Raw genomic sequence first — 71,833 nt, 5'->3', positions numbered from 1 at the left:
ACCCCCATGTGCTAGTGCTTTATGCAACCATGGAAATAATATGATGAACAAGACAGAAATGGTGTCTGTCCTCATAGAGCTTACAGTCAGTGGATTAGATTGGCAACCAATAATCACACAAAGAACTAAGTTAATTATGAGAATTTATAAGGATTTGAGTGTTTGGACCTTTGGAGGTTTCAATATGCAACACGATGGCAGTGGGACAGCCCCCATAGTTGTTCCAGATAGAGAGAAACACATATTACAAGACCCTGAAAATTTGCGTAGCTATCTATAGGAGTTACATATGGGCAGAGCCAGCTTCACTGGTGTGAGACTCAGAAGGGTCTATGCTCGGTTTAGTGCTTTATTCTCACCATCTTGAAATTCTATGTATGTATTTATTTATTTTTGTAATGGAGACTAGCTCTGTTGCTCAGGCTGGAGTGTAGTAGCGTGATCTCGGCTCACTACAACCTCCTGCTCTTGGGTTCCAGCGATTCTCCTGCCTCAACCTCCTGAGTAGCTGGAATTACAGGCATGTGCCACCACACTGACTAATGTCTGTATTTTTAGCAGAGATGGAATTTCGCCACGTTGGCCGGGCTGGTCTCAAACTCCTAACCTTAGGTGATCCACCTGCCCTGGCCTCCCAAAGTGCTGGGATTACAGGCATGAGCCACCGTGCCCAGTCCATCTTGAAATTCTTAATAATTTTTGAACAAAGAGCCCTGCATATCCATTTTGCACCAGGCACCTCAAATTATGTAGTCAATCCTGGGTGTGTGAGTGGGATCTGAAACCCTTTGGAGGGTTTTAAGGCAAGGAGTGACACGAATCTCAAGTCCTACAGGAGCACTGTGGTTGTGCTGTGAGAATGAAAAGATGGACATAGGCATCGCCCTCCAGGAACTAAGGGTATGGCTGGTAATGCCAAATCCAGATAACGCCTGTAGTCGCAGCTACTCTGGAGGCTGAGACAGAAGAAGAATGGCGTGAATCCGGGAGGCGGAGCTTGCAGTGAGCTGAGATCGCTGCACTGCACTTCATTCTGGACGGCAGAGCGAGACTCTGTCTCAAAAAAAATAAAAATAAAAATAAAAATAAAAAATAAAAAAACCTGAAAGTCATTGCTTCCCATTTGAAGCTTCAGATTATCTTTTAGAATTGTTTGGTATCTTTGACTCAACACTAGAGGCTCCTGTGCAAGGTGGGGCTACCTTTCCAAGGTAGCCTTTTCCTCTTCTTTCCTATCATTCAATGAGCCCAAATGATTGCAATGGGGTTTTTCAGTTGTTTGTCTGAATCCCTACTAATCGACTTCCATGGGCACACTGGAGTAATCAAGAGACAGAGGCTGTCTCCTCTGCCAAATGCAGTGTTTCTGTTTTCTGTGCAGCTTCTGTTCTAGGCATTTCCCATAAATAGTATTTAATGACATTATTGGCAGACACACCACTCTTCTTGTAGTGTTTTATCTATCAGCACTGTCCAATAGCGCTTTCTGCAATGATGGGAATATTCTATATCTTATCTGTCTGAACGATAGCCACTAGCCACATGTGGCTATTGGACACTCACCAGAGCACCCCATGAAAATTTAGGGCACTAAAGCTTAGCAAGGTTATATAGTTGTTGAGTGTGATGCAGCCAGAACAGGGCAAATCTGAACCTAAACCAAGATCTGTTGGTTCTCGGTGATCTTTTCTCTACACAACGATTGGGTGGTCTCATGCAACAATTCATTTGCAAAGTCGTACAGAACACCTATTACTTGCAATGGTCATTTTGGGGATACCAAGAAATAGCTCCAATGGGTCAAAAGGGGTGACCAATGAGAAAGGAAGAGAGAATCACTTTGTTGATCTCCAAGAGCAGAGAAGAAACAAAGGAGGGTCCCTGTGTTGACCTCTGAGAAGATGGAAGAAGGAAGGAAGGGGAGCCGTTTTGTTCACCTGAAGTCCGGAGGTGTTACCATTACTGTTGTATCGTGTAGCCACATCCTGCGTCTATGCTTAACAAGCAAGATCCTTGATCACTGGAGGGTCTTCATCGTTTGACACATACAGGTTACATGTGGGAAATCCCACTTATGCCACCCAAGGTCTTTGATGAGAGTGAGGCTGAGTTACCTGCCCAAGCCCACATAGCCACTAAGAGACCAAGTCCAGCTTGAAATCCAAATCCTGTTGACTTCAGTATCAGTCAGGGTGGCAGCAAGGAGTACAGATGCTGCAAACAACATTTGTGCACCGACACTGGGGTTTTTGGGTGCCAGGGTAAGAAATTTTGATTAATCCAGTTGGGACCAGGAAGCCAGAAAAGCGTTTAATAAAAATCTCCATGGAAGCTACTTAGGAAGTGGGAAGAATAAGCTAGTGGAGGTGAAAGAGTGGAAGGAGGAGAAATCACGTGGTAAGGGTTTGTAAATTAGGGGCTCCTTTCACGCACATCCAGAAGATGTCTTGGAGGTGCTGGGGACAATGGTGCCATCAGAGTGTCAAGGAAAGGAACTGTTCTGGGAGTCCACAGGAAGGTGGGCAGTTCCTTTTAGACCAGGAAGGTGTTAGCTGACAGTAGACCATGCTGTGAAAACGGTCAGCTGGTCCTTGATGAACATAAGCCATGTGAGCTAAACCACCTCATGTTTTCAGGATTTGGGGGTGTCTTAGTCTGTTTGTGTTGTCTGAGATTGGGTAATTGATGCAGAAAAGAGATTTATTTAGCTCACAGTTCTAAAGGCTGTAGAAGAAGCATGGTGCCAGTATCTGCTTCTAGTGAGGGCTTCAGGAAGCTTCCACTCATGGCAGAAGAGGAAGGGGAACGGGTGTGTCCCATGATGAGAGATGGAGCAAGAGAGAGAAGAGAAGATGCCAGGCTCTTTTCAACAAGCAATTCTCTTGGGAACTAAGAATGACACTCATCCACTCCTGAGAGAATGGCACCAAACCATTCATGAGGGATCCGTCCCTATGACCCAAACACCTTCTCATCAGGCCCACCTCCAACAATGGGGATCAAATTTCGGCAGGAGACTTGACCAGACCAAACAAACCATATCCAAACCACAGGAGGCAGGGAGTGAGGTTAAGGAATATGTGCAAGGCGCCCCCAGTCACACTTGAAGTGAAGTGTGTACAGGCAGCACACATGCAAGAAAAGTGAGAAGGCAGAGAAGTTCCCAGCAGGAAAGTCAGAGGAGGTCCAGGGTAGGTAGTGGAAAGAGGGTACCAAGGTGGGCCTGGGCAGTGTGTTGATGGGGCAACATTATATAAGGGAGGCCCAGGAGGCTGAAGATCAGAAACAGACTTGAAGGACATGAAGGAGGTCACTGATAACTTTTAATAGTTCTCTTTGGGGAGTGCAGTGTACCCAGATAGCGCAGGAATTTAAGGGAAAGAGGAACACGTTCCATGGCAGCAGGGGCAGATTGGCAGTGAAAGGAAGGAGAGAAAAGCAACAATTAGAGAGACAATGAAGTCAATGTGAGTTGCTTTGACATGGAGAAAGCTGTTTACGTGTGCAGGCTTGCAGAAGGCAAGACAGTAAAGCACGTACAATACAGCATATATTATCTTCTAGTGATAGATGAAATTCTTCATAATAACTTTGAAGTTGTTTTTAAGGTAAGACTTCTCTCATTATCTTTAAAAAAACTTTTCATCCATTTTCACTTGATTATTATTCCAGAAGCAGTATTTTTAAACTATAGTCATTATGACTGGGATAGACAGACAGATCAATGAAACAGAAAGTCCGAAAACAGGCCCACGTATGGGTGGATCCAATAAAATCCACAGTTCATGACAATGAGGGAAAGGACGGATGACCTAATAATTGGCTTTTTGGAAAAAAAATTAGAGTGTAATTACATGTGGTATGCTCATGTAAATTTCAGATGATCACAGACTTTAAAAAGTCATGAAAGTACTAAAAATTAAATTTAATAATCATCTAAACATATCAAAATTATAAATCTTAGCTCACCATTATAGGCCATTCAGACCGGAAGGAAATTTTAGGTGGCTCTTTCAGAAACCACCTGACGAAGAACTAAATAGATTATGGTGAGAAACTGTTCTGTACTCCCTGCATCCATTTAAATATTTAGAAGTGTAGTAAGAGTGTATTAAACTCAAAAGCTGGAAGGTAGCAGTGAATGGTTCCTAACACACTTTTTATTTGAATTGGGCTTTGGAATTTTTCAAATTCCATGGTATCCTTCAGTTACAGTTTTGAAGTATTGTGTACCCAACAACAGGCCACTACTCTCTTCCTCTAGTAATTGAAGAAAATCATCAAATATCTGAAAGGAATCAAATTCTTAGCAATTAATTCATTTGCATCCAGTGGCCATCTCTAACAATCCTCATGAATTGCCAAATATATTGCTAAGATATTCCACATGCCACATGGATGAATCACTTACTATTATTTAAAGGGCCTTAACTGATATTATCAGTGCCATGTAGTAATAATGCCTTAAAAACACATGCACAAACAGTCATAGCTGGGCGTGGCAGTTCACACTGGTAATACCAGCACTTTGGGAGGCCAAGGTGAGTGGATCATGTGAGCCCAGGAGCTCAAGACCAGCTTGGGCAACAAAGTGAGACACCCATCTCTACAGTAAATAAACAAACAACAACAATGACAACAACAAAAACCTCACAACCACCTGTTCCTAATTTCAAATCCTCATTTGGGTACCCCTTATCCTAACAGTCCGTGTGGAAAATAAATTTTATATTCTGCTAATACCTTCACACTATGTACTCAGAAGATATATATACACCAAATAGGCACTGCTCGGTTCTAATTTCTAATCTGAATGTACTTCCTTCATTATTGCATCGCAATTAATATGTATAATGTTGAATGCCAGGTAGTAAGAAGACTGACACTGAGAAACAAGTTTTTTTGTTTGTTTGTTTGTTTGTTTTTGAGACGGTGTCTCGCTCTGTTGCCAGGCTGGAGTGCAGTGGTGCGATCTCGGCTCATTGCAACATTCACCTCCCGGGTTCAAGTGATTCTCCTGCCTCAGCCTCCCAAGTAACTGGGATTACAGGTGCACGCCACCACGCCAGGTTAATTTTTTGTATTTTTAATAGAGACAGGGTTTCACCGTGTTAGCTAGGATGGTCTCGATCTCCTGACCTCGTGATGTGCCCACCTTGACTCCCAAAGTGCTGGGATTACAGGCGTGAGCCACTGCACCTGGCCGAGAAACAACTTTTTTTACTGTCATGGCATCTCTTTTCCTCAATGCCTATGTAGCTAGTTTCCATGTATCCTGATTTCAACACACTTTTTCTAGTCCTTACCATGACTCATACCACAATTGTTAACTAAAGCAAACACCTCTTCTTTTGTAACATAAGTTTCCAACAGGAAAACATCACCAGCCATTTTTTCCTTGAATATATATCACTCTTAGTCCAAGAGTGAGCTCAAAATTTGCTATATCAGTGGTTTAATCCAACCATAAACCAAAACAAACACAAGCCCTGCTACCACCCCCATGTGATGTTGCTCATTGTATACTGTGCATACGCACTTTATATGCTGTTAATACTCTGCCTCATCCAACTTATGTCTAATGGTTAAAGAGTTCTGTCAGTCACTACGTATCACTCAGAATGGACTAAGTTATGCTGCAGTAACAAATGACCTCCAAATCTTACTCAGCCAAGTTCATACCTGGCACAGGTCAGCTGAAAGTCTGCTGCATGCCTTCCTCACTCTGGGACCAAGGCTGGCGGAACCGCCATTACTGGAACAGTGCCAAGTTGTCATGGTGGCAGGGAGAGCGACAGCATGGTACATGGCATACAAACTCTTCAAGCTGTGTTTCCACTCGCATTTCCTGAAGCAAGTTATAAGGTCATGTCTCACTTTATGGGCAGCAGAGAGATGTACTCTCTTGATGAGCGAGAGAAACATAGTGAACAGTACAAATGATTTCCACAAGCGTATTCTGTTTCCTTTCTGAGCAGAAACGTTCAAAAACTAATGAAACTGATTTTACCAACTTTTGGGGATTATTTTGACCTAAACCTGTTTGTGCTTTGGAGAAGGCTTTGCGTCTTGGCTGTGTGACTCTTTAGATAGAAATATTCAATTTAAAACTGGAAAAGCAATATTTTGTGTTTGTTTTAGGATTTTAAAAACCTCAATGGGCATATTAAAAAAGGCCACTGTTGGAAAATGATGCAAAATCTTCATATCTCTGTTTAACAATGTTTCTAAACAGATAAATCGTTGCCGAGTGGAAGCAGATTCCTTAGTCTAGGGAAATCCAATTTAAAAATTTAACTCTGCAATTGAGGTTATTTGTAGGAAATACATTTGCCTGTCCTTGTTCTAGAATATGTAGCTTTATAGTCTATATTTGAACGAGACTGGAGTCATCTCTCTTATTTATATTTATGATGTTATTTTGAGCTGCAATATTTACGTTACTATTTTCTTCACAGTTTCATTCTTTAACAGACCAGTTTTGAGTCAGTGACTCTTTTTTGTAAACTGATAATTTAACTCAACAGAATGATTACAAACAAATAAAGAAACATTTTTTTTAAAAAGAAATTATTTGCAAAGAAAATAAAACTGTGCTAAATGAATTAAGGTAGACTTTATTGTAGAGAATGGATATATTTGACAAAAGTTGATTTTAAAATACATCAATTGTTTTCTACAATGTTCCACAGAAAATGTTTTCCCATGGGGTGAGTGGGTCAGGAAGGCAATATACCAGGAAATTAAATTTAGAATATCCCTGAGTAAAGTATTTAGAGGGGAAGTAGCTTATGTGTCCCAGAGATCCTGTATTATGAAGAAATATAAGCAAAACTCCACATCCCTAGAGTTACATAATGCATAGGACCTTACCTCTTTGAATCTCAGAAAATGAGGTACAATCTGAAAAGGTGAAAACTTGGAATCTCCAGAGAACCAGATTTTTTTTCTCTGTGCAATCAGACAATGTCGCTCTCAATACCCCTAGCTACATTTTCCAGCTCTGTGCAAGAGCTACCTCAATCATTTAATGGACCTTCCTTCCCTTTTAACTTTCAACCTATTTCCATGGAACCAATAGAGGTTTGGAGGTCATTCTCTCTTTCTCCTGCTGGAATACATACAAAACTCTCATTAAGCAACGGAGAAACACTTTCACTTTATCACTTAGGACTGCGATAACTGGCCTGCTGCAGGAAGCCACTGTAAACACCAGAAAAGGTCGGTGGCACATGAGCACTGGTTCTGACTCCATGGCCTTGTTTGCCTGTAGAACCAATGAATGTCAAGTTTTGATGAGTTGCACGGTCCCTTCTCCTGCTTGAGGAAGGATCCTGGAGGAAGAAAGAGAGGGAAAGGCTGCATACGTTCGCTTCACCATTCCTCTAGATGGGAGAGAGAGCAAAATCTACTCTTCTTTGGGCCAAAATATGAAAAGATACAGGAAAAGATTTCTTCTAGTAGACACTAGTGTTAGTGACTCAGAAGACAGTGGCAGCAATGAACAGCTTGGATGTAGTGCTGGGCTTACATCCAAGGGCAGCAACTCCACAGTCAACGAAAACTGGATAAGTTGGATGACATGGAAATTAGCAATTCTTGTGCATTAGGGGGCATAACAGACTGAAAAGCAAGCCATGGAATGGGAGAAAATATCTGCAAGTCATATATCTGATCACAGGTTAATATCAAGAATCTATAGAGAACCCCTACAACTTACCAACAACAAAAAAACCAGAAACAACCCAATTAAAAAGTGGTCAAGGGGCTGGGCACAGTGACGCATGCCTGTAATCCCAGCACTTTGGGAGGCCGAGGTGGGCGGATCACAAGGTCAGGAGATCGAGACCATCCTGGTTAACATGGTGAAACCACGTCTCTACTAAAAAAAAAAAGTACAAAAAATTAGCTGGGTGTGGTGGCAAGCACCTGTAGTCCCAGCTACTTGGGAGGCTGAGGCAGGAGAATGGTGTGAACCCAGGAGGCAGAGCTTGCAGTGAGCCGAAATTGCGTCACTGTACTCCATCCAGTCTGGGTGACAGAGCGACACTCCGTCTCAAAAAAAAACAAAAAAAAACAAAAAAAAAACCACACACAGAAAATAACAAGTGTTGGTGAGGATATGGAGAAACTGGAACCCTTGTGCACTGTTGGTGGGAAAGTAAAATGGGGAAGCTGCTATAAAAATCAGTACCACAATTCCCCCCCAAAATTAAAAATAGAATTGTCTTAAGACCTAGTAATTTTACTTCTAGGTACGTGTCCAAAAGAACTGAAAGCAGGGACTTGAAGAGACATCTATATACCTATGTTCCTAGCAGCATTATTCAGGATAGCCAAAATGTGGAAGCAGTCCATATGTCCATTGATGCATGAATGGATAAGCTAAGTGTGATCTGTTCATACAATGGAGTATTATTCAGCCTTAAAAAGGAAGGCAATTTTGACACATGCTGCAACAGGGATGAACCCTGAGGACATTACGCTAAGTGAAAAAAACTAGTCTCAAAAAGACAAATACAGTTCCACTTATATGAGGTACGTAGGGTAGTCAAATTTACAGAGACAGAAAGTAGAAAGGTGGTTGCCAATGGCTGGAGGGAAGGGGAATGAGGAGTTATGGCTCTATGGCTACAGGGTGTCAATTGTGTAAGATGAAAAGTGTTTTGCAGGTGGATGATGGTGGTGGTTCCACATAAATGTGAATGTACTCAATACCACTGAAATGCACACTTAGAAATGGCTAAGACGATAAACCTTATGTCATGTGTATCTTACCACAATGAAAACATTGAAGTAAGTAAGTAAATAAATAAATCAAAAGAAGGGGGCCCCAGCTCCATCCAATTAAGCTTGGGTGCTGAAAGTCCAGGTAATGTACTAGGCATTTTATAGTAACATGAAGAGGAAACAGGACTGCCCTTGTGCTCCAGGGATCATGGAGGGATTTCATGAGAGACCACACAGGATAAGTGCCATTCAAGAAAGGTGAAGTAAATGATGTCAGGAGGAAGGGAGAGACAGAGAGAGAAATCGTGAACAAATGCATATGTGAGCCCAAGGGGGCAAGTGCATGCTCTTAGTTTTTGAAGGACAGGAAACTTAATTGGGAGGTGAAATTTAAAGGAGGCACAAATGCAGTATGTGAGTTGTGACAGACAGAAAGGGTAAAGGGAAAAGTCGGAATAAAGGTATAGAAAGGGAAGCTTTGGGGGTTGGGATTTTAAAATATAAATTTCGGAAGGACAGAGTTAAGCCCATAATACCCCTCCCTGCCCCATGCAGAACAGTGTGGTGGGGCCTTGGTAATTAATTAAGCATCCCCAAGGGAAGGCAACTTTGGGAGAAGAAACTTGAGACTTCAAGTCTGGCTTTCCCTCCCCCAGGGGATTCTCCTTCCAGAGCAGCCTTGCAGTCTCTGGTGTGTTTCCCAGTTGCCTGGATCTAAAGGATCAGGGAGGAAAGTTGTGGAGGACATGGCTGGGAAAGAATTCTGGGGCATATGATGGAGTAATTCAAACTTCAATGACCAGTCCATGAGGAGGCATTAAAGGATGGAGCTGTGCTTTGGGAAGATATTTTGAGCTATTCTGTGTGGGGTCTATGGAAAAAGGGAGAGCTCAGGGGGGCAGGAGAGTTAGTGATGGGTGGGATATGGTTTGGCAGAAATTGAGTTTGGCTAAGAGACAGACTGCAGAGAAATAGAATTCTTATGAATAAAGAGAAAACCAGAAACTCCAAGCTGCCCTGGAAGGATGATCTGTTTTTTGGGAGGGGAAGCCGGACTTGAAGCTACAATTTTCTTTGAAATTTTCCTTCCTTCGGAGCTCCCCTATTAATTGCTAAGGTCCCACCACACTTTCTGTGTAGCGGAGTGTTGAGTTGAATTGTGTCCCACAAAATTCGTATGTTGAAGTCCTAACCCTCAGTACCTCAGAATGTGACTGTATTTGGAGATAGGACTTTTAAAGAGGCAATTAAGGGAAAATGAGGTCGTAGGGGTGGGACCTAATCCAGTATGATGATTGTGCTTATAAGACCAGGAGCCAGGGCAGACACATGCAGAGGGAAGGCCATGTGAAGACACAGGGAGGAGACGACCCTCTGCAGGCCAGGGAGAGAGGCCCAGAGGAAACCAGCCCTGCTGACACCTTGATCTTGAACTCCAGCCTCCAGAATTGTGAGAAAACAAATTTCTGTTGTTTGTGCCACCCAACCTGTGGCACTTTGTTATGTCAGCCCTAGCAAACTCATACAGGGTGTATAAAAAAATGACCTTTCTTTTGATGTCTTACAGTATGGTTGTGGGAAGACATTTAAAATAGGCTTTTGGGTCAGACTCAGTGGCTCATGCCCAATATCTCAGCACTTTGGGAGGCCAAGGTAGCTTGAACCTAGGAGTTTGGGACCAACTTGGGCAACATAGCAAGATTCTGTCTCTACCAAAATTTTAAAAATTAGCCTAAAGTGTTGGTATGCACCCGTAGTCCTGGCTATTTGGGAGGCTGAGCAAGGAGGATAATTTGAGCCCAAGAGTTTGAGGCTGCAGTGAGCTATGATCATGCCATTGCACTTCAGCCTGGGTGACAGAGTGAGACCCTGTCTCTAAAAAATAAAATAAAATAAAATAAAATAAAATAAAATAAAATAGGCATTTGTAAAAGTTGAGAGACAGCAACAGGGAACAAAACTCACAAACTAAGGTAATACTAACAACCCATCTCAGTCATAAAAGGGTCTGTCCAGGGATAGAAAGCTTTGGGTCCCCCTGCTCCTCTATGCCTACAAGGGGGAAGCCTTACAGTATGGCCATGGGTATTTTGTCATGCAATCTTATGCTCACGTGTGCTGAGACCAGAGCTGGCATGCAGAACCACAAGTGGCCTGTGCCTGGAATTTGTGACCGAGAAAGGAGCCATAAAACCCAAACGTTACAACCACAGAATTCTCCAGAAACCCGTCTGGACATCCAGGGACTTCAAATGGCCATAGTGTCCCCATGTGCATGCTGGGAGGGCTACGCCATGCAGAAGTGTTTGTAAAGCATTTGAGTGAGAACTGTGTGTTTCTGTGCTCCAGCCTCTGTGCTCCAGCCCCTGTGCTCCGGCCCCTGAGTGCAGTCAAACAGGCAGGTGCCATCCCATCATCTGCACGTAGAGTGTAGCGATGGCTAGAAACATTATAGGAATGCTCTCTGGCAAAGACTAATCCTCCAAGATGCCCCAGGAAAGTAGTGTTGGATGCAGGAATTGCCAGGTCTGGATAAACATAGTTCAGTCCCTCAGATGTTTTGAACATAACTAAATGTTCGGCTGCATGGCCCTTCATCCGAGGCCTTCAAGTAATTCACGTTAAATCCTGATCCTGTCCCAGGCAGCGGCCAGTGAAGAGTTATCAGATCCACTGCTCTAGTAACCAAACACCTTGGAGGGTTTGTCCTTCAGAGATAAAAGCGAACCAGCGAGAAATTTAAAGTTTCACACTGAGCTGCTGGAACCGCACTGTGCTTACACAGGAGGGTCCAATTCCAGTCTTCTTTGCTAATAAAGTTGCTTTATACTGGGATCCTTGTTTCCCTGATGTTTAAAACAGAAAAAAAGTCATGCCTCAGCATCTGCAGGGATTGATTCTAGGACTCCCTGCGGATGCCAAAATCCAAAGATGCTCAAGTCCCTTATATAAAAGGGTACACTATTCACACACAACCTGTACACATCCTCCAGTACACTTTAAATCACCTTTAGATGACTTGTAATACCCAGTGAAATATAAATGCTATGTAAATAGTTGTTACACTATATTTTTCTTTGTATTACTTATTGTTGTATTTATTTTTATTTTTTTCCTGAATATTTTAATCTCTAGTTGGTTGAATCTGTGGATGCGGAACCCATTGATATGGAGGGCTAAGTGTGATAATAAAAACGTGCCTTGGTATGCATGGCCTCTAAGTATTTTATCAGTTTGAAAAGCAAAAAGGGATTGACTTTGCACAGTAAAGCTCTGGAAGTCCCTGCACACGGTAAGCATTCAGGAAGCCTCAGGGGTGATGGTGGTAAAATGATAATGTCCCGATAGCTCTTCCAAGAGGCGTTGATCCCTGTGCTAAGGATTCTTGAGACATTCTGTGATATCATCGGGCCACACTCTTTCTTTTTTTCTAGTCTTGAAGTCTAAGTGGCAGAATGACACTAGATGAGCCATTAGGTTAGAAATTTAAAACATTTGAAGCAACACGAACAAGCGAGTTGTCAAACAGCTGAAAGTGCTGTTTTAACAGCCAAAATGTGACAAATATAAACACAGGGTCATCAAAATGCAGGCATTCTAGTGATACACAGAGGTTTGGAGATTTGTACGTTTTTCTTCTTATGCTTTTATTCATTCATTCAGCAAATACTTATTTTATGCCAGAGACTGTATTTAGGCAGAGGAATAAAAAATGGTAAGACAAGTCCCAGCCTTCAACGGGCTCCATATATATAGCCTATAAGGAGGAGTCCAATAAAGAAACAAATGAAGAAATAAATTCAATAAAGCATAATTAGATCCATAACAACTAGATTTGGTATTCATGATGTCAGCAGTCCGTGAGCAGTCATGCAAGGATGTGACGTGCAGTAATGTTAATTCTGCTGAGGCACAGAATGAACTGATGGGCTGAGAATAATAAGCAGAAACAACGCACCAAACGAAAAGAGACCAGCTCACTTCTCGTTGCCCATGTCTCAGAGGTGCGTGGTTCTCCATGGTAGCCACCAGCACAGCTGCCTTCTTGTGATAAAATACTTTCTCAGTATTGTCTGGGAGAAGCAATGTTGATACAAAAGCCAGATGCTATTGATGATGGAAATGAGGAGAAATTAAATTCTTCTAAGGAAGCAATTGCTCTTATCCAGAAAACAGAAGCATTTTGAGAGAAAGGATAGTGCTGTATCGGACACCACCATGGAAACTCAGGAAGTGCTCAGAATATAGCCCTCATGAATAGCACAGGCTTTATTCCATGTGCCTTGTGCAATGGTAGGTGAAAGACGTCAGGAGAAGATTCATAAAGGAGGCGGTCTTGGATCAGATTCTTGGAAGGTAAGTCAAGTGCTAACCCTCTGACTAAGGTCAAGGGTTAATAAAGCACCTGACTTGTTTGGAAAACACAGGTTGAAAAACCAAAGGGACTTGTGTTTCTGGCCAAAATGGAATGATAAGGACTGGACTGACACTCTGACCAGAAACAGCAACAACAAAACAAACAAACAAACCAATATAAGACAAAATACACAGAACAACAGTTTTCAAGATACTGGACATTGGACAACAAAGAACAGTGATCTCTGAGAGACAAGAAATGAATGAGATGAATCCTATAATAGCCTCAGCTCACACCACTGAGTTTCCAGTTCATGACTCAAGGAGGAGGAATCAGGAAGATCCCAGTGAACTCCCTGAGTTGAGGTGAAAGAACTGAGTTTGGGCAGACTAAGGATGCTAGGGGTCATAGGACTAGAGTACCAAAGAGGAGAGAGAGAGACAGAGAGAGAGAGAGAGCCCTTGAAAACTCAATAGAGTACTGATTGGTCCATCTGTGCAAGAGAACAAAAACAACGTGAGACCCAGAGGAAGGACCAGTCAAAAGGATTAGAGGGAACAATACTTTGCGCTCACACAAGGGTGGTAGTAATGCTTGTTTCCACCATCCACACTGGAACAACTCGTAATTAAGTAGGCTAGTCAGAAAGGTCTTGATTCAGTAGTGGGCAATAATTAGCTCTAGACTTGCCTAACAAATCTCAAAAGCAAAATCAGAAAGGATCAAACTGTTTCCAAGTAATTTAACTGTGCCGTAAAACAAAGCTCGAAAATATTTTTAGGAAGACAAAAATATCCAGCACCCAACAAGGTGAAATTCACACTGTCTAGCATCTGATCAATATAACCAGGCGTGCAAAGAAATAGGAAAAATGACCCACAATGAGAAGAAAATCAATCAAGTGAAACAAACCCAGAGCTTACACAGATGTCAGAATTAGCAGACAAGCCCATTCAAATGGTTATTATAACTGAATTGAAGTTGAAAAAGTTTAGCAGAGACGTGGAATGTATGTAACCAGAAATCAAACCTCTAGCAATAAAAATGACAACATCTGAGATGAAAAATACATGGGATGAGATTAATGACAGATTAGACCTTGCAGAAGAAAAGATTAGTGAACTAGAAGACATAGCAATGAAAACTATCCCAAGTGAAACACACAGAAAATAAAATAATTTTTTAAAAATGAGGCCAGGTGCCATGGCTCCCAGCATTTTGGGAGGCCAAGGCAGGGGGATTACCTGAGAACAGGAGTTTGAGACCAGCCTGGTCAACATGGTGAAACCCTGTCTCCACTAAACATACAAAAATTAGCAGGGTGTGGTGGTGCATGCTTGTGATCCCAGCTACTCAGGAGGTTGAGAAGGGAGGATTGGTTGAGCCTGGGAGGCAGAGGTTACAGTGAGCTGAAATGATGCTACTGCACTCCAGCCTGGATGACAGAGTGAGAGTCCATCTCAAAAAAAAAAAAAAAAAAAAAAAAAAAAAAGAAGAAGAAAAAGAAAAGCGCATCAGTGCACCATGGAACAACCTTAAGTTGATTGTGTGTGTGTGTGTGTGTGTGTGTGTGTATGCAGCCCTTAAAGGAGGAGAGAACAGAAAGGAATTGACAGAAAAAAACATTTGAAGAATGAATGCAGTGTTTTTCAAATTTGATGACAATGAACCACAGGTCCAAGAAACTCAATGAAACTGACGTACAAGAAATAGGAAAAAAATGACATCAGAGCACATCCTACTCAAATTGCTCAAAGTGATTAATAAAGAGAATATCTTATAAACAGATTTAAAAAACCAAGTTCTTTAGAGGTAGAAAGAGATGATAACAGCAGGACCAGCTTCCTGTGCACACAACTTGTGCAGTTGCACAAGGTACACTTTGAATGGTCTCGAAGCTTGGTTTAATGCCTTGCTGTTGCCATCTTGAAATTTTTAATAATTTTTGTACAAGGGATCTGCATATTCGCTTTACACTGGGCCTCCCAAATAATGTAGCTGGTCTCAGAATAACACATGTTTGATCAGAAGCAATGTAAGCAAGAAAACAGTGAAGCAACATCTTTAAAAGCCGGAGAGAAAAATATATCTGTCAACCCATAATTGTATACAGAGGAAGAAATATTTTCAAAAACAAAGGCAAAATAAGGACTTATCAAATTGTTTTCTTTAAATTTGTGTGGTTTACTCCGTGTTAACTACACTTCAACAAAATTGTTTTGCAAAAAGGAAAAACAAACCAACAAAACCCATTTTAGTAATGGTTGATGCTCTGCCTCTCAGCCTTCCTCTGCATTTACCTGTCGGCTCAGGGGAGGGTTCCTATACCTGCTGACAGCTCTCCCACCTAAGCACATGCATCTCTGCTTTGGTGCGGGGGGTTGGGGGGGGGCAGTGGGTTTCAAAGGAACCATGGAAGTTTTCTCAGCCTGTATGCAAGGATGCAAGTGACCGGGATTTAATGCTTCCAGGAGCAACTCTCAACCAATGACATATGGAAATCAGTGGATAATACCCAAAATGAAGCAAATGAGGCTCAGACAGTATAAAGGATCTTCCCTACGCCCATTAACGAGAAGACTGAAATTGGGTCCTCCTGCATCAAGACAATGCTATTCTTCTGGATCTACCCAACAAATGTTAAAAGCAAATCCAGAAAGAATCAAACTGTTTCCAAGGAATTTAACTGTACTGTAAAACTAAGATCAAGAATACTTACAGGAAGACGGAAATATTTAGCACCCAATAAGGTGAAATTCGTATTGTCTGGCATCCCATCAATATGATCAGAGAGATACTGGGAGGTGTGTTCTACCTGAGTCTTTAAAACGTTCCCAGCAATAGTAACCCTCTCATAAAAGAATCCCATGTTGGCTTCCCCCAATCCCCCTGCCATGTTATCTTACTTTCCTAATTCCCTACTTTTGATTACTGGAATCATCTCTCAGACAGAAAGCCTGCACCAAGTCCTTGCCTCCAGGTGAGTTTTTGGAGGAATCCAAAACCAATGCACTTTCCTTCTTGACCAACTTCTCGCACAGTCTTGCACTCAGAATTCCTGTTCTCTCCTAATTTAGCAATTCCTTGGTTGCTAAGTTTACAGAAGATGCCTATCTTTAACAAATCCTATTGAATTGTATCTTTCTTTGGATTCTTGATTCCTCCTTAATAGTTAAGCAATTTACATTGTAGCTTAACTCCTCTAATTTGACATCTAGATCTGCAATGACCACTAAGTAGCCATCAGCCTCAAAGGGTTATGGTGCTTTTGAAATGTGGCTAGATCAAATTGAGATATGCTGTAGCATAAAAAATATATATTGGATTTTGAAGACTTAGTACAAAAAAGAACAAAATATTTCAATATTTTAATATTAATTATTTGTGGAAATTACTTTGGACATATTGGGTTAAATAAAATTTATTGTTTAAACTAATGTTTCTTGTCTTATTTTACTTTATATAATGTGACTTCTAGAAGTTTTTAAATTTACATACATAGTTCACATTATAGTTCTATTAGGCAGAGGATTTTTGCAATTGTCCAAGACTGTGAAGGACTCTCATCTTTTGATTGAAATTAATTGGTTACTGTAGGTGTCTTCTATCCTGAAGGTAAAAGGAATTTGAAATCTAATTTTTATACAAGAACCAGGGGAAAAAATTGACTTTTAGTGAGTCATTTTCAGATAGTTCCTTACAAGTAATTTCAAGTTTACAAAGCAGTAATTGTAAGAACTGTTTCATAAGTCAGTTATTTGCCCTTGAAATATCATTTCCCATAGAATTGGTTTTAAGTGACAGTTTTATTCCTAGCTAGCCACATAGGGAATTCAACCACATGGGGAATTTCAACCACATTCTTTGTTCAGTAGGTTTTGTGGCCTGGTTTGAAGACTCAGTCACCATTTTAGACATGGTGTTTTGGAGAAGATGTCGAGTGAAAAGCGGAGAGAAAACATCATATTTATTCAAAAGGTTCTTTTTCCCAGCTGCCAGTGTATGTTAAGACAGAAATAGGTGCTGGTGACAGGTCTGGCCTCTGGAAAAAACTGGATGTCACCTCTGTCTAGGAAAAGGGCATCTTTTAGCCATTGGATGAAGGGCTTGTTTAAGGCCTTGGAGGGTTTTTCCTCCCAGGAGAGGCCTGTCTAAAGCTCCTGGCTACTTCAGATCATGTCAGTCCTGAAGAGGGAAGTGAGGTATTCTTATGAATCCAGAGGCTCTCCAATTTCATACAGGTTCTTTTAACCCAGAGTAATGTAATGAGTGAAGAGGATTGTGTAAGATGATAAATGGAAAATAAATGCCAGTTTCGGAGAGGCAGTAGTGTCTGTGGGTAGCTGGTAGAATAGAACACATATCTTGCTATGGTAGAGACAATGCTCACCAGATTCTGTGTGCTCACCCACATTTCCCTGTCTCCTTTGCAGTTGGCTTGGGTCCATTGGATTAGTTTTGGTCAACAGGTTCTAAAGAAAAATGACACTTCAGGGAATTAAGAGCACGTGTTCCTCCCTCTACCTTCTCTTTCTTCCCCCAGTGACCTTGGAGGCTACTTGTTGATAAGGTGAGTCACAAGAAGGAGGAATCCTGGATCCCTGAGTCACTGCTTGGATTATAGTGCTTACCAACCCTCACTGGACTTTGAGTGACTAAGAAATCGTCTTTCCTTGGATTAAACCACTAAGATTTGGATTTTATTTGCTATTTTAGCAGAGTCCTTTCTGTCTTGACTAATATACTACCTAATAGTGAGCCATTACACAGCTCCAAATGACTCCTGCCATACAGTCATGTACACATGGCATTGCCAAATAGCCCAGTTTTTCAAGAGAAGCCAGAAGCAGGGATTTTCATGTGACTCTAGGTTTAAAATGCTGAAAATGAATTCAGTTTTAAAATACTGTGACCCAATACTGTGTAGACCAAACATATCAGTGAGCTGAGTTCAGCCTATCAGCTGCCAGTTTCTAATCTGAGTTCCCTCTAGCCTACTTAAGTATTTTGCAAACTGTTAATGTTACAGTCTCTTTGTAATTTTAGACGTATAAGCACCAATTATGTGAAACAGTGGTATAGAAAGAAATGTCTCAGAAACTTCAGTGTAATGTGTTATGAGGCCATGACTGACAAGGGACGGTCCATAATCCAAAGTGAAACCACTTCTTCATCTTTTCTGTCTTCTCTCCCTGCTCTCCTATTTGTTTCTTTCCTTTTCCACCACCGTCAAGAAAATATGTGAGGCGGTGCCTTATGTCAGGTTTCCCAGAAGCAGACTCTGCAACAAGGATTGACAAGCAAGTGACTTATCATGCCAGGGCTCCCAGGGCAGACTGGCGAAGTGGGAGGGGAAACAGAGCAGGCAAGGAGAAGAAGCCGTGCAAGGGTATCATCTCAGATAAAAACCACAGAGGGTAGCTTTAGCCTGAACCCATGAGGAGCATTGGAAGGTAGGTTCCAGCCCATAATTATCCCATCCCAAAGCTAGCAACCTGAGTTCATTTTCCTCAATCTGACAGTCCGGTTAATGGCTGAGGTGGGGTGGGGGGCAGGCAGGTGGGTTCTCATGCATTCCCAGCTCTCTCTGCTTGCAGGTTAAGTGGCTCAGAAGCCCAAACAGGCTCCAGAGAAGAGCTGCAGGACTGGCTATTGGAAGCCGAGTGATGAGAGCAGCCCAGGGAGCAGATACACAGAAAAGATCAAATGGGATTTGACAGACTTTGGGTGGAGCTTCAACGCTGTCACTTTAGGTATAAAAAAAATTAAGGCAAAGGGAAAAAATAAGCCATGTCTGAAACTGCATCATTAGTGAGTACAGTTCTTTATATACACATAGTAACTGTGCGATTTTGGACATCTCACTGAATTTCTCTGAGCCTAAGATAATTTGAGATTACAGTGATCCTTCAATATCTGCAGGGCATTGGTTCCAGGAACCCCTGAGGATACCAAAACCTGAGGATGCTCAAGTCCTTGATATAAAAAGGTGTAGTATTTGCATATATCCCGTGCACATCCTTGTGTGTACTTTAAATCATCTCTAGATTACTTGTGATTGCCTAATGCGATGCAAATGTTACGTAAATAGTTGTTATACTGCATTTTAAACATTTGTCTTTTTAAATTTTGTTGCACTGTTAATTTTTATGTATTTATTTTAAAATATTTTCAATTTGCAGTCGGTTGAATCTGAAGAACCCTCAGATGTGGAGGGCTGACTGTATATGGCTACTCTGAAGGATGTAAGAAACAGTGTGTGATACACTTAGGGCTTGGCACATTTTGGTACTTACTAAATTTTCTCAGCATCTTCCTTCTACATGCTCCTGGTACCCCTTATCCAAGCACCAGCTGCCTTCTGCTCTCCCCAACCTGCTAGAACACACCTGGGTAGGAACCTGCACTGCCCCCAAGCAATGCTTCCTTCCAGCTTTCCAGCCTTCTCCCTCCACATCTCATCTTTATCCCAAAACTTTGGATAAACTGAATCATGCCCGTTTAGCATTCCCAATCTAAAAATGACTCTCCAGCAATGACATTGAGAAGTGTTAAAAATCTAGGTATTTCAGGGCTGGGTGCGGTTCACGCCGGTAATTCCACCTCGGGTGGATCACCTGAGGTCAGGAGTTCGAGACCAGCCTAACCAACATGGTGAAACCCCATCTCCACTAAAAATACAAAAATTAGCAAGGAATGGTGGCACTTGCCTGTAATCCCAGCTACTTGGGAGGCTGAGGCAGAAGAATCACTTGAACCTGGAAGGTGGAGGTTGCAGTGAGTCGAGATCACGCTACTGAACTCCAGCTTGGTCAACAGAGTGAGACTCGGTCTAAAACAACAACAAAAAACAAACAAACAAACAAACAAGCAAAAAAACAAACAAAAAAAACCCCTTCAACTTGAACTGGAATTGTAAAATTGACCTAGCGACCTGAGGCTCTCTCCATCTCACTCACTTCCGGTCCTCTAGGTCCAGCTATGACAGAGGTCAGCAGTCAGCCTGGGGTCCCCCATCCCATCTCAGTCAAGGGCTCCCTCTGTGTGAAGAACAGGTTGGCACAGGCTCCCAGGCACACAATCTCTTTCATGTCAGGTGACAGGATTGTGATGTTTGCAGTTTTGTGGGACAAGAACACACACAACAAAACTTTGGCCAAGGGTTTATGTCTGTGACATGCTGAGCCACTTACCTTCTGCCCAGAACTTTAAGGTTAAAATTTACTTTTATGATTTTGCAGCCACGTATGGAACATGTGGTATGAGTCAGAAATGGTGTTTTTGCCCAATTTAGAGACTAGTGCGGAGGACAGGCAAAGAAAAAGACAACTCAGGTCTAATATGTTGTGCTTTTTGTGGGGAAGTGTGGGGTGCTGTAGGAATACAAGAGACAGGTTAGCAACAGTCCTCTCAGGGAGTTTAAGGACTTTACAAAAAATAACAACCTGAGACCTGGAGGACAAATGAGAGTCAGGGAGATAAAGAGCAGATGCAGGTCACAAGAGAATTTCCAGGGTTAGAATGCCAGTGCCAGGATCTGAAGGTAGAGAAACCATGAGTATAGTAACCCACCCATCACGTAGAAGAGAAAATGTACTAGGACATAGTTCAGTGCACCATCATGCTGCCTTTTGGGTTACAGGAATAAAGGATCTTAATTGGTTAAGAAACAGGCCATAAACAGGTTTTTATTTTGTTCTACTTTGTTGTTTTTATTGCATGACTTCTCAGACCCTTTAAAGTCCTTTTATATGTTTATCAACAAATCCTCCAATGGGCCTTTTTCCTCCCTGACAAGTACTTAGTGTGCCCCATGGAGCCTAGAGAGGGCAGAGCCATACTGGTAAAAGGGCTCAGCTAGAGTAGAGGGAACAAAGTGGATGAGAACTCCAGCCAGCACTGGGAGGTCGTTCCTGTGGCTCCTTGAGCAGCCCTCACCAGCACTCCTTGCACCAGCTTCCAGGGACGAACTGGCACTTAATCAACCTTGCCATCAAGACTGTGGCTCATGGATGGCTGTAGAACAATGCTTCCTACCTCAACTACTTTTTCTAGTCAATGAAGTGCTGAATGATGAGAGTTATTATTATTACTTAGTGCCCTAAGTGTTCTGTTCTTTATAAAAATTTTCCTGTTGATATGGTTTGGCTCTGTGTCCCCACCCAAACCTCATTTTGTAGCTCCCATAATTCCCATGTGTTATGGAAGGAACCCAGTGGGAGATGACTGAATCATGGGAGTGGGTCTTTCCCATGCTGTTCTCATGATAGTGAATGGATCCTCATGAGATCTGATGGTTTTAAAGATGAGAGTTTCCCTGCACAAGCTCTCTCTCTTTGCCTGCTGCCATCCATGTAAGATGTGACTTGCTCCTCCTTGCCTTCTGCCATGATTGTGAGGCCTCCCCAGACATGTGGAAGTGTAAGTCCAATAAACCTCTTATTTTTGCAAATTTTCCAGTCTCAGTATGTCTTTAACAGCAGCATGAAAACAGGCTAATACACCTGTTATCTGATTTTCCATAGGCCTTGCATTGGGCACTAAAGAAATGCCATATTGTTTCAGTGTTCAAAGAAAAATGTTAATGGTCAAACTCATTTCACTTTGGGGAGTTTGTGGTTCTAGGCCTGGGGCTGTATACTTAGAGGGCCCACCTCAGCTCTTTCTACAGCAAAGCTACTGAAAGTGTTGTCCCCACATGGGACCAGTGCCAATTCACAAACTTTTTAAAGGGCTGTGGTGAAGTGAGTACAGACAGTGAGAATAAAACTTTAGAACATTTGATAGAAATTTGATGTTGTCATGGCATCCAAGTGCATGATGGTGGGCATGTTCCATCTCCCATGGCCTGCCTGTAGGTCATGTCACTGACTGTGATGAATTAGAAATAAAGAACAAACAAACACGGTGCTTCACCCTAGTTGGTTTGAGAAGTCCTGCTTGACACTATACCTCAGAGCACTCCACAAATCCATGGGACTCTCTACAGATCCATAGCATTCTCCAGAGAACCACAAGACTCTCAGAAAATGCCTGAGAATCTCCATAGAGTCAAGCGACTCCCATAGAACTCCAGGAATCTTCTCAACCTCCCTGGCCTTAACCACTCTCCTCCTTTAGAGATGCAACTGAGCCAACTATTACAGTCCACTTTCAGGTCCCAGACAACCAGTGGAACAAGTGGAAGTCAATTTGCTACTGCTAGGGATAATCACCTCTGCCCCTGCTGGCATAGAGACCTATTTGTAAATATAATGCATTTGGTGTCTAACCCCAAGTCCAGGATTGTTAATGTATCGGTTAGCGTTTGCTGTGTAACAAGCCACCCAAAATTTAATGTGTCTTAATACAACAAATTACTCCTTTTCACAATATTGAGGGGTAGTTAGGCTTTATTTGGCATCCATTCTGGTCTAGGTCAGGCAGAGCTATTCTCTGCTGTGGTGGCTCATGTGTCTAGGACCTTAGCTGGGATGGCACAGGTGGTTCAGATCTCTCTCAGTGTTGCCTCTCAATATCCAGTGGTTTGTCCAGGCTTGCTCAGATGATGGTGGAAGGGTCCCCAGCAGCAACAGAGCAAATCCCAATAAGAATGTTCTGTTAAAGCCTCTGCTTCACACTGTTAGTGTCCCATTTGCTAAAGGAGGTCACATGGCCAGGTCCAGACTCAAAGAGTGGAGGAATCAGGTTTCACCTTTTGATGGAGGGAGCAGAAATGCCACACCACAAGGGGGCATGCATACAGGGATGGGGAGCATTTGGGGCTACTTCTGCATGCTAATGAAAACTGAAGAGGCTGAATGATGTTTGCTTTTAACCTATAGCTGTTGCTCAATAAATATCTATTGAATGAATATTATTTTAAGAGGACTTCAGTTTTCCTTTCCTTCACATAGTTGAGGTCATGATGTCCAAAATACACTTCTCCCAGACTCTGATTCTGGCTGTGGGTGACTTCGGATGTCAAAAACACTTAGTCATCTTCTGTTTACTCTCTCATCATGGAAGAAACTGCAAAGGCCAGTGACCTTAGTAAAAGGGATTATATGACCTTTGTTTCCTTTGTACAAGAAACCGCTGACGTAGATGATGAACAGACACTTCAATGTGCGATTATTAAGAAGAGACCTGCCAGATTGGGTTCTATTGAGGTATTCGCACATAACATCGTGTGGAAAAGGTAAGGATTGCTCAGACACTGAAACTGTTGGGTGAAAAGGGGTCTCTCAGTCCTCTGAGCAGGAGCATACCACGTGGGCTGCCACTAGGCTTATGCACCGGCTGAGGCACCAGGTTATTTGATATAGCTCCAAGGCCGAGCAGTCCGTGCATTCAGCCTCCTAACAGGTCTTCGCTCTCAGCTTGCTGGGGTGAAGGTTATTTCACAAGGCCTTCCAGTTGGGAGTATATCCCTGGCTATCTACATGAACCACTTTCCCCTGGGTTCTTTGGAAGAAACTCTTCAATGGGTGATGTGAGGAAGCTGGGAAGGCCTTTGTAATGAGGCCACCAGAATGCTTCTATTTCTCTGGAGGATTTCCTGCCCCTCCCTTATGCACAGATCCTAGTGGCACTGCGGGGTTTCTGTGCCTAGCTTCAGGTTCCTCTGCATCCAACCTTTCCTGGTCCATATGTGGAGATTTGTTCCAGGGACTCTGGGGTCTGATCAGGAAAAAAGACAACAAGAGGCAATAAAATACAACAAACTTTATTGGTGTGCCTTGGACAGGGTTTCAGGATGGAGAAAATCCTTCACAGCTGCAGACCTTCCAGGGGCCACTATCCAGAAAGCTAAAGAGAAAAGGGAACTCCCGGGGCAGGGGGACATGGAGACAAGGCTTACTAGTCAAGGTGATATCAACGTCACTCAGCAGTGTGGTGGGGAGTATCTGGGTCAGAGAGCTCTGAAGGGCCATAGCAGCTTGGGATCTTAGAGCCACAAGGCTCTATGGTATCCATGGCAGCCGATGCGAGTGAGGTTTCATGGGGCATGCAAAGCAGGCAGGTTCCAAATGGCTAAAAAGGCTGCTTGTTTGAGCTAATGTAAAAATAACTAGATGTGTAAAAATTTGAATTTGAAGCCAGTGGGCTTTTGAGCTGATGGTTCTCAGTTGGCTGTGAAGAAATAAACCACCTAGGGGTCAATACCCAGAGACCATTGTGGGCTCATTTATAGAACACCTTACCTGGGTTCTGGGCAGTTCTTCCAAAGACTGTGACAAGGTCACTCCCTGAATTGAATCACTGTGTTCTTCCCCAAATGGGAAATAAACATATGATGAGGGAGAGCCTGAGCCCCACTGGGAACGATGTCTCTCCTGTGGAGAACCGCATGACCTCAGACCACATCCACCCAGTTCCTTACTCGGAATCACAGCAACACATTCCTTTAGGATTTCTTTTCAATGTTGGCTTCTGTGGATGTTTTCTGTTCCCTCTTCGCTGGCCTGGAGTCCTTAAGCCTTTACCTCCTGCCTTCAAATCTGCCTTTTCATATTCTGAAGTGACTGTCGTCAGCTCACCTCCGTGGTTGGAGACTAGAATCGTGGAGCCCAATGTTTCCAACAGTGAGGTCCGTGGAACCTAAATCTTGCAGGTAATCTGGGAATAAAAATTCCATGGTCCCATACATTTAGAAAATGCTTTGTAATCGAGTTCCCTCCTAGCGATTCACAAGACACAGTTGCTGGTTAAATGATCCAAGATTAGACAGGAGTGAAGCAGGAGAGCATGGGGACTGTCCCCTGGGGAGGACGGGTAGAAACGCTTTACTGGGATGAGGAATTCAAAAATGACCTTGGGTCTCCCAATAATCAAGGAGCTCACAAAATCACAGAATTCAGATAGCCAAGTGATTGCAGTTTCATTACGGTTTCACATTGTGAGGCTGGAACATGAGAGAGAGAGAGAGAGGGAAAAAAATGGAAGGGGATAGAGAGAGGTAAAGGGAGGGAGGGGTAGGGAAAGCCAGAGAGAGAGGGATTCTGAGAAAGAAGGCAATGCGGTAGGTGATAGACCATTGGCAACCATGAGAGTTTTCTCCCTCGGTCAAATTGACCATAAACGTCAGTGCAGTTTTACTCATCTGAACCACATGTCTGACCATGCTCTTGCTGTGGGTTGGAGGATTCTCATATTTAAAGTCACATACCTAAACCAGTCAACTGTTGGCTCATTCAGGCTCCCTCAAGATCAAGAAAGTTCAAAGCCACTTCTCTTTTTTCCTTTTATTTTTCTTAATCTCCCAATGCATTTAAATAGGTATAAGGTATAGTTATTAAACTCATGGTCTATATAAATGCCTACGTTTTACCATCAACATTGTAAGATGCACAGCTCATTCCAATACTGCTATACCACCTCTGTGCCTGGAGTGACTCCACTTGGGGTCAATGCAAAAGATGAAGCAAGACCTGGCTCGTGGCCCTCCCAGTGCCTCCCAGTGCCTCCCTGGGGTTGACCCAGTGTGTGTTTCCTACACTGAAGTCACAGAGTCAGACTCCTTATGATGGAGGCACGAGGCTGAGATGTGCGATCGCTCGCCACAATGAATCCTGTTATGTGTTCAGTTCCATGCGGTTATTTCTCCCATTTAATGTTAGAACTTGGAAACACAGTGTTGAACAAATTCAGTCGTATTGCATTCTTCTGTCTTCGCATTCTTTCAGTTTTACTTTCATTTTTGTCACAGTGGTACTCAAAGGCTGTACATTTGGTGGAATTTAGTGGTCAAGAACCTACGGTCTTGGCTTCAAGTGGTCAAAGTTTATATATCGGCTCCACCATTTTCTCGCTGTGTGGGTGTCTTGGGGGTCATGGCAGTTCTCCCCTCATGGGATTGTTGTAGGTATTTAATGAGAGGGTTAGCACAGTGCCTGGCACATAGCCAGTGCTTAACAAATTATAGTTATTTTGTATCCATCACGAATGGCTCTTCATTTCATTAAACCTTCTTCTTGGACGTTATTTTTAATACTTACATAATATTTCATCTCATGACTGTACCAAAAGTTACTCAATCATTTCTCTAGTATTTGAGATTTAGGATGTTCACACTTTTCTTTGTTATAAAACATGCCACCTTTATTTGGCTATAAATACCATTGTAGCCACATTTTGGCACATCCATGACTTTTTAAAGAGACATTTCTATAATTTTAATTTCTCAGCCCAAAATTTAAAGTAAAACAATTACATGAGGCCCAGGCTTACCAGTGAAGTCTTCTGGATTAGATATTTCCTAGTCTAACAGTGAAGAGTAAACATTCTTGAAGCTTTGCCCAGCTTTCCCTTGAACGTCTCAAAAGGATTTGACCTTTGTGAACTTCCCTGGTTTAGCTGAGGTTTCACACTTGATAAGTGGTTCAGGAACTCGGAGATGAAGAAAACATCTGCCCTCCAGTTCATTTTAAGCACAACTGGTGTTCCCTAAGCTCAGAAGTGCACACAGAATGGTGCATTGTGGGGACTATGATGCATCATGGGGCTTGACCTCCCAGGGTCCCATCCAGGACTGTTTGCGGTCACCTTGTCCTTGCTGGAGATTAATGCCCCATTTCTTGGTGTGGTTTCAACTGCCTGAAGCAGGCGTTTCCTTGGGTTACAGTGGTCTTCCTGTGCACCTCTCTCAATAAGGACAATCTCTCACATCAAGCCAAGGCTTCTCTTCTAGACATTGCTATGCCTGGTCTGCAGTGACCTAGAAAATCCCTGCATTCCTCCCCATTCCGTCCATTCCCATGTGGCAAGATTGCTCAGCTTCCCCATCTGATTTGAACCTATGCCCTACTGGAGCAGAAGCATTTTCACTCAGGAGTAAGCAGTCTTAGAAGAGTTTTAGAGTTTGCAATCCCAAGTACACGTCCATTTCTGACTCTCGCTTACATTGCTCCCGAATCTTCTAGCTGCTAGCTCGTGAGATGTCAGAGAAAAGACTGCTTTTTCCCCACTACTTGCATCTGTGGAATCTGGCTTTCCTAAGCAACAATGCATTTGTGAACAGAGAGTCCTTTGTACTTGGTCTGGTCCCACTGCCACAACATAATAATTCTGTGACTTTTCTCTCCCACAGGTGAAGGAGCTAAAGATACAATTTACTCCAAGATACCTTTCTGTATTTTTAAAGATGTCATTTAGGGAACAGTCCTGTGCCAATGTGAGTTTTTTGTGTGTCTTTATGTTGCTTTCTGACTGTGTCTGTCTTGTTCATAAAGAATATCTTCTAGGGATTGAGACCTGACATAATTTCAAACTTGTTTACTTGTAGAAAATTCCGTCATGGAAGTCAAACTGGCTCCTTCAGTTCCTTTTATTCTCCCTTCTCCTTCTCTTCCTTCCCCTCTTCCTATCTATAGCTCCCTCCCTCCATCTCTCCTTCCTTCCTTCCTTCCTTCCTTTCCTTCCTTCCTTCCTCCATCCCTCCCTCCCTTCCTTCTTTCCCTCCTTCATTCCCCTCTGCCTTCTTTCCCTGCCTTGCTTGTTCTTTCTTTCTTTTTTTTTTTTTTTGAGACGGAGTCTCGCTGTGTCGCCCAGGCTGGAGTGCAGTGGCCGGATCTCAGCTCATTGCAAGCTCCGCCTCCCGGGTTTTTACGCCATTCTCCTGCCTCAGCCTCCCGAGTAGCTGGGACTACAGGCGCCCACCACCTCGCCCGGCTAGTTTTTTGTATTTTTTAGTAGAGACGGGGTTTCACCGTGTTAGCCAGGATGGTCTCGAACTCCTGACCTCGTGATCCACCCGTCTCGGCCTCCCAAAGTGCTGGGATTACAGGCTTGAGCCACCGCGCCCGGCCATGCTTGTTCTTTCAACAAGCTGCTCTCACTCAACATCAAAACAATCTAGCTGAGTCTAGATGAGGCAGGATTGACTTTTGAGGACCCTTCCAGGCCAGCTGTGTCCAGGGCTGGCCAAGAACTCCCACACAGGCTGCTGGCTATGAGGACACAGGAAAGACTTCATTCTTAGTGTAAACACTCTTCAGATATTGATTGAGCACCTGGTGGGATAGATGCTCCAACAACAACTTCATCACCGGGACAAACACCAAATTCAGACTTGCCTCTGGTTTTCTCTCTGGGGAGCCTGCATAGTGAAAAAATTACAGATTTGGGAGTCAGAGGAATTGACATTTTTAAGCCCGAGCACTGGCATTCACTAGCTAGTCCCTGGAGGAAACATTGTAAATTTTCCAAGTCTCAGTTTCTTCACATAGAAAATGACTATAATGGTTCCTCTTAAATAAGATACTGCTATATGTCAACAGCATTTTTTTAGCTAGAAAGTGCAGAAGGGCTTCCTCCCTCTTCAACAGTCTGCTGGGATTCCACTGTCATGGACATTTCATTCTTATGAAATTAAATTGTCACCTACAAGCAGGATTCTGCCAGTGCTGGTGCTGTACAGATGTATGGAATGCAAATGTCCCCAGAGGAGCACACAGTCTTATTGACAGGATGAGACAGGATTCTTGAAAGCTGTACTAATGTGACTGGTGCTGAAAAAATGGATGTTTTAGGATATGTCCTTGCCTTTTTAATGGAAAAAAAAACCATGAATGCATAAATGTGTATAAGTGAGAATATCTTTCATACAAATAGGACATTAAATGATAGCGTCTATGGAAGCATAATGAGAAGATATGCTAGGAACGTGCTGGGCACAATTAGGGGCATTGTAGAATGTGAGATAGCCCAGGCTGTGAGTACGGGATCTGTAGCCAGAATGCCTGGTTAGAATCCAGCCTGTCATTTCTTTGCAGTGTGTCTGGAGAAAGTGACTGAACATCTCACTGTGCCTCAGTTTCTCCCTCTTCTAAAAGAGGATGATGGGGTGCCTATTTCATACAGTTGTGAGGATTAAGTGATTTGACACATATAAAATGTTGAAGATGGCGCCTGGCCTATGCTAAACACGACGTAAATATAACCTATTCTTTTCTTTTTTTTCTTTTTCTTTTCTTTTTTTTTTTTTTTTTTTTTTTTTGAGACGGAGTCTCGCTCTGTCGCCCAATTTATCATCATTATCAAGGACTTGCGGACGATTGATGCCACTGAGCCGATGAAGCGTGGGGTAGCAGAACAGCTCAGGTGCTGGAAATAGCCAGTCTCATTGACTCAACTGTGTTTCCTCAGATAATCTCGATTCTCATTTTTCCTCTTCATAACTGGAAGGGAGGACAGGAAATAATAATAAATGTTATGTGGCGACTATTCCATGCGTTTATTTTGCAAGAGGCTCAGTGGGATATTGCCTACAGCTTTGCAGAGACACTGTCCCATTTGGCTGAGAACAGGGTTATTGGAAATGGGAGACAGGGGACCAGGAAGGAATTTTCCTCACTTGGCTCTGGGAAGGGAAGCGAGTCTGGCCCAGATGGGTAAAGACAAGTGTGTTGGCATTTGGTAGACGGGGCCGGTGGAACACAACAGTAACCAGCTCTGGTGCTGACAGCCAACAGGGACTCCAGAGTTTGGCTGCCGGAGATGGAGGACCTGGACAAAAGAGACAGGAGGCCAAGGGAGCAGGTCTCAGAAAGTGGAGCTCATGGAAGCAGAGAGGTAGGGCTGATCAGATTGGTCCTATTTAGCCGGAAACCATGCCCCACACTCATTAGGCCCTGCCCCTTTTCCTCGGAATCTTTAGCTCTTAGATCAGAAATAATCTTAGATGTCTTCAGGCTTGATCCTGGCCTGAGGGAGAGCAGCCTCTGTCATGTAGTCTTTGGACCTGATCATGGCAGTACCCAGGAAAAGGCTGTCTGGAGAGGCTGCAAAAACCCATGCTCACTGTTCCCAGTCCCTGTACAGACCATGTCAGAGGAGGATTGAGCGAGGCTCCTCTCTCTCTCTCTCTCTCTCTCTCTCTGTCTCTCTCTCTGTCTCTCTGTCTGTCTGTCTCTCTCTCTATCTCTCTCTCTCCCTCTCTCTCTCTCTCTCTCTCACACACACACACACACACACATACACACCTGTTTTGCCTGGCAGAACTGACCTATAACTTGCATAATCCTGCAGCAGCCCACACTGCACCTCATCTCCATTTGGGTTCCACAACAGAAGGGAGCTGGAAGGAAATCAGGGACAATCTAACCCCACATGGCAACCTGGCTGGATAACCAAACATCCAGCGGGGAGAGAAACACTGGGAATTACCCATACCTGAGCCCCATCTCACACCACCTGAGTCAGCTTCTCTGAGCATGGCCCAGGCTAGGTCATTCACAAAACTCTTGAGTGATTCTAAAGAACCACTGCTGGGAAAAATAAAAATGATTTCAGCAAAGAGAGAAAGGTGAAACTGTTTCATCGGCACTGGCTGTGATGTTGACTGTGAGCAGATGCTGGCTGTGGGCAGAACAGGAGAGAGGGCCATTGAGAGGCCCTTGTGACCGGAGAGTCCAACCACACGTAAAGTGTGTGACAGGGAGGGACTTCTCCAAACTCTGCAGGTCTCTCCAGACTGGGGATCCCTGACACAAGAGGAAGTCTTATGCCGCAAGTACCAGAATTGCAGGAAACTCATGCAATGAAACCAGTCCCCTTGTGTTGGAGCTTGCAGCTAGAAGCGGTTCAAGGGATGGAGGACTCTCTGGGAGCTGGAGTGGGTACGCTTCAAAGAACCTAAAAATGCCATAACTTCCTTTACCTCCCTCTCCAAGAATTTCCAATTGCTCTTCCAGCCTATCCTGCCTGACAGGTTAGAAAGCTTTCAGTAGAGGTTCGTTTACTTACACTGAATTATCTCATGAAGGTCAGCTTGATGAGGGCACATTAAAGACAGAGTCGGAAGAACCCATTTCCCTAAGTTTTATTCTAATGTACAACACATGTGATCGCTTGCGATGGGGTCTAGGCAGACAGAGCAGGCAACAGAGAGTCTTTCCAACCAGGGATTGGAGCAAAGCAGGCTTGATTTGGTGACTCTTGAGATATTTGGCTCACTGCTGTGATGCTGTGAGAGATTAGCTGTGCAATGTTTGGGCCCCTTAAAATGATGTTCATTTAAAATAAAACTTACCTGCACATACGTAACACTGTAGACACGGATCCTTCACACAGTATATTTAATCTCTGCAAAATTCACTGGGAGGGGAGGGGAGCCAGTGGGGCCTCTTGGGTATTACACAGGTTGGCACTTCCAGAGGGAACAGCCTTGGCATCACAGACTTCAGGCATACTCAAAGCTCCTCTCCCTTCTGATTCCAGTTTCTCCATGCCCTGCAGGGCCTCTTGAGATTACTGTATTCTGGAAAGCACACAAAGTTGGACACTGTCTCTTTAAATAATAGAGGCTGAGAACCTCTCAGGCCACCATGACATATCCCAGCATTGGACCAGCCCCTGAATAAACTGGAAAGACGCCTGGTCTGGCTTCAGTTACAGGGAGCACCACCAGGGAACATCTCAGGGAGCCTGGTTGGAAGCTGCAGGCTTAGTCTGTCGGCTGCGGGTCTCTGGCTGTCCTGTGGGGAGGGCCTTGCCTTAGCATCCCTTGCATTTGACTGCAAAGAAATCCGCTTGGAAGAAGGGGTTACGCTGTTTGGCTGGGTGAGTTTTATTGGCAACCTGTGCCTCTGGGTGATGCATGCCTATGCTTTACAAGAATTGCCTAATTCCCCACCCCCTGCAAGCTGCAAATGAAAAGGATTGCAGGAGAGATGGTGCATTTGTGTTGGAATTGACTGGACGTTCAGGGGTTTTTTTATATCCTTGGTTAAGAGGTGGATATACACTCTGGCTGGGGAGGTGGGGGGCCATCTGAGAGCATCTAGAAACCCTAATGCATCCAGATTGAAAGGAAGAAAGGAATCTAGATGCTTCTTCCCCCATGGAAAATAGCTGTTCACACACACCCGGCAGGTGGCCTTGGTAAGCAGGTTAGGGAGAAGCTGCCACCTGTGGCAGAGCCTTGACCAGCCGGGCTCTGGGTGTGGCAAGCCTGGTCAGCAGGCACTGAGTAGCATTTCCTCTCCCACCATTGAGAGCCAGGCAGGAGACCAGAGGCAGTGAGGGACAGATGGGTTGGGTTTACCTGTCTGGCAGCGTTTGGTGTCGCTGTGACCTGGGTGGTTATTGATTAAACTATTGGGTTCAAAAGAAAGGAAGAAGCGACCTGTAACACCCAATATGTACACTTTTTTTGTATGTGTATTAGACTTTATTAAAAAGTTTATTTGAAAATCACAAAGGAAGGGAAAGAAAATCCTGAGTTAGATATGCTAATATTTGTAAAGTGCTTACTTAGAACTGTCCTGAGTATGTAGTAATCACAAAAATGTTGGTTAAATAAACAAATGTCCAAACAGCATAAAACAAAGTAATAATTTCTAGAGCAAATCTAACCTATAAAATGACCCATGGAGGAAAGAAAACACTTCCAGGTCTTTAGACATTTTTTTTTCTACTTGCCTATGCACTTTCATTTATAAATATCTATCAATCTATCGATCTACCTGTCTATCGATCGATCGATCGACCTACCTATCAGAGTTACAAGCTACTTTCATGCAGAGGTGGTCAGGTCTTCCCTGAAGAGTTGATGTGAGAGTTAAATGTGATATTACAATAGTGGTGGCAATTTGGGCACTGGGCCCTTACTATGTTGCAGACACGATGTTAACTGCTTTGTACATATTGTCTCCTTCAATCATCACCATAAACCTTTAAAGCAGGCATTACTAGTTCCTTTTGCATCTGAGAAAACTGAAGCTCACTGAACTTCAGAAATTGTCCAAACTCACAACAAAAGTAAGCAAGGTGATTAGGTTTGTTGGAGCCCAGAGACAGAATGCCTAACCACTGCCTCTCACAGACCATGCATACAAAGTCCAGGCAAAGTGCCTGGCGTGTAATGGGAACTGTAAATATAATTTACAAGTACACTTCATTTTAATCTGATAACATGAGAGTTTTAAAAAGATCACCGTTTGAAGACTTTTTCAAATTTATTTTTACTTACAGTAAGAATATACAATTAGCTAAAGTAGCAGCTCCTTTCAAATTGTGAATTAATATAGAATTATTTGAATCATTGAGAGGGATGAGCTTCTATGACAGTATACTAGAGGTAGGGAAGTGTGTGTGTGTGTGTGTGTGTGTGTGTTCGCGCGCGCGCGCGTGTGTGAACTGCTGCATTTTCAGGCAAAGACCTTTAACATCCACATTCCTGCTCCCCGTCCCGTGCATCAAGGCTGGCCTGCGCACGGGAGTCTCAGTTGGGCGCGCCTCTGCCAAGCGGAGACTGAAGGGCTAGCCTCTCTCCCTGTAACGCTGGGCGGGTCACGTTAGGAGGCTATGAATCAGCTGATTTCCTTGGCTGCTCCAACCCCACCTCAAATGGCCACCTCGCACCCGCCCCCTAAACCCCATGGCCAGGACGCCAGTCAAGGCTGACAGCCAAGCCCGACTGCTGCAGAAACACTTTGCCTGAGCTTATTCGGTGGTAGTCTGGTTTTGCCCAGGCTAGGAGGAGCCCAATCCCAGACCACGCTATCCGGTAGTCGCCCGACTTTTCTTTCTCTAATTCGCACTCAAGCAGAGCCCGCTAGATCAATCCCTGCCAATCCTAGGAAGCCGGCATGCTTGGTAGGTGCAGACAGTAATAGCGGGGACCGGCGAGGGGCAGGTGTGCCCGGCTAAGACGCCAGGACAGGGCAGGGGCTCCAGGACCCGAGAGGAGAGGGACTTCCTCCAGCCCTCAAGCGCCCGCTGCCCTCTGTTAGTGGGAGTGGAATCCAACCTCAGCCCCGCGCGGGCGCTGTCGGCGTCGGCGCGCCCCGAAGCCCATCCTTGGGCATCCGCTGAGCTACATTTGGCTGGGTCTTCCCAGGGTGGGCTGAGGAGCCAGTTTCTCGGTCAACACTAGGTTTCCATGATCTCCACCGGGCCGGGGGAGGAGGGAGGTGGGAGGTGAGAAAGCTCGGCCGCCTCTGGTTTCGAGTAAAAGTCGCCGCGATTTTGCAGAGACCAGCTTTTCCCTGAGGCGCATTTAAGGCCAAGTTAACTGTCTCCTGCCCTCCCTCTCTCCTGCCCCCTCTCCTCGCTGAGTCCCGCCCTCCCGCACACGCTGACCCAGGGACACACCCTACTGCAGCGACGCAAACAGGGCGTTGTTCCCGTTAAAGGGGAACGCCGGGAGCCTCCCACTGCCCCCTTGCTTCGCGCGCGCGCAGCCCCGCAGCGCAGCTTTGGCGGCGCCAGCAGCGGAGCCAACGCACCCGAGTTTGTACTTGAGGCCACCCTGAGGATCGGGACAGCTGTTCCTTTGGGCTGTAAGTGATTTGGTGGGGAGAGTGAAGGAGATGGAGGAGAAATGTGGGCATCTTCCAGTGAGGGTGTCAGAAGGCGCAGAGCAGGCGCGGGGCTTTGGCCAGCTCCCTGGAGCTTCTGTTTAGGGGCACAGGGTCCCTTGTGTGTCCTGTTCCCTTCCAATGGGGCTTGGAGTAATACAACGAGGGGAGCCTTTATGGTCTGTAAGACCTTACGGGGCAAGGGTGATGGTGCTGGTGTCTGGATAGCGGATAAGGGCGTCTCAGTTTTCGCCTTGCTGAAGAGGCGTTGACTCCGGGACACAGTGGCAAAACAGCCCCTGTGGCGGACATCCCGAGAGTGCTGGACTCTTGTGGCTCCCCAGTTCCCAGCCTCATGCCCTCTGTTTAATTCAAACCCTCTGGGAGTCATCAGAAATCCTTGTTTATTTCTTCCAGCGCATTCCAGTGTCTTTGAATGTGATGCTTGTGGAGAGAAACGGAGGGGCCTGGGATTGGGTACTTTCCAAACTGGGTTATTGAAACGTTGTTTCCCTGGCCCAAGACTCTGCCTGAAATGGTCTCCAGAGTCTCAGTCAGATCTTCCACAGCCATGCATGTCCTCTAACAAGTCATCCCAGCCTTCAGTGCCCCCAAAGTCTAAAATGAGGGGCGAGGACCGCATTACTTAGGATAGATGGCCTGCCAGCTCTGACCGGCTGAAATTATCGGACTCGGCCTTTTACTCTCTGTCTCTCTCTCCCGTCCGCTGGACATCTACTCCCTTCCGTCCAGGCTCCTGGGCTCCTGTCCCACCGCGCCCAGACCGGAGCTCAGTCTTGATGGGGTCCGTGTCCTGGCTTTGAGTGCCTGGGGTGCAGACTGGACCCCTAGGCGAGCATGCGGGTCTAGCGCAGGAGCAGAATGCCCCCTGCCCCCAGAAGTCTCAGTGGGCGCGCCTGGGGAAGCGCGCGGTGGACGGGAAGCGCAGGATCCGGGCAACCCTCCCGAGCCATTTTTCCTTTCCACACTCCTCTGGCTCTGCACCGCCTCTCCGGAGCCGCCAGAGTCTGCGCGAGGCTGAGCTGGGGCCAGGACGGTTCCTCTACGCTGGCAGAATTGGGTGGAAACTTGGAGACGAACGGAATGCGGAGAGCACTGGGGTCTGGGAAACCAGCCTCCTCGCTGCTGTCTGCCCCAGCGCATGTCACGGGTATCTCCAGGTCTATCACGGAAATCTGGGCGCCTACTCCCCTCACCCCTACCTCCACCCCGTAGGGGAATTCACAATCTGAACTGGGGTCTCGGAGAACTGGACCTCTCCCCTTACAGGGCGGTCTCCGGGAGGCGCTCGGGGTGGGTGGAAGCGTGCAGTGGCCTCTGCTCATATTTTCTGGAAACCCCTCTATTCCCTGGGTGTTTTTAGACGTGCGAACCGCTTGTTTTGTTTCCAAAAGCAAAAGATGTTCCGTTGCAGGCGGGTCCGGCTGGGCGCTGGACGCTGGGCGCTGGTCCTGCAGGAGGCTGCTGCCCCCTCTCGGCGGCAGGCGGCGCGAAGGCTCCTGACCCGCGCGGGCGGGCGGGCTGCGGGCGCTGGGCCAGGCCGGGCCTTACGCTAGTGCGCGCGACCCTCCCTCTGCGCGCGCCTCCCTCGCTCGGCCCAGTGCGTTCGGCCTCACGCCCAGCGTTCTCCCCACAGGCAGAAACTCCGCTGAGCAGAACTTGCCGCCAGAATGCTCCTCCTGTTGCTGGGTATCATCGTCCTCCACGTCGCGGTGCTGGTGCTGCTGTTCGTCTCCACGATCGTCAGCGTGAGTGCCTGGCTGGGAGGCTCCCTGCGCGGCCCGCTCTTCCCTATCTGGGTTCCCAGCCCTTGCTCCTTCTGGTTCAGGACTGTGTTATTTGCAGACAGTTGGAAGTCTCAGACGTCCCAGGGAAGTTTCTGGCAATCTGCCCCCTTCCAGCTGCTTTGAGAAAACGAGAGCAGATTCAGTGATAGGAACGAAGCGAGCGCTGGGCTGGGTTAGGTGCGCAGGTCTCTATTTAAGCCAAATAACTTCACAGCAGATCTAGGGGCCCCGACCTTCATTTGATAAGATTGTTTAACTTTTTTTTTTTTTTTTTCCTTGATGCAGCCTCATTGAAGAAGAGGGGTATTTATGGATTTTTTTTTATCCAAACCGTAGTCAGATGGGTGAATTAATTTATAAAACACCCTTTTAGGACTTGAAATTGGAAAGTTAAAATGGGCTTTTCTGGAAAAGAGTTCACTGGTCCCATGTCGCCTTTACGGCATGAACACAACGCCTTGTTAGTAAAGCCTCCACTGATAGAAACAGGCCATCAGAGTAACTTATGTTACAAAACTGTCCAGCCCATGAGATCTTAAAGTTATTTTCTTGGCGATGAAGATGAGCAGACATTCAGGCAGTTTTCCTATGGTGGCTTTCACTTCTTAATTTAAGGCACATTGTAAGCCTGATTTTCTTTTTCTTTTTTTTTTTATTTTTCTTTTCTTTTCTTTTCTTTTTTTTTTTTGAGACGGAGTCTCGCACTGTCGCCCAGGCTGGAGTGCAATGGCGTGATCTCAGCTCAGTGCAACCTCTGCCTTCCGGGTTCAAGCGATTCTCCTGCCTCAGCCTCCCGAGTAGCTGGGATTACAGGTGCCTGCCACCACACCTGGCTCATTTTTATTTTTATTTTTTTATTTTTAGTAGAGACGGGGTTTCACTATGTTGGCCAGGCTGGTCTCGAACTCCTGACCTCATGATCCGCCCGCCTCCGCCTCCCAAAGTGCTGGGATTACAGGCGTGAGCCACTGTGCCCAGCCTGTCAGCATGATTTTGTAGTCTCTGTGAGAGATAATTATGTTGGGGATTTGTGACTTGGTTTAACATTTACAAGCATCTTCACAGTATCTCCATGGTGCCTGGTGATGATAACATCAGATTGATAGGAGCTATATACAAGGAACTAGACTCAGAGAGAGGGGCTTGGGGAATGATCCCCAGAGATGCTGGGAGGAGAGAAGGCTTGAATGCAGGTGTCTCAGGTTGAGTTCATGGCTCCTTCTACTATAGTAAACATCTCTGCACATAATCGTTTCCGTGTGCATGGAGAACTTTTCCATTTACAACGTGCTTTCAAGTCATAAAACATTGGCTGTTACCATGCAGGGGCGGGCGGGGTAGCTAGGTGCATCAGGGTGCTTTTCGCCATCCCTGGGCCTTTCTCCTTCCCCTTTTCCTTCACTCCTCACTCCCTCCCTGACTCAGGATATCTATCTGATTCTCTCTAGCAATGGATCGTGGGGAATGGACATGCAACTGATCTCTGGCAGAACTGTAGCACCTCTTCCTCAGGAAATGTCCACCACTGTTTCTCATCATCACCGAACGGTGAGGCTGGTTTTGTGCTCCACGAGCTTGTCCTCGGATGCCTGTAACACGTTTCTCAGTCCAGAGCTGGAAACGCTTATTGGAAGACACAAGCCAGAATGCTGTTGCTGGAGTGGGTTGGGATGTGACGGGAAGCCATGAGTCCAAGGCAAATGGGAGGGGTGGTGATCTCACTGGGGAAGCTGAGAGCCTGGGCATGATTATGGTTCACTCTATCTAGAGACATGCCCCTAGCGCCCTCCTGATCACTTAGGATAATGCTTTTTGTGATTTAAAAAAAAAATGTCGACATGGGAGCTGTAAAGGTGATATGATAGCTAAGCCTTAGGCAGACTCCCTTGGGACATTGGATCAAACGTGTATCTTTGGTTTGGTGGCTGTGCCTATTCAGAAACGTCTTGCCCCTTTCTGCTGCAGTGACAGTGGGACTGCCTCACTGCACCATCAGTCATATGGACACAAGACTGACTGCCTTTCCAGGTCTTGGACCTCACTGATGCCACCTAGCATCAAAACCTTTGAATATTTCCTTGTTGCAAGATGGGGACTTGAAGCTGTTTGCAAAACCCTAAGCTAAGCCTTGGGGTCCTTAATCCAGAAGATTGTATTTCTCCTCTGTCCTCAGCATCTTTGCTTGTGAGATGTGGAAGCCAGGCTTCATGAGGGTCAAATTAAGGGATAGTTGGCAGCAGAAGCACCAACTAGATACCCTAAGCACCCAGAGGGAAAGGAATGCCCAGCCAGGAGCCCTGCGTGTTTGGATGCAGACAGGCGGAGGTAAACAGGATGAGCTGTTTTGGTGACTGGGTAGGCCACAGCGATTGGTGTTAAGAGCCCGTGGACCTGGATCCACATGATCTTTTGTTCCAAAAGATGTGTCCTCAGGCTGGAAGGACCTATAGATATAGCAGAGCTTTCCTAACATCCTGGGTTTAAAAGGCCACAGAAATACAACTTTAAATGTTGCTGCAGCTACTCATAGATCCAGTATATATGTTCAAGATGCTACACCAGATGAGAGAAACCAATTTAGATCCAGTTCAATAAAACAGGCAGTGAAGTGGCCTTTGGTCCTGGCTTTGCATAATCCAATTTCTTTGCTAGACTTTCCCCTCTTACGGCTCTGTACCTAGTAATACCCGAGCATGTCCCAAGCTGAAGCATTATTAACCAAATTCCTTGAACCACAGTACAAATAGAAACTGCTAAAATACTCATTTGGTAATTTATACGGAGAAGATAAGCAAGGAGTGGAAAACCCTGCTTTATGTTTTTACCTTCTGGATTGGGGAGGGAACGGAGAAAAGATCCCAGTCCTATTGAAGTGAGAACAGTGCTTAATCTTGTCTCTGAGTATGTGAAAGACGTTGAATTAAAGCCATCCCAGAAATTACATGGTGGGTTTGCACGGTGAGTTGGCAACTGAGTAAATGAAATACTCACGAGTGCCTGAGAATGTGACCATAGCACTGCTTGTCCCCAAAGCCACAGCATCCGGTTTCTCCCCCTTCAGGGTCTGGCTAAACGTCCCTGAGCACTGTGGAGGGGAGTCTCCGTCCTCGCTACTGACACCTGGTGGTTACAAGTAGTGACTCAACCCGAAAAGGGCAGGCTTTGGTGCTCACAGGCGCCATCCCCAAGTGGCATCTGGCCACGCGACTTGGCACGGAATCCTGGACTCTTGGGCCCGGAAGGGGGCAGTTTTGGCAGGTGTGTTAAAACCCGGCTGAGCTTCAGCAGAAACGAGGTGGCAGAGGAGTTGCTAAGTTGTGCTTAAACCATCTGCAGGAAAGAAAGCGATATTGACCTGTATGTAGCCTGTTACTGACTTGCATTTGGTGTCTTCTGCGGTTGGAAATAGCTGTCAGTTGGTGCTAGAAGCAGATCTCAAAGAGGCACTAGGGTTATTTTAATCAGGAAACTTCTTATCTCTCAACTTGTTCCTTCTGTGCCAAGCTCATGTTCTTGGGTTCATTTACAATGCCTCCTTAGGGTGGGGTTCAAATCTGTCTCATTGCTTTCTGAGAGCACCCCAGAGTGTCTGTTCTCCACATCTCCCTTCTCAGCTCCCACAATCAGGGCATTTTGAAAACATCTGGACGCTGTCCCTGAACACGCTGGGTTTGTTTCCACTCCACTCAGGCTTAATCTAAATTTGAAATTTCCGTTTACACTTCCCCAGTGGTGGTTATCTCTGCCGCTCTCTTCCCCAACGTGGCAGCACTTGCTACGACTTCAGCCTTAAGTGTCGAATCCTCGGGGGCCTCTTTGATTGAGTTTAACAATTGTGGCAGCAAACAATAAGCTGAAAAAGGTGTGTAATTTTTAAAACATTATACTGCCTTTACAAATGAACTATGCTCGTTGCAAACCATTTACCGTGTCTATATTTGCTCTTAGAAAGTATGTTTGAAAAAAAATACTTGTTAAGTAATCAAAAGTAACTCATTATTGACATCGATTTGTGAAGAATATGTTGCAAGTGTGAAAAAATATGTAGTGGTATGATCTCGGCTCACTACAACCTCCGCCTCCTGGGTTCAAGCGATTTTCCTGCCTCAGCCTCCTGAGTAGCTGGGATTATAGGCGCCCACCAACATGCCTGGCTAATTTTTGTATTTTTAGTAGAGAGGGGTTTCACCATGTTGGGCAGGCTGGTCTCGAACTCCTGACCTCAGGTGATCCACCCACCTCGCCTCTCAAAGTGCTGGGATTACAGGCGTGAGCCACTGTGCCATGTGACTCGGTATTTTTTTCTGAAAGGACTCCTTTTTCTGGTGCACGACCACGACACTGCACCTCTCTCTGGCGGTTGCCATTTATGTTGTTTTCTATATGAATGAGGCCTCCTGGCATCGTGCCATGAGGCAGTCTAACATCTAGGTTGTATAGTTTGAAAGAGATATACCAGATCTTGCCCCCAAACGACATCTTGATATTAGAAATAGTTTTAGAGTTTTAACTGACTTTGACTCTGCCTGCCTTCTCGTTTTTCTAAATGTGTTTATATACTTTCTGGCATCCCCTCCTTATCTGCCTCGTGTAGGCAGAGGTGAGAGAGGCTTAGTGTGGGGATATTCATTATGATCTTGTATCCAGTTCCTTTCCAGCCCAGGGAGTACGAGGATCTGGAAAGCATGGACCTTGCCTTGATGGTCCCGAGCCTGGTCAAGGAGTCAGGAGATAACTAGGGAAGGGTGAATCACTCTCCTGGAAGGCAGAGCAGGCCAGATGCCCAAAGGGAGGCAGGCAGACAGCGCCCGAGTTCAGGGAGGAAGTGGAAGGGAAATCTCTGGTGGGAGGTAGAATTTGATCCATCCTCCAAAGGATGGGCAGGATTTAAGTCAGTACAGGCAAGGGGGAAGAGAATATTCCCTGTTAGGGCAATGACATGACCTAAGGTAAGGGTAGAGCAAGGCAGGGGATGGGGTAGACCAGTTGGCTAGTGTTCTGGTTAGGATTAGGGTTGACTGTGTATAAGAGAACATCTTCAAATGATAGGGGCTGAAATATGATCATTTATTTTTCTCTCTTTTCAAAGAAGTCTGGAAGTAGGTAGCCTGAGAGAGGTATGGAGGTTCCATGAAATTGTCAGAGATGCAGATACTTGCTAGCTCATTTCATAACCATCTCTTGGGTTTGGTTGTCATCTTGAGGACACAAAAGGCTGCTAGAGCTCCAGCCGTCACATCCATGATTCAAGCAGTAGGGTGGAGAAAGGAGGTGGGGAAGAATGAATCCCCTTTTCTTTTAATGAAATGTAACACGGTCACACCTACACCTATTTCTAAGAGAAGGCGAGAAATATAGTCATTCGGCCTTGGGGGAAACATGGCTTCTCAAATCACAGAAACTTGACAGCAAGTACTTCTCTGTAAGCCTGGTGTGGAATACTTCCCTTGAGGGTTTGACCATCCCCTCCCATACCCAATCATACTCTTTTGCAATAGCTCAGTTGCGCCCTCTACAGTTCCGTAAGTCCCGGTTATTTCAGCATTCTTCAAAGAGTCCATCTCTGCTTCATCCTGGGTTCTGTCAGCACCCCACCATTCTCATATGGACTCTTCTCAGAAACTTTAGGATCTGTCGAGGCTTCTCTCTATTTCTACCACCTCTCCAGGTACAAATGAAGTTTTACTATTATTACTGAGACAGAGTTTCGCTTTTGTTGTCCAGGCTGGAGTTCAGTGGCACAATCTTGGCTCACTGCAACCTCCGCCTCCCGGGTTCAAGCAATTCTCCTGTCTCATCCTCCCGAGTAGCTGGGATTACAGGCATGCACCACCACACTTGGCTAATTTTTTTGTATTTTTTAGTAGAGACGAGCTTTCTCCATGTTGATCAGGCTGGTCATGAACTCCCGACCTCAGGTGATCCGCCAGCCTCAGCCTCCCAAAGTGCTGGGATTACAGGCGTGAGCCACCACGCCCGGCCGTCTTATTATTATTTAATGACGTCTCTTGAATCTCTATTTTCCTCCAGTCCAGACCTCTCTTCTGAATCCCAGACCTGTTTATCCAGCTATCTCCTGGCCACTTCCCTTGGGATATCGAAGAGAGACCCCCAAGCCACTAGGCCAGAGAGAGAGTCCTTATCTCCTCTGCCAAATCCACCCCTTTGTCACTTTCTAGTATTTTAGCGAATGCTGCTTCACCAGCTGGCAAGCCAAATATCTAGGGTCTGCCTTGACGTGTTTCCTTCTTTCTCTTCTCAGCATTGTCACGGGTCCCTCAGGCCACCCCGTGGTTCCAACGCCTGTTGCCCACCTGTGGTCACGCTGCTTCCTCGTTTGTCAGAGGCGCCAGGGCAGCCTCCTAACTAGTTTGCCTGCACCCTTTCTTGCTCCTCTGTGACTCATTTTTCATACGGAATCCAGGCTGATATTTAAAAAACCACAAACCTAATTATATCACTCCTCATTTGGAAACCTTTCGGAGGCCCTTCGTTGGTCTTAAGCTTCCGAGGAAAATCTCTAACGAGGCCCATCGAAATCTACCTGAACGATCCACTCCTGCTCCTGTTAAGTCTCACCTCCCATCTCTCTTCCCCTCATCTTGGAATTTCAGCATTTTCTCACTTCCTGAAACATGACCTTCCCACTTCGGGAGCCTCTTCATTTCTCTTCTGATCTTTCACGCGAGACTATTTCTTGAACAACTATCGTGTACCAGAGACTACCGTAGGTACTAAGGTTACAAGAGTGAACAATAGCTTATGTTTTACTGGACAAACCAGTCAATAAACATGGAGAATTTAGGGGGGGGGTAATGGTAAGAACTATATAAGACAGGTTAATGAGATAAAGTGGGATTGCAGTAGGTGAAGGGAGGTCTCCTTGAGGAGTGACCACTTGAGGGTGGCCAGGACCCAGCCATATGAACATCTGGGGAAGGTTCTGTACAGAAGGACCATCAAGTGCAAGATTGCTGGGCGGGGAAGGAGGTTGTTAGTTGAGGGACAGAGGGCAGGGCAGAATAGTGGGAACAGAGAGTGAGGGGTAAGTAGAATCACAGACCATCTCAAAGTGTGTGTGCCCCCCACCCACACTAGGGAGGAGCTGGGTGCATATGCATGCATTTCTAATCTTTGTGGTTTCCTTAGACCTGCTGTCTCCATGGGTTTCTCAGTGGTCTGCTGGATTCCAAGTTGGAGTGATAGTCCCGAAGCCTCCATAAGGCAGAATATATCAGAAATTGTACAAGGTAGAAATGCATCGGTTATATTTTCAGTGATTATTTTGGGTGACAGGATTCTTATCACTTTGACGGTTTTCTTTTCTTTTGCTGCCTTACCTGTTTTCCTTATTGAGATCTTTTATTTTCACAATCAGAAAATAACTGTGAACATTTTATGCTAGAAAACTGGTTTTGAGTAACAAGTAGGTTGGCTTTGCCTTAATTAAGAGAGTGGAGCCCCAGGGCATGGCAGGCAGGGTCCATGGGTTAGCTTTGAATGAGGCCAGTTCCTGGAGCTTTAGTTTGCAGACTCATACAGTCTGGAAGGCTCTGGTGAGGGGGAGGGGTGTGCCAAGCCTCCTCCCCAAGACCCTATGGGCGAGTTGAAAATCTACTGACCCAGAGGATTCAGGCAAAATATTTGCCCTGCTGTTGAATGAGCCAGTGCTTTTCGTTTTTAAGTCTCCAAGATCCAAATATCAAGTCCAAGTTCTCACAAGCGTTCCCCTGCTCTTTATTGAATTCGTGTGGACCTGATATGCAGCAGGATGGGTCAGAATCCTGGAATTAAGCCACAGGCGACGTGGGAGCCCAGGAGCTGGAAGGGCACAGTTCTGGCTTGCCCTGGCCCCTGGCTGGTCTTCGTCAGCTTCAGTGATGAGGCAGGACCCAGGCAGAGTTTGTCTTCAGTAAAATCTGTCTCTCAGGCCCTGTCCCTGCTCACGAAGTCCTCTCTTGTCTCAGAAGAAAAGGTAGTTGAGAAACTTTTTCATGCTGAGGTGTTAGGCACAAAAAGTGTGTCCCTTTTTGAATCACTTTTGTTTTTAAAGAGGAGGCCAGTGCTCAACACCAAAGCATAAGGGAATTATTGAGCTGTCCTCTAATCTGTCCCCAAACATCCTTGGCCACCTCCATTGTCTAAGGGCAGTACTTGCAGCCCCTCATTTCCCAGTGACAACAGGTGGGTCTCCTCTGCCACAGTATGTGGGCTGGACCAGCACCAGGCACTGAAAAGATGACCACTTACTACTCTTCTTTTCTGTTAAACAGCAGCAACAGCAGAAACAGCAAACTCGTGACTATTAATAGGTTGCGTGTGGCATTAGATCAGTGCCTTAGGTTGAAAATTAGAGAAACTAAATCTTGCCAGTCTCAGCAGCCCCCAACATGAGTCCTTGGTGGGCTCCTATCATCCCTGTCTTCAGAATGATCCCAGACTTGTTTATCAATTTGGTGACACTGTCATTTTGGCAAGGACACCAGACAATTTCCTTGTCTGTGGCCCAGCTGTTGGCCAGATTTTAGAAAACACAGGAGACCTTCTTCATTTATGGGCCCATGTTTTACATTTTAAAACCTTTGTGGCTCCCTGAGTCAACCCGTAATCTCTACCCAAGTAATGGTTGTGGATTGTACAGGCTCTTATGAGATGCTGAGGCCCTGGTGGTGCAAAGGAGGTACAGAGGATGGAATGTGCTGTCAACAGGCCAAGATTTCAACCCTTGGAGTTTCTCTAATGCCAATACCCAGGAATTAGTATGACATGTTTGTTTGAACCTGTGTCTGAACCATATGACCTGGAAACTCTAGTCTTTGCTTTAAAAAAACTTCAGTTGTATCCCCAAGATTTCACCAGCACCAAGAAAACATCCCTTGCATTTCAGGAGCAGGGATTGGCCATGGTGCAGCCTGAGGTTGTGGATGTTGATCTTTGGTGCCCGAGAGAAGGCTGTCTGGGATGAAGCCTTCTGACTGTGCAGTCATCCACACACGTGTGGCCCCCAACACTGGCAGGGACCTGGAGTCATCTGGCCCATCCCTCCTCCCTGTCCCATCGAGCTGCAGACCTGTCTGCAATATGCCCTCCACATGTTCATCCTACCACTGATAGGGAACTCACTGCCTTCAAGAGAGCCTCTTTTATTTTTGATGAGCTAATAGTGAGATCCATTCATTTGTTATTCAACTCTACTGAGCCTGTCCTACATACTGGCCACTATTCTAGAAATGGGGTGCACAGAGATGAACAAGAAAGAGCAGGTCCCTGCCATTGTGCAGCTCACAAGGAGCTGGAGGAAACAGGCAATACACAATAAATGCATCACTATGGGTAGTGGAACGTGCTCTGCAGGAAACAAATAGGGTGATCAAAGGGAAAGTCATCACTGGAGGAATGAGCTGCTCAGGGAAGGCCTCTTCCTTCCATAGTGATGTGGTCTGAGATTTAAAAGACAGGGAGGGACCAGTTATAGGAAGAACCATGGGAAGAAAATTCCAGGAGGTAAAGGGAAGAGCCAAGGCCCTGAGTTAGCTGAAGAAAAGAGGGTGGGGAATGCGGGAGAGAGAGATGAGAGCAGGATCGCTGGGGCCTCACAGGCTGTGGTACTGAGAAGGACAGTTGGGACATCATTGAAGGGTTTTAAGCAGAAGAGTGTCATGATTTGATTTGTGTTTTGTAAGCTCATTCTGGCTGTTGAGAATGAATTCTGGGGAGAGGCAAGAGTAGAAACTGGGGACCAGTGAGGAGTTTGTGGTCATAGTCCAGACTGGACATGATGATGACACTGAGATGACAATGACGATGATGTTGAGAATACAAACAGCTCACGTAAGTGCCAGGCATTCTTTGAAGAGCAATGCATTTAATCCTTACAAGAACTCTAGGAGGTAGCTGGTGGCTTAGCTAGGGAGGGGAAGTAGAGAAGAAAACAGGTCTCATGAAAGGGTTTGCTGATGGGTTAGATGTAGGAAGTTAGGGAAGAATGATTCTAGATGACTCTAGGTTTTGGGCTTGAGCAACTGGTGTGTAACTGGATCTTGGACTGAGATGGGGAGACTGGAGGAGGAACAGAAGATTTGGGGCAAGGGGTAGAAATCAGGATTTACATTTTGATCATCAGAAAGATCAGCAAAGCACTTCAATTTAGAAGTCTTTAGCTCAAGGGAGAGGTCTGGGCTGGAAATTCAAAGTCAGGAGTCATTCCTCTATACCGAAGGGTATTCAATGTCATGGTGCCGAATATAGTTATTTGGGGAGGAGTTGAGAGCAGAAGACAGAAAAAGAGAACAGTGTTCAGAGCTAAGTCTTGAGCATGCCAGGGGTTAATGAGGGTACAGGAAGGAGAGTGGGGATGAGCAGCCAGTGATGAGGGAGGAATGCCAGGAGATATTGTCACTTAAGAAATTACTTCGTTAAACCCAACACTGCCCCTCTTTTGTCCAGTCACTTCTGGTTGCCTTCATTCATGCCTGATGTGCTGGACTTGGGTTTTATCAAGTTGCTTGGCTCATCCTTAAAGAGTTTAAATCCCCATAATGCCTCCTGGACAATGACCGCAGGGTGACCCCAGTCTCTCCTCTATATGATGACTCTTCAAACAGTTGACGATTGCAGTTTTTCTTTCTCTTCTCCGGTGGTGATACCTCCTTCCTTCTTTCAGTGGCTTCTCTGGTGCTGGGGATTCCACTGGAGTCCCCGCTGCAGAAGCAAGGCCTCTTCTTGCCCGTCTGTAGTTTGGTCAGTGGTTTGGCTTGGCAGGCTGATGAGCGGAGAATAAGGGGAGCCCCTCTCTCTTTGCCACACCATTCTCCTTCCTCCCTCTCTAGTTTGTGTGGATTCTAAGTCTGAAGAACGGTGGTAGAATCATTTAATTCATTAGATTTCAAACATATCATTGACTTCTCTGCACCCCAGTGTGTTGTAGTAGAAAAACTAGTAGTGTGGGCATCAGGGATTCCTTGTTTTTCTGCACCGGGTCTGCCTCTAACGAATTAGGTAATCTGGGGCAGGTACCCTGGTTTCCTAAAAGCAGAGTGGGCATTGAGGTAGGACCTGAAGTTGAGGTACGACCTGCACATTGCATGGGTCCCGGAGCCTCTGTTCATGTTCAGGATGTAATTGTTGCATCGAGGGATCCTAAAAGGAGGTGGCCTCTGAGCTGGGCCTTGGCAATGGGGTAGAATTTCAGTAGGCAGAGGGAGCAGGGATGGGTTTTGTGCTTGCAGATGGGCACTGGTTTACTGTTGCTGGGGGAGGGGAGCAGTTCTGTTGTTCTAGCTCTTAATTTCCATCATGCATGGTCTTTTTTCATACTTTGGGGGAAAGAAAGAGGAGAACTCTATTATTTCTATAGGGAGAATTCCTCCTAAACCTAAAGATCTTAAAACTACACCAATTATTCCCTGTTCATTCTCCACTGATGCAGTTCATGACTGCAATTGCAACCGCCTTTCCCGTCATATTCTGTGGCCAAACTCGGTGTTTTAAAGTGAGCTGTTCTTTTAAAAAACAGGAAAAAAAAAGTTTCCTGATAAATCAGTTTGAAGGACACTGAGTTTTGAAAGTTAAGCAGGCTTTGATCATTCATGGTACATTGTGAATTATCAAGGAGGGAGATTGATATCCTTGATCATGCAACCCACGTCCCTCCTTTTTCTTTTGTATCTGGTGGAGTAAGTCTTCCAAGAGCAATTCTTAGAGAAACAAAGCCTACTCTGTTTCCCTTTTCTAGAGTTTTCCAACAAGGGTATAAAAAAGCCTCAAACAGCTTACTATTATCCAGCAACCTCAGGTACCTCAGTGGCTGCATGTTATTCCCTTTAGAAGTCTAAGAACTCACTAGCAGAACAAGAATATGGATGCCAAAGTGCAAAACTAGAGCCGGACAAACTAGCTCTGTGCCTGCCACAAAGCCTCTTAATTAGGAATGCAGGTCATTGAACAACTGTATCAGCTTTAGCCGGAATACCTTGACATGAAGATTCCTTCCACTTACTGAGCAGTTTGTGCCCACTAGTGGCCAGACACAGGCTTTGCTCTAGCTAAAACGCCCCCAGAATTACCTGTTGAAAGAGCCATCCACGTGGCCTTCATCGCCTTTGTGAGCTCCATGCTGGCACGCAGTTGTCTCCATCTGTTTTGCTTTCTGCATGAATCATGGGCAAAGTTAGCCTGACCGGCGAGCCCCATTTCAAAGCCACCAGCTGGGGGTGAAGTTGAAGCCCAGGGGGCAAGACCCACGCTGGGCTCTGGGCATGCTTGAGCTGGTGGGCGAAGCATATGGGCAAAGGCCACATTGTTTAGGATGGGGGCCTTTCAGAGACTCAGCTATTTCTGGAATGACATTCATACTGAGAAATAAGGAAAATGGCGATCTGTGTGATGGTTGTGGGCTGGGAGGTTTGGGCGTGGGAGCCCTGGACTTGGGGTCATGTGTTTTGAAAACAGTCTAGCGCTATGCAAATGGGAAGTATTAATAACTCTGCCTCTGTTATTCACCCTCGCATGGCTTTTTCTCTCTTGGCCTCTCTAAGGTCTCTTCTGACTCTTTTGCAACTGTCCTTCCTTTCACTTTCAAAAAACCTATTCTCTTGACTCAGAACGGTTTTATGAATTGCCCAGAGTGGGACTTGATATGGGGCAGGGTTGGTGCCATGCTGGTAATGAAAGATGCACATGACCTGTTACATTGAAAAGTGCTTCATACTTTCTGAGTCCTTAACTCACTGGGTTGTAGGCCCTGGGCTAAGAATACAGCTGAGGGGGCTGATGTATTTCCTTCATTGCTCAGCTGCTCCTACAGCAGGAATCTGACCTTGAAATGAGCCTTGATTGTTGTGCAACTCGAGCTTCCCACTATCTGGGGGGAGCTGGGTCTGGGTGCTGCCACGGCCCATGTCAGAAAGCTGTCAGCAGCTCTTGTACTGGACACTCTCAGAACAGGAGGCCTGCAAAGAACATTTTTTTTGAGAGAGTCTTGCTCTGTTTCCAGGTTGGAGTACAGTGGCATGATCTCGGCTCACTGCAATCTCCGCCTCCAAGGTTCAAGTGATTCTCCTGCCTCAGCCTCCCAAATAGCTGGGATTACAGGCACGTGCCACCACACCCAGCTGATTTTTGTATTTTTGGTAGAGACGGGGTTTCATCACATTGGCCAGGATGGTCTCAATCTCCTGACCTCGTGATCCGCCCGCCTCGGCCTCCCAAAGTGCTGGGATTACAGGTGTGAGCCACCACGCCTGGCCAGAGCTTTAGTTTTTAATTCAGTGCTCAGCACCAAGGCTGGATATTAGCTTAAAACTGCCAGTGGGAACTCCACGAATATTTACCAGGCCTCCACTTTGCACCAGGAACTGAGTGTGGCCTGGAGGACAGCAGGTACTCAACATAACCTCTACTATTTATTGCATACAAATTGCAAGTATGGGTGGGGGGTGGGGAAGAGTATCGCCACACTGGGGCTTGTGTTAATCTGTAGTTTAGCCACTTGGGATGTTGGTGTCACACGAGGTTTGATCTAAACAAAACAGGTTTGTAATTGACAGCATTTTTCCTTGCATTATATTTCTCTGAACTCGAATAATTATTTTCTGTACATCTGACTTGTTTTGCTGTAGCAGAGTTTGGCAAGTAATAGCTTGCATGTCGAATCCAACCTGCTTCTGTAAATAAGATTTTATTGGATATATGGCTATTGGAGGAATGGGCCACACCCACTCATTTACATCTTGTCTGTGGCTATGGCTGATTTTGTGCTACGAAGGCAGAGTTGAGTAGTTGCTAAGAAGACCGTATGACTTGCAAAGCCTAAAGTATTTGCTCTCTGATTCTTTATAGATAGTTTGCTGTCTGTGCAGATATTTGCTCTCTGACTCTGTAGAAACTTTATGTTGGAGAGTAGATATGAATTGATGCCAAAGTTGTATCAAAACACTTTTTGGAGTTCTGGCCGATGTGCTAATAAGCTGGCTTGTGTGAACATCGTAGCTCCCATTTTCATACGGCTTGGTGTGACCCAGATAGAAATGCTCCAGAACCTGGCCGCTCAATAACAGCCTGTAAGTGCTTGTTTACCCTGTTTCTCACATGAGCCTTTTAGGTGGAGTTATTTGCACTATCCTTGAACAGAGCTTCAATGACAACTCTTTTGTTTGATGATTATGACAACCCAGTAAACTATATTAGTGCCTCAAGTTAGTGAAGCAGAATTCAAGGCCAAAAAAATGTATGCGGCAAGTTAGACGGGTGGTCAGAAGAAATTGGCAACAGAGCCCAGCCCTGCCTGGACTGTCCTAATCGGAGCACGCAAATGCTGGAGAGAGTCAGGCTTTGCACTTGCTCACACGGGACCCTATCCTTGGACAGGATCAAAGCCCTATCATTTTCGGAGTGTGTGATATCTGCTGTCTCTTACTGCGCTGGTTATCTGTCTATTCCAGTTCTGATGAATGGTTCTGACTGGGGAGCAGCATCATCTGAGCTTCGAAATGTCCTCAGGGGCCTGTGGGCTTCCCTTTGAATAACAATGAGAGCTCTTGAATCTTGCTCCAGCCTTTTGGAGCTGGATGGAGGTTGCTTTCTCTGGGCTGGGCTCTGTTTTTTTTTTTCTCTCGCTGTCACTGTGTAGCTTTTGATCAATGCTATTGGAGGATAGGAAAAGCCCCTGTTCTTTTCCTGGGCATGTGGAAGCCCAGTCCTGCCCAGAATTCCAGTAGCCCTTTGAGTTTTGGAATCCTAACTCTTAATAAGTCAATAGACTGCTGCATCTTTTTTACCTATGTAATCTTTTAAATTGGTTTTCATTATTTAAGTAGTACAAGTATTATAATACATGAAAATATTCTCAACTGAAAGGCCTTCTTGACTAAACTCTTCTTCATGCAACAGTAGTTCCTGGGGGAACCCGCTGACATCAATTTGACACAACTTTGGCTCTTTCTCTACGAATACTTGCATGCCTGTGGATGTCTACATGCAATTTTATAGTTTTTTGGTGTTTGTTTTCATAACGATGACATGTTGTGTATGCACCTTACTCTTTTCATTGTCTTGAAGATCTTTCAAAGATTCTTCATTTTCTAACTCATGATTTTTTTAACTACTGCAAAATATTTCATTGTAAGGATATACCATAATTTATTTTCCCTCATAGAAATGCTACAATGAATGTCCTTATTTATTTTTCTCTGAGTATATGTTCAATGTTTTTTCAGGATATAGTAGATAAGCACTTGAATATATATATTGTTGTGCCATTATGCTAGAGGTGTTACAAGTTTTAAATTACTTTTAATTGCAAAAACTACAATTACTTTTTTTATCAACCTAATATATTCTGTCACAAAATGGCTGATCACAAAAGGATTACAATAATAATAATAATAATATTATTCCTATGAATGGTGTATGCAGGTAGCTATCACTTATTTGTTCTGCTGATATTATCCATTTATTTTGAATTTTGCCTATTTGCTGGATGAAAATTGGTATCACCTTCCTCATAGGTTTCACTTGCATTTCCCTGGTTGCTAGTGAGGTTGACCACCTTTTACAATGTTTATTGGCTGTTCATATTTCTCCTTTGCTAATCATATGGCTCTTAAATTTTATACTTAGCTGTTTTCTCTTTGTTCTCTCTGTAGTTTAATTTTGTTAATGATGTGAACTAGAGATTTAATTTTTTGTTTTACCAAATGAATAGCCAACACTATGTATTGTCTGTTGTATTTTGCTTATTATAGTATATGGTATAAATTAAATATACAAGCTGGGCACGGTGGCTCACGCCTGTAATCCCAGCACTTTGGGAGGCCAAGGCGGGCAGATCACCTGAGGTCAGGAGTTTGAGACCAGCCTGGCCAACATGGTGAAACCCTGTCTCTACTAAAAATACAAAAATTAGCAGGGCATGGTGGTGCGCGCCTGTGCTCCCAGCTACTCAGGAGGCTGAGGTAGGAGAATTGCTTGAACCCAGGAGGCGGAGGTTGCAGTGAGCTGAGATCGTGCCATTGCACTCCAGCCTGGGTGACAAAATCGAGATTCCATTAAAAAAAAAAAAATTAGCCGGACAGTGGTGGTGGGTGCCTGTAGTCCCCGCTACTCTGGAGGCTGAGGTAGGAGAATCGCTTGAATCCAGGGGGTGGAGGCTGCAGTGAGCCGAGAACGCGCCACTGCACCCCAGCCTGGGAGACAGAGCGAGACAACGTCTCAGAAAAAATAAAAATAAAAATAAAAATAAATTAATTAAATATACAATTAATAGTTACATACTTCATAATATATAATTATGAAACATATCATAGAACTATGATAGATAATTATATATTTTATTTATAGACTATATATTTTATATGATATTTATATATATTTTTAAACATACGAAGCTTATATTTGTATTATAAAGTTTTAGCAATTCAAAAATATGGTATTAATCATGAAAGAAAAATAAAAGAATGGGACAGAATTAAGACTTTGGAAGCATACATGTAAATTTAGTATATAATACACAACATCACATGTGTGTCTATAAATAAAATACATTTTATTAATGATAATTATGTATTATATAATTATAAGCACTTGAACATATATGATCTATAATTATATATTATATAATTATATATCATAGTTTTATGATATGTTCTATAATTATATATCATATAATTATATATCATAGTTCTATGGTATGTTCTATGATTATATAATTATAGATCATAGTTCTATAATATGTTCTATAATTATATATTATAAGATATATAATTATTAACTGTATATTTAATTTACACCATATACTATAATAAGCAAAATATACGTATATGTTTTAAATCTGGTAGGTGATATCTTGGCTCACTGGTTTTATTTGTTTTTCTGACTTTCTTTTTGTTTGTTTTGGTTTTTAGTTGCTGTTGTGTTTACTTCAAAATTTTTCTTATCTGTCATTGCTCATTGAACCAGACATTTTTATTAGAAGTATTTTAATATTTTTTCTGTCTCATTACTCTGTGCTTTTATCCGTATTAAGTCAATTAATTTTGGACTTATTTCGTTGTTTTTTTTTCTAGGTTCTTGAGTTGAAAATTTAGTTCACTCTTTTTAAAGACTTTTCTAGCAAATGCTTAGAAGTGTATATAGTGTCCTCTGAGAACTGCTTTGGCTACAACCCACAGGTGTGCCATGTGGCTCTCAATATAATTCCTTGCTGAAGAAATTTTTACTTTTCATCTTGATTTTTTTAATCCGAGGAATTATCTGGAGCGCTGTTTTTAAATTTCCAAATTTATTTTGGCTAGTTTGTTTTTAATGTCTAATTTCGGTTTGCCTTTAGTTATGTGTTGAGCCTATAACATTTCTGCTTTGGTATTTATTGCGGTATTCTTTGTTGCCTTAAAATCAGTTTGAAAAGCTGTCCCATGTGTGTTTGAAAATAACTTATGGTTTTGCTGTATAGAAAATGTGTGTCTTTTGCTATATAGACACAAGTTTTCAATACATCTATTAGACCAAATTTGTTAACCCTCTTATATAATCTACATTCTTTCTTATTTTTGGTCTACCTGACATCTATTTTGAGGAAGGAAGCTAAAGTCTTCTACTGTCATTGTGGTTTTAACAATTTCTTCTCATATTTTGATTATTTTTTGGTTTTTACTTTTCCAGGCCATGTTATTATATGCATAAACATTTATTTTCTTCAGTCATAGATCATGTAAACAAGAAGTAAATATCAAACAAACCAAATCTTTCCTCTATGAAACAACCGAACAACTCTCTGGTCACTTTCATCCTTTCAACATAAATTCTATTTTTTATTATTAATTTATCTTCTTTCTTTTTTGTTAATATTTGCCTGAAGCTTCTTTTCAAAATCTTTTTTGTTTTTGACCGTTGCTTGTGTTAGGTGTATCTATTGTATTAGAATATGGCTACAAGGTCTTTTTTTTCTTTTTTAGACAGAGTCTCTCTCTGTGCCCAGGCTGGAGTGCAGTGGTGTGATCTTGGCTCACTACAACCTCCGCCTCCTGAGCTCAGGCGATTCCCTGTCTCAGCCTCCCAAGTAGCTGGGACTACAGGTGCCCACCACCACACCTGGCCAGTTTTTTTGTATTTTTTTGTAGAGATGGGGTTTTGGCATGTTGGCCAGGCTGGTCTTGAACTCCTGGCCTCAAGTGTTCCACCCGCCTCAGCCTCCCAAAATGTCTTAAAGATAAAATTCCATATCTTATGAGTGCCTTGAACCCATTCACATGTAATGTGGTTGATGATATACTTACTATCTTAACGCATGTGTTTTATTTATTGTGCTTATTGTTGAAAACCATCTTCTTCATCTCTGGATCATCAGAGTCAACCAGAGGGCTTGGCTCCAAACAGTAGGTATTCGCCAAATACTCATTGAATAAAAATGTCCTTGATCCTCTAACTCTGATTTGATTTGAGAAACAGCTTATGGCAAACAGCTCAGTTGTAATGGGGTTGGGACTAAAATTCAAGTTACTGTTGAAAGACGTTTCAAGAAGTGTTTAGGTTATATTATTAAATATCAGACACTTTCTGTTTATATAGATTTAACATAGAAAGATTTTAAGTTTTCTGTATATGTGAGGTCTCGTAGTAGTTCCTGCTGAAAGTGACAGGGGCGCGGGGATAAGGGTCAAGACAGTATCTTGGGACTGGAGAAGGAAAGCTAAGATATTGTCTCTACCAGCCATACTCCTCACGAGCATGCGCATGGAAGGACATTTCCCAGCCAAAGTGAGTCCCTTTATTTGTTTTAGTTTCAGATTTGAGTCTCAGATTTCTTTGTCATTCTAGCTGCATCTACCAAAGTGCTAGATAATTTTTTTATTTTAAGCAAATAATATTATGGGAACATTATCTTTATTGCAAAGTGCTCCTCCAGAAGAGCCGCTATGCTGGATAAAGACCAACATTTAATTAAGGTTATGTAAGAGTGACATCAGGATGGCTCACAACCCCATTAGCCATTATTTTCTTACTTTAATTGACAAAGAAATTGAAAAAATAAAAGAAGCATATGTTGTGCTTGAATGTGAAGAGTACTAGACTAGAATCAAAGGCCTCTCAGATTTTTGGCTGTGTCATTTGGGCTCATGAAAAGACCTCTGGAATTCTCTTTCAATGCAAAGGAGCTGGACTAGTTGATCTCTCAGGTTTCTTCCAACTCTAAAATATTTCCAGTCTGTGCCTTGGAAACATCTTATGTGAAACTCTAGTAACAGTTAACCTAATTGGCACCCTTAAAATTCTGCCTTGAGCTGCTTACAACTCAAAACAAGTTTATCTTACTCAGTTTTTAATTATAAACCATCCAGATTTCAGAACCGTGAGTACTGGTTGAAGCATTGAGGTATGCTTTTGAAGCCATTACATATGGCAGTTACTGAGCTGAAAGGCTTAAATGCTGCAGCTTCCCCAGTTGCTCTTCCTCCATGAGAGCGGTGCCTGCCCCCAGCATTCTGTGGCACTTGGAAGACAAGACAGAGGCCAAATGCAGCTTTTTACCCTGGGCTTCCCTCTACAGTGTGGAACTCAGGTTGCTTCTTCTTTCCTCCCTGAAATGACATGAATTTGCAGCAGATGGTGAACTGAAGAAATCATGGGAGGCACTGTCTTCTTGCCTGAATTTCAGTTGGAAGCTTGGAGATTTGGGGTTCAACAGAGATAAGGAAGTGTAAGCCTTCATCCCGTCTGGTGGTTTGTGATCACACACCGCTCTGCGCTGAGGCTAATGGCCATGATCAGAGTTTCCAAAAAAAAAAAAAAAATACAGGTTGCCCAGGCAAATGGATTTCCATACCTATGGAGAGCATACCTTTCTCCATCAGTATTTTCTTCCATTCTTCTAAAAAATTAGTTTGCGCTTGGCCGGGCGCGGTGGCTCAAGCCTGTAATCCCAGCACTTTGGGAGGCCGAGACGGGCGGATCACGAGGTCAGGAGATCGAGACCATCCTGGCTAACACAGTGAAACCCCGTCTCTACTAAAAATACAAAAACTTAGCCGGGCGAGGTGGCGGGCGCCTGTAGTCCCAGCTACTCGGGAGGCTGAGGCAGGAGAATGGCGTATACCCGGGAGGTGGAGCTTGCAGTGAGCTGAGATCCGGCCACTGCACTCCAGCCTGGGTGACAGAGCGAGACTCCGTCTCAAAAAAAAAAAAAAAAAAAAAAATTAGTTTGCGCTCTAACAGCCATTCCCATGATCTTTACCTCTCCTTGGGGAATGCAGATAATTTGAACAGTGGTTTTAAACTATTTTTCTTGGAATGCAGAAGTTCCGATAAGCTCTCCAAAGACCCCTGAGGGCAAGAAGAGGGAAGGCAGTAGGCAGGGCTCAGGCCCTCTTTAACACAGACACATGTACACAAGTAACACATTTGCACCAACACTGGAAGGAAATTCAATATATTTTAAAATGACTTTAACTCCTAGTGGTGGAACTATAGACATTTTTTTACAGCCCTTCCCTAAATGTTCATATGTGTTTTATATATATGTGTGTGTCATGTATTTGTATACGTGTATGTACACATATATATAGAAACACATACATATATGTGCATATTTGTACATATAGGTATATAAATATGTAACGTGTACATATCAGTACGTGTGTGTGTGTATATGTATATATCGGTACATATATATGTACGTATATATGTATATATTTTTTCCTCCAATAGAAACTGAAATAAAGAAAGACTTTTTAGATTGTGAAAGTAAATTGAGTTCTGCTAAGGAAAAAGGGCTTCTGCTTCTGCTGCCTGTGAGGACTGTGCTGTCAGCAGTCACCGCCCCTCAGGCCCTGCCCCTTGAGGCAGAGCCCTCCCCCAGCCGGGGCCAGCTCTCCTAACCAAGTGTCTCTTTTCCCCAGAATGGCTGCAGTCTGTCCAGGCCACGATGATCCTGTCGATCATCTTCAGCGTTCTGTCTCTGTTCCTGTTCTTCTGCCAACTCTTCACCCTCACCAAGGGGGGCAGGTTTTACATCACTGGAATCTTCCAAATCCTTGCTGGTAAGTTGTGGATGGTAAAGTCCGTGTGGAAGCGGGGCCTATCCAAGTCTGTGGAATGATTAGTTTAGTAGAAGGATGTGGCCTCAGAATGGCTGATGTTCATGAGTCTCCCCATTGGATGCTTTCCATAAAGCGAGTGTGGGTGCTTGTATGTGTGGGTGTGTACGTATATGTGTCTTAGAACTTGGGACTTAGAACTCTCTTCTTCTCCCTGGAATGAGATGCATATGAAAGAGAACTTAGAGGATCTGAAAGGAAGGTCCCCACCCAAGCCAGGCGTATCACCAAGAATGAAACGTCAATCTGGACACATAATCAGAGGTGAATACTGAGGCTATCCATAGTGCAGAGGTCAGGCTCGAGAGCTGTTTCCTGTAGATTACATTATGCCTCCGGAAAATGGCCCTGATGTGCTAAGAACAGGCAAAGTTGTTATCAGGTATGTGTCTTCTACCAGCAGGTAGTGATGAAATCACACTGACATTCTCACCTTCCTTGTTTCCAGTTCCTAGATTCCACTGGGCTTTGATTGACTGTTGTCATCCTCTGATATCTTCATTTTGGTGCCCCTGTGTCACATATTGTCATTTCCAAACATGGGGCCATGACGACACATGAAAACACATGAGAGGTCTCCTTAATCTCCTCCCCAAACTGTCTTCAAGTTCCCTCATTAAATACGTTTTAAATATGCACAGTGTGCAGAGACCTAGAAACTTCTATTACACAGGGTGACATCTTCCAACTTTTTTCTGGATTCTGCCTAGCATCTTGCTTCATTAGCTCTTATATGTCTGTCTGTTGACTTACTGTTGACGGAGCCAGCAGGGCATTGGACAGAAATAAGAGCCAGATGTAGTGGTGGATTTCGTGGTCCAAATTCATAGATCACAAACTTCATATGTACCAGAGTATGTCTAGGTACTGTGAGATGTTCTCAGTTCTGACCCTCTGAGAGGGCAAAGGATGTAACATCTCTTCTCTGAGTTGGTTGTCAGAATGGCTGTGGTACCATTTCCCCACCCTGTGCTCTGGAGCAGTCATTGGAAGGTTGAAAGCAGCCCATGTGTTTTTGATGGATATAATGTCTTAAATAGGGTTGTATGGGAAGACACAGCCCGAGGTTAGAGTTGGTGACCTTGTCTAGAAGCCAGAGAGTTCCCCTTTCCTGAAAAAAGGAAGTAAATGATTAACCACTTCTCATTAAATACTTAAATACAACATTTCAATACTCACAGTTTTGAGATTTCAAAACCAGACAGTGCTTTGCTACTTACCCATGTCTTACGACACCAAGCCAAGCTCCTGGATGGTTGCTGGCTCTGTTAAATGACTAATTATGCAAGGAGATATCATTTCTAGGTACATTAAAGTGAAGAGTTATCCTTACTCAATTTTCAGTTGTAATAAAGACAACTGTAACATATTCTGGGGTTTCTTTCTTTTTTTTTTTTTGCTTACTTGTTTTAGTTTCATATCAAATCAAATAATGATCATATCCATTGCATCAGTGGATATGCCCTCAAGATAATATGGATTTAGAACCAGAAGTTTCATAATGTATTTATATTGAAATGTTAGTTTCATAAGCGATGATTGGGTTTTCATGCTCATGTGTGAGATGTGCCTCCCTCAAACCTTGTTATGATGTTGGCACATTACCCATCTGATGTGAAAAAAATCACATTTTATTTGTACAGGCTCATTATTCTACTGATGAATAATTTGAGCCCACCAGAGGGTAAATGAATGCCCAAGTTCACCCAGTTCATGACAGGGATGAGTGAGTGTTACGCTGAATATAGTGAGGTACTTCTCCTTATATTTTAAAGACAGAATCCACCAAAAAATTTAAAGAACACAAAATCCAAGGCAGAAGTTCTGGCTTTTATATTATATTTTATTGGAACTGATTTACAGTGCAAGGTAAATGCAAATTTGCATCATGTATTATTCTGAAGTTCCAAACATCTGTGATGAATACAAGCCTGTGGCATAAGACCCAGTCACACTGAAAATATGGAGCCAAGAAGCAGCAAGCTGCTGTTGAACGGGCTCCTTGGGTTAGCTAGTACCTTCATCTTCATTCATCCTGCTGGGCTGTTTCGGCTTTAAGTCCTTTAGCAATGTCTTTTTAGCAACATCAGTACATCATTTTAGGCCAAAACTCAAAGTCCAGAGATAAGAACACTTAGGTCACTCAAGTAACTGCACTGTGTGTTAAAAGTATTTCAGTTCAGCCAAACACTCTTCTAGGTATTGCAATTTAACTATGTTTACTAATCCACTCTTGATTCACTATCTTCATTCTCCTCCCAAGTCAATACAAGATGTTTAGAACTGTGCTGGAAGTGCAGAATTCCGAATATAAGAGCACATGACTTTGTCCTCTTTATCCCCTTTACATTTAGCTGCTTACCTCTAATGAGACTGAATTTTCAGTTATCTGTTGGTCCACATTTGAATAGGAAGTTATCTTGAATTTGAAATGCTGAGCTGTAATAGCAGTTGTATTTTGTAAGTCCGGAGAGTGTCCTGTCCTCCGTTGTTAATCCCAGTCAATGTCATCTGAGAGTTGGTCTCCAGGGAACCTCAGATCTCTAGGATGTTGCACTGGAAATGGTTGCAGGGTCTTTTCACTAATGCTGAGAACTGAAAGAGTTCGGAACTCTACTTGGAGATTTCCTGGTTCTCTTATCGTGTGACAGTTCTAAGTCAATTTTATCGTGTGGTTTTCTGACTCACAGACTAGTAAGAAGTTAGTAATTAAAGAGCTAATTAGAGTAGGGTTGTTGGAGATAAGAAACCCAGGTTTTGGGAAAACCTGGGAAGTGACAACTTAACGTCAATGAAATAGTTGGAAAAGCTAAAACTGACAAACAGAAGGAAAGAAAAGAAAGAAGGGAAAGAAAGAAAGAAAGAAAGAGAAGGAGGACAGAAGGAAGAAGAAAGTAGCTCCACACTCATGGGATGTAAAATCTACGAGCGTGCATGCCCGGCAAATGCCTGTCCAATGCACTGGAGCATTTTAAGTGAAAACCACTGGAATCTCTGTGTAGTCTCCGGAAGTGGCTATTATGGGCTGCATTATCTCTGCACAGCTTCCTCTTGGTGGACCCAGCTGTGGTCTTTATGGATGGCACACATGAGCTTTCAGGAAAAGCACATGACAGACGTTAGGGCTCTTGGAGCTGACTGTAGGTTTGGGAGTTGTCTCTGTCTCCTTGCTCTAGATTACAGCTCTGTGTGTCGTGTGGGGTCTCCATGGTTTGCCAAATCATCTCTTCCTTGCTTAGCCACCAGGCTCACAGTTAGGGACTATCTCTTCTTGATTGCATTAGGTTGGCTGCTTCTTAAATGCATATCAAAAGCCTCCTTCCTTTAGTTCAGTACTTTCAACCTGAGCAGTGCATCAGAATCACCTGAGGTCCTTTTTTAATTAAAAAAGTGACAGTGGGCTGGGCGCAGTGGCTCATGCCTGTAATCCCAGCACTTTGGGAGGCTGAGGTGGGCAGATTGCTTGAGGTCAGGCGTTCAAGACCAGCCTGGCCAACATGGTGAAATCCTGTCTCTACTAAAAATAAAAAAAATAACCAGGTATAGTGGTGCGCACCTGTATTCCCAGCTACTTGGGAAACTGAGGCAGAGAAGAATCACTTGAACCCAGGAGATGGAGGTTGCAGTGAGCCAAGATTGTGCCACTGCACTCCAGCCTGGGTGACAGAATGAGACTGTCTCAAAAAAAAAAAAAAAAAAAAAAAAGACAGTATTCAGGCCTCATCCCTGGAGACTCATTTAATAGTTCTGGGATGGATCCACTGCCTAGGTGACTCTGACATGCATTTAGGGTTGGGAACCACTGACATAGCCATTAAACTGTCTCTAATTCCACTATAAGGTTTTCTAGGCTATTTCCCCAGAAATAGCTAAACCAACTTCTTAGAGAAGGAACATCCTGATCCTGTGTCTGGACTTTGGAGTCATTCTTATTTTCAGAACCTATAGCCATCTATTCCTAGACAGTAGCTATCCGTGTCTTAGCTCTGTTGGGTTGGGTCACACTAGACTGGAAAACATCTAGAAATTAACCTAGACACAGACCTAAAAGGAAGATTTGCACGTTTTGATTTATTTCGCTGCTTATACCCAGCATCAAGCTCCATGTGGGGCACATAGAGGAGCCTGAATAAAACTATTGGTTGGATGATTAGATAATTGTGTTTTCTTGGCAGAATCAAACTCAAGTCAAACGTGTAGTTAGTGGGATTAAGAACAGAAAGAGTAGAGGGCACTAGTGAGTGAGTTTCACTTGCTCTTTTTGTTATTGTTGTTCATTTGTTTTGTTAATAGAAAGATCAATACAGCTATAGAGCATTTAGAATAAAACGATTTGGGCCAGATGTGGTGGCTAATGCCTGTAATCCCAACACTGTGGAAGACTGAGGTGAGAGGATTGCTTGAAGCCAGGAGTTCGAGACCAGCCTGGGCAACAAAGCGAGATGCCATCTCTACAAAAAATTATTTAAAAATTAGCCGCGTGCCTTGGAGCACGCCTGTGGTCCCAGCTATTCAGGAGGCTGAGGGAGGAGGATTGCTTGAATCTGGGAGGTCAAGACTATAGTAAACTATGATCAGGCCTCTGTGCTTGCTCCAGCCTGGGTGACAGAGTAAGACCCTGCCTCTCTAAGAAAAAAAAAAAAGAATTTGGTGGGGGGAATTAATAAAAGTTCAGTGCCATCCTGTTCACAGTGATTCAAAGATGGTTTATGTAGAATACCACATTTAGACATTTTTGTTAGGGGTAAATGATTATGGATGTCTCACTGGCCATGCCCAGATCAGAGTCAATGCTATGGGTGGCTTTGTAGGCAGCAATGGTCACTTGATACCGAAAATGAAAAAGGAGTGGGCTTCAATCACAGAAACACAGAGAAGCTTCTTGCTTTCAGAGGAACAGGCCTCATAGCCCCTTCCTGCCCTAGCTTACTGCCCTGAGGATGAAGGGGGAGGGAGACAGAGGCACCCACTCATCAACTCAACATCATACCTGCACCTTCCAGTGACCACCCCGGTGGTCTCACTGACATCCCTTTACAACCAACTTCTCTCTGGCTTCTGCCCCAGGCTCTCAAATGAAAGTGCTTTTGCTGAGGTTACCAAAGTACGCTTTGAAGTCTTTAATTTGTTGGATCACTCTGCTCCTTTCAATACTGTTAGCTACTCACTCTTTGAAGCTTTATTCCCCTGGCTTCTGAGACATCGCCGTGTTCCCACTTGCCTGAGTGAACACATCAGGCGGTCGTGCTGGCCTCTCTTCTATCCCTCGCCCCACAGTCAGCCTTCTACTGAGTCCTGTGTTTGGTCAGCATCCTCCGTAGGCATTACACCCATTTCTTTTGTCTTGACTCACTAACCCCAGTGCAGCTATGCAAAGGCCTCCTCATGCGCCTTCCAGCTGCCTGCCTTGTCCCTGCCTGTGAATCCATTTTCTGTACTGTGGCCAGAGTGATCATTCTAAAACATGCATCTGATCATGTTTCTCCTCTGCTGAAGCTTCCTCAGAGGCTTCTCATCACAACTTCCTTAATATGTCATGTAAGGTCCTCTCTTTCCTGACCCCTAGTGAGCTATCAGCCTATTATATGAGAGTCCGTGTGGCTTCTCCAGTTCCCCACTATGGACTCAGTGCCCGTCTATGCTCTTGGGGCATCTGGTGCATTTCCTTCCCTCCCTTGAAATTCCATCGGATGATCTCAAAATTATATGCAAATGTCTGTCTTCTAGACACACAGTCCTTAAGGTAGGAGCCACGTCTCACTTACCTTGGTGCATCTAGAACAGCAGCTAGAAGAGTGCCCGCATGCAGTAGGCACTCATTAAGTGTTCACTGAACCAAAGGGAGTGGAGATGATAAAGATGTACTGGGAATTCCCTCAGCTGCTTCCTTTGACCTTGGCTCCTTGGGTGCTCCCTTCCAAAAGCTCTGGGCTCTAATCACTCACATGGAGTTGCAGTCACTGTTAAAGGAGCTTAAGACTTTCTCTTCAAAGGGGCTTTAGGGAGAACTTGCAGGAAGTTGTTGCAGACCTAGCCATCCTGAGACAGGGAGAAACTCTTGTAAGTTGAATGCCCAGCGCACATTTGTGTTGTCTGGACAGGGTCAGTGTCCTTCTGCTTAAAGCCGACCTATGCTCCCAGACTCAGGCCCCTCCCAGGGAGTCCCGGTCATTGCCAAAGAGCAGAACATCTGCCTGTGCCTCAGGGCCTCACTTACCCTTGCCACGGGGACCTGGTGATGCATCTCCACCTACTGGTTGCTGAGAAAGTGAGTGACAATCCACTTATTAGGAGGACTATTTGGCTTTTGGAGAGGACCACTGGATGACATTAACTGCATTGGGTTGCAGACAGCAGGAACCCAGCCAAAAATCATTCTTCTCTCTTTCAGTGTGCATCTGTTGCTTTACATGCAGACAATCTTGTAATAATATATTCCCTAAAACATCAGTCTCCTGACAACAATCATATAAAGTGTGTATCCTCTCTTTGGCTTTGTAGGTATCTGAGTTTACTGCTTATCACAGTTCAGCTTAGAGTCATTCACTGCTGAGATTCTACTAAGATGAGAGTCATACACATTAAGCTGTGTAGTCACTGCACTTCTGTATATTGCCTCTTTCTGTCCCTCTTGTTCAAGGATGGAATCTGACATTTCCTCTTAGCCAGTGAAATTGGGGAGTAGCTGGTCCACTCAGCTCCCGAGGCATTTCTCATGCCAGATCTGGTTAGACAGCCCATTTGGGAGCCCTGCCTGCATGATAGTAAGTGTTGTCCTGCCCTGCTAGCACTCTGTTAACACCTTGCTCTCTGCCAAGATCATACTTCCTTTTTTATAGCCCTGCCCTCATTAGATAAATCAGACAGAGCCCAAGAGACAACTTCAGTATTTCTTTCTTTTTTTTTTTTTTGAGACGGAGTCTTGCTCTGTCGCCCAGGCTGGAGTGCAGTGGTGTGATCTCGGCTCACTGCAACCTCCGCCTCCCGGGTTCACGCCATTCTCCTGCCTCATCCTCTCGAGTAGCTGGGACTACAGGCGCCCGCCACTATGCCCGGCTAATTTTTGTAGTTTTAGTAGAGACGAGGTTTCACCGTGTTGGCCAGGATGGTCTCGATCTCCTGACCTCGTGATCCACCCGCCTCGGCCTTCCAAAGTGCTGGGGTTACAGGCGTGAGCCACCGTGCCTGGCCAACTTCAATATTTCTTAAAGACAAGAGTTAGCACTTTGGAGAGGCAAACTATGGAACAGTGGGACAAGATAATTAAGGATCCTGGACCTCAAGGCAAATAAAGTGTGTCCCCAGCAGATCAAAACTGCTGTTTTCCTCAATCAACAATTAACCAGCGATGATTTCGCTCCTGACATGGCCATCTTTGCCGTTTTCTGAACTTCCTGTAGGTGGCAGGTCCTGGATGCTGTCCCATCTTGGTTCCAAGACTATTGTATGGCTCTCTTGACGGGGTCCAATCAAGCGGGAGTTTTCTCCTCTGAGTTGCAGGAGGACAGGCTTAACAGGGTGGTTCCTGTGGCGTATTCCCACTTCTGTACTGTCCTCAAACAAAGTTGCAGTGTCCAGTAAAACAGCAGCCCAAATAGCAGTGAGGTTAGATGTAGGTGGCCGGGGGGGCGGGTGCATTGGGAGCTCTGGAACTGCATGAATCCCACACGGCATACTGGATTTATAATAGAGTCACTCAGAGCTTCTCAAAGACCCTGTTTTCAGGGAGGAAACAGACCAGGCTTTGTGCAGCTCCAGGCTGGGGTGCCGACATCACTGGACCCCTCCTCGTGGGGGAGCGCTGAGCGTCATGTGGGCTGGGGCCATCAGTTTGAGCATGACTGCTCCACAGGGTCCAAGGTGGAGGTCTTTCTTCTCTTTCCCACACCGAAGGGCTGCACTGGTGGGCCAGGGAGGGTCGCTTGACCCGCTTGTGTATCCAATGCCCTTTAGCCTTCTTTGGGCTTCAGATGCAACCTTGGGGCACCCAGGGAAATGGAGCTTGCCTTTGATCATTTTCACCCTCCACAGCGTGGTTTCCCACTCGTACTGTCTGCTGCGTCCTCATTTCTTCCTCACTTTCTTTTTTCCCCTCCACACATTTCTTTGTCTATTTGGCAGTGTCCATAGTCATTGCTTGCTTCACCTGGTACATGGCAACTCTGCTAGGGGGACCATAGGCCCCTGTGGTCTGCATGGAGCTTAATCCTTTTACCGTGGCGTGACTCCAATAATGGTAAAATGTCACCTCACTTCCACTGGCTTCAGATAATGCCACTACTCATTTGTAGAGTGGCGCATAGATTTCCAGGGGCTTCCATACCCAACCACCCTTGCAAAGAGACAGCTAGGTTTTTCTTGCAGCCTGAATGCCTGCTGGCCATACAGTGTGGCCTGGGAACTGGTGATAGTTAAAGAAAGAGAAATAGGGCAGAAAAGGTAAATAAAACCCTCAGAGATTAAGGCCTGGATGGCCGAGATTGGAAGTAAAGAGCAAGTCATTGTCCTTGTTTCCATATTTTCGAGCTACCTCCTTTCAATTCTGGACCTGGAAGTAGATTTCTTTCCAGAGGTGGAAATGTTCTTCCTATCCAGCGTTTGTCAGCATCTGGGGTGGCGGAGACGGGGCCACTTTACCATGGACTCTCCCTCACCCAGCTTGTCCCTCTCCTCCCCCAGGTCTGTGTGTGATGAGTGCTGCGGCCATCTACACGGTGAGGCACCCGGAATGGCATCTCAACTCGGATTACTCCTACGGCTTTGCCTACATCCTGGCCTGGGTGGCCTTCCCACTGGCCCTTCTCAGCGGTGTCATCTACGTGATCTTGCGGAAACGCGAATGAGGCGCCCAGACAGTCTGTCTGAGGCTCTGAGCGTACACAGGGAAGGGAGGAAGGGAAACTAGAAAGCAGGAAAAAAAAAAAAAAAAGAGCTAGCGGAAAATCCCAAACTCAAACCAAACCAAACAGAAAGCAGTGGAGGTGGGGGTTGCTGTTGATTGAGATGTATATAATATCTCCGGTTTATAAAACCTATTTATAACACTTTTTACATATATGTACATAGTATTGTTTGCTTTTTATGTTGACCATCAGCCTCGTGTTGAACCTTAAAGAAGTAGCTAAGGAACTTTACATCCTAACAGTATAATCCAGCTCAGTATTTTTGTTTTGTTTTTTGTTTGTTTGTTTTGTTTTACCCAGAAATAAAATAACTGCATCTTGCTCCTTCCCTTTCATCTGAAAGAAGATACCTCCCTCCCAGTCCACCTCATTTAGAAAACCAAAGTGTGGGTAGAAACCCCAAATGTCCAAAAGCCCTTTTCTGGTGGGTGACCCAGTGCATCCAACAGAAACAGCCGCTGCCTGAACCTCTGTGTGAAGCTTTACGCGCACACGGACAAAATGCCCAAACTGGAGCCCTCGCAAAAACACGGCTTGTGGCTTTGGCATACTTGCCCTTACAGGTGGAGTATCTCGGTCACACATCTAAATGAGACATCAGTGACAACAAATCTTTGAAATGGTGCTATGGATTTACCATTCCTTATTATCACTAATCATCTAAACGACTCACTGGAAATCCAATTAACAATTTTACAACATAAGATAGAATGGAGACCTGAATAATTATGTGTAATATAAATGGTTTATAACTGCTTTTGTACCTAGCTAGGCTGCTATTATTACTATAATGAGTAAATCATAAAGCGTTCATCACTCCCACATTTTTCTTACGGTCAGAGCATCAGAACAAGTGTCTAGACTCCTTGGGACCGTGAGTTCCCAGAGCTTGGCTGGGTCTAGGCTGTTCTGTGCCTCCAAGGACTGTCTGGCGATGACTTGTATTGGCCACCAACTGTAGATGTATATACGGTGCCCTTCTGATGCTAAGACTCCAGACCTTTTGATTTTGCTTTGCATTTTCTGATTTTATACCAACTGTGTGGACTAAGATGCATTAAAATAAACATCAGAGTAACTCACTGGTCTCTCTTGAGTTTTTGTGGGGACTTGGGTGTGGGTACAAGGTGCCTGTTGGAGCAGGATGAAGAGCTTCAGTGGAAAGCAAAGTTGTGCTGGAGATTTGGGTTATAGGATGGTGCTAAGGCACCAAAATCATAGCTGTTTTACAAGCTACTATGAGCACATGGTGCCTTCATGATATCTGTGCAAACGTCTGCTAATTGGAGACAGTTGGGAATTGTAGCTGAAATGGAAGCTGTAAATGGACTGGAAAGAACTTGAGTATTCATTTAGTTCAACCCTCTCTGGTGCTCTGTTGTCTGATGACCCACATGGAAAACATGGAGGCATGTCATGAGCTGCCGTGATATACCGGGAACGTTGGCATAAGCATCTCAGATCCCTAACCTTGAGGTATGATATGGTGAAAGGTCTGAATGATGGTGACTTGAGGCCACTCTTGCAGATAAAACATTGGTTGGCACCAACTGAGCTCCCAGTGCCATCCTGAAGGAGAGAAAAGGCCACCATTGTCACCCAGCTCAGGGTTTCTGAGTTGTATCTCTTGCGTCCATATTTTTACCCATTGACCTTTTATTGTGTGTCTGCAAAATAACAAGCAAATGATGCACTTGAAGGTCCTTCATATGTTTTGTGCAGCTATTTTGAATTGGGTACCAAAGATAAAGAAGGAATGACATATATCTTAATATCGAAAGGTCACATTTTAGGAGAGGTACAAGTAAACAAGTGACTATATTATAATAGGGTTAAGAGCATAGAAATGAGAGCCTGGGTTTGAGCTTGTCCTTTGCTGCTTACCAGCCATAGGAGCCTGAAAAGTTTACTTAAACACTAAGATTCCGTTTTCTCATCTGCAAAACAGGGATGCCAATACCAAGGGTGTAGGGCTGTGGGGATTTAAAGGAAGTTATATGGATAAACTGTTCAGCATAGTGACTAGTACCTAGAAAGACTCTTAAGGATTAGAGTGGTTATCACACATGTTATAACAGGTGTATTTTAAAGAGCATGAAGGAGAGACATTGACTGTTATGCAGGATTCTCAGTATCAGTCTGCACATTGGAATCTCCCATACAGGAATTCCCATTAGAGATTTGGATTCCCTGTTTCCATGATGGGACCTATCCCAGACTGTGAGGTTTAAAGAACACTTCTGGTGATTACAGCATGCAACTGGGGATGACACCTCTAAGCTAGTGCAGGAGGCCTCATACTTCAACATGCTAGTGAATCACCTGGGAAATCAGATAGCATGCAGATTCTGAAACTTCAGGCCCAGGTGGGGCTTGAGATTCTGCATTTCCAATTAGTGCCCGGGTGAGGTGGATGCTGCTTGTCCACTGACCACACTTTGAGTAGCAGCGGCCTAGCATAAAGCCACCTTCAGGTACCTTGTGCTCTTCTGTCTTCAGGTGACGGCAGGACTTCTCTCTTCTGAGGTTTTCAGTAGCGACCTACTACTCTGCTTTTGACTCAGATAGTTTTAAGGTGACACAGGTGGCCATGAGATGCATGTGAGATTAAGAAAACTAGGAATTTTATTTCACAAGCTGATACTTTGAAAACATACACTTTTATTTCATAAACTTTTCTACCATTTCATTAAAAATTAATATGGATGAGAACAAAGAAGAAAACCAAAAATGGCCCTTAATCTCCCTACCCAGGTAACACTCTTGGCATTAAAAAAAGCAAACAAACAAAAACCATATATCTAGGATTATAACATCTTATCTTGTATCTAGAGGGAAAAATACAATTTGAAAGCCTCTTTCCCACCTACCCACAGTCTTTTGCCAAAGGTAACCATAAGACAGAGTTTCTTATGATTTTTTCCAGGAAAAAAAATTGCCCACATATGTACATCCATCTGTGTATTTTTAAAATGTACACAAAAGTGATCATACTACTCACACTGTTTTGCACTTTTCATTTAATGATAAAAATTTCAGATCATTCTATACCATTCTATACCAGCATATACCTCATGCTTTTTAGTGAACACTATTTTATTTTTTCAAAATTAGTATTTAATTGTATTGTTGTACAAACCTTTATTTAATATGTTAAATAAAGCCCTCCATTGACAGACATTTTGGTTGTGTCTAGCTTTTATTATTAATCAAAATATTTCTGTGGACATCCTTGTACGTGAATATTGGTGAGTTTTTTTTTTTTTTTTTTGAGATGGAGTCTCGCTCTGTCGCCCAGGCTGGAGTGCAGTGGCCAGATCTCAGCTCACTGCAAGCTCCGCCTCCCGGGTTCACGCCATTCTCCTGCCTCAGCCTCCCGAGTAGCTGGGACTACAGGCGTCCGCCACATCGCCCGGCTAGTTTTTTGTATTTTTTTAGTAGAGACGGGGTTTCACCGTGTTAGGTAGGATGGTCTCGATCTCCTGACCTCGTGATCCACCCGTCTCGGCCTCCCAAAGTGCTGGGATTACAGGCTTGAGCCACCGCGCCCGGCCGGTGAGTTTTTAAAAGTATGTCCAAATCTTAAATTCCTGGTAAGGATGTTGCCAAAACAAAGGGCATGTATATTTTGAAGAATCTAATAGGTATTTTCAGCTTAGTCTCCAGGAAAATTACATCAAGTCAGATGACAGTCTAGCCTTATATTCTACATGTAACTCATGGAGTCCCCCCAAACAGAGAAGGGTTAGAATAAAACACCTGAGTAGAAACAGCTTATCTGCTATCAGTTCCTTTGGTCATGATTGCTATTGATCTCTTATCTATGGGACAGCTTTGCTTCCTTGGGAACCTGTCTGCCTTGAGGACCTGCAATGATAGAAGGGACATTATACTGATCCTCCACAAACAACAACAAAAAATTATAAAGAAATGTTATGAATAATTGTATGCAACAAATTAGACACCTTTGATGAAATGGACAAATTCCTTAGACACAATTACTGAAACTGACTCAATATGAAATAGATAATATGAATAGGCCTAGAATGAGTGAAGAGATTGATATATTAATATTACTACTAATACATTATTCACAAATAAAAAAACCCAGGCCCAAATGGCTTCACTACTACTGAGTTCTACCAAATATTTAAAGAAGAATTATTACCAATTCTTAACAAACTCCTCTAAAAATAGAAAAGTAAGGTAGGTAACACTGGCCTCTTCTTATGAAGCCAGTGTTTCCTTGGTACCAAAACCATCGATATCACAAGAAATAAAAACTACAGACCAATATTTCTTATGAATATGAATTCAAAAATTCTTCACAAAATGATAGCAAACTATTTCAGCTATATGTAAAAGGATTATACACCACAGACAAGCGGGATTTATCTGAGGAAGGCAAATTTCGCTCAATATCTGAAAATGAATTCATGTAAAACATAAACAGAATAAAAAGCAAAAATCACATGATCATTTCAATAGGCTCAAAAACCCATTTGACAAAATCCAATATCCTTTCATGATAAAAACACTCAACAGACTAGCAACGAAGGGGAACTCCCTCAACCTGATAAAGGACAATTATGAAAAATCCATACCTAACATCATGTGTACTGGTGAAATATTAGATGCTTCCTCTCTAAGATCAGGAACAAGACAAGGATGTCTGCTGTCAACACCTCTATTTAACATTATACAGGGAGTTCCACCCAGTACAATTAGACAAGAAAAAGAAATACAAGGCATCCGGATTTGAAAAGAACATTAAAACTATCTCTATTCATAGATGATATCGCCTTGTATATACAAAATCCTAAGGAATCCACTAAAAACCTTTTAGAACTAGTGAAGAAATTCAGCAAGAATTAATACACAAAAATCAATTATATTTGGTGAGCTGATTCTAAAATTCAAGTACTTGCAATTAAACATTTAAAAATTAAATTAAAAAAACAATTCTACTTATAACAGCATCAAAAAGGATAAAATAAATAGAAATAAATTTAAAGAACAGCAAAACTTATACTGTGAAAATTATAAAATATTATTGAAAGACATTTAAAAAGATCTAAATACTAGGAAAGCCATCCCAGGTTCACGGACTGGAAAGCTTAACATTGTTAAGATGGTAATGCTCCCACACTGTGTTCAGATTCAGTGCAATCCCCAATAGAATCTCAGCATATTTCTTTATAGAAATTAGCAAGCCAATTCTAAAATTCAAATGGAATTGCAAGAGAGCAAGAATAACCAAAACAATCTTGAAAAGAAGAACAATGGAACAATGTAGCAGGATTCAAACATCTTGATTTCAAAACTTACTACACAACAATGGTAATTAAGACAGTGTGGTATTGGCACAAAAATATATGCATAAATCAGTGGAACAGGATTGAGAGTCTAGACGTAAACTCACATATCTACAGTCAGCTGATTTTTGACAAGGGTGTCAAGACCATTCAATGAGAAAAGAATAGGCTTTTCAACAAACGGTGCTGGGACAAGTGAAAATCCATAAGCAAAAGAATGATGTTAGACCTTTATCTAATACCATATACAAAAATTCACTCAAAATGGACCAAAGACCTAAGTGTAAGAGCTAAAATTAGAAAACTCTTGGAAGAAAGCTCATGGGCAAACTTTCATGACCTTTGAC

At 44.0% G+C, this 71,833-nt stretch overlaps 1 protein-coding gene and 1 pseudogene across 5 annotated transcripts; both read left to right on the top strand.

The window, feature by feature from the left end:
• Positions 1-31,426: 31,426 nt before the first annotated feature.
• PMP22 (peripheral myelin protein 22) lies at positions 31,427-67,253 on the top strand. Of its 5 annotated transcripts, XM_025361631.1 has the most exons (6): positions 34,212-34,353; positions 36,029-36,140; positions 37,628-37,727; positions 57,071-57,211; positions 61,444-61,509; positions 65,948-67,253. In XM_025361631.1, the coding sequence occupies exons 2-5, from the start codon at positions 36,063-36,065 to the stop codon at positions 61,470-61,472; spliced, it is 348 nt and encodes a 115-aa protein (XP_025217416.1). In that variant the 5' UTR covers positions 34,212-34,353; positions 36,029-36,062; the 3' UTR covers positions 61,473-61,509; positions 65,948-67,253. The 5 variants fall into 5 exon arrangements, with proteins under 5 accessions (XP_025217415.1, XP_025217413.1, XP_025217411.1 ...); XM_025361630.1 differs by lacking the exons at positions 34,212-34,353; positions 61,444-61,509 and adding an exon at positions 31,427-31,630 and having other exon boundaries at positions 36,033-36,140; XM_025361628.1 differs by lacking the exons at positions 34,212-34,353; positions 61,444-61,509 and adding an exon at positions 31,427-31,630.
• On the top strand, positions 58,786-58,883 carry LOC112610499 (annotated as a pseudogene).
• Positions 67,254-71,833: the final 4,580 nt, after the last annotated feature.

This window comes from Theropithecus gelada, chromosome 16 (genome assembly GCF_003255815.1).
Source record: "Theropithecus gelada isolate Dixy chromosome 16, Tgel_1.0, whole genome shotgun sequence".
Taxonomy (NCBI): Eukaryota; Metazoa; Chordata; class Mammalia; order Primates; family Cercopithecidae; genus Theropithecus; species Theropithecus gelada.
Note: the sequence above shows the minus strand (reverse complement) of the source record. Positions and strands in the feature narration are given on the sequence as shown.

What these genes read in the sequence shown, in the direction of transcription:
- PMP22 (XM_025361630.1), top strand. Translation starts at nt 36,063, where the DNA reads ATGCTCCTCCTGTTGCTGGGTATCATCGTCCTCCACGTCGCGGTGCTG. An exon ending in TCGTCTCCACGATCGTCAGC is followed by an intron (nt 36,141 to 37,627) that starts GTGAGTGCCTGG and finishes GATTCTCTCTAG; the next exon opens with CAATGGATCGTGGGGAATGG. An exon ending in AATCTTCCAAATCCTTGCTG is followed by an intron (nt 57,212 to 65,947) that starts GTAAGTTGTGGA and finishes CTCCTCCCCCAG; the next exon opens with GTCTGTGTGTGATGAGTGCT.